General features: G+C 49.5%; 2 protein-coding genes across 6 annotated transcripts in view; both read left to right on the forward strand.

Annotated features, from left to right (window-relative positions):
* Positions 1-24,579: 24,579 nt before the first annotated feature.
* CABP1 (calcium binding protein 1) lies at positions 24,580-51,200 on the forward strand. 5 transcript variants are annotated; one of them, XM_054443633.2, is made up of 7 exons: positions 24,583-25,288; positions 39,949-40,128; positions 43,733-43,763; positions 44,051-44,194; positions 44,587-44,696; positions 44,922-45,069; positions 50,751-51,200. In XM_054443633.2, exons 1-7 carry the CDS (start codon positions 24,641-24,643, stop codon positions 50,774-50,776), a joined length of 1,287 nt encoding a protein of 428 aa, XP_054299608.1. In that variant the 5' UTR covers positions 24,583-24,640; the 3' UTR covers positions 50,777-51,200. The 5 variants fall into 5 exon arrangements, with proteins under 5 accessions (XP_054299609.1, XP_054299608.1, XP_063503192.1 ...); XM_063647122.1 differs by lacking the exon at positions 24,583-25,288 and adding an exon at positions 32,643-33,757; XM_054443635.2 differs by lacking the exon at positions 24,583-25,288 and adding an exon at positions 33,792-34,610.
* An 18,878-nt stretch (positions 51,201-70,078) lies between these two features.
* The window catches only part of MLEC (malectin), a 16,048-nt gene continuing 15,738 nt past the window's right edge, over positions 70,079-70,388 (forward strand). The window contains exon 1 of the mRNA XM_054442417.1: positions 70,079-70,388. This exon is cut by the window's right edge and continues 1,237 nt beyond it. The gene's annotated coding sequence lies outside the window, so the exon portion shown is untranslated.

Here is a 70,388-nt window from a genome sequence, read left to right on the forward strand (position 1 = left end):
GCTTACTGCAACCTCCGCCTCTCGGGTTCAAGCGATTCTCCTGCCTCAGCCTCCTGAGTAGCTGAGATTACAGATGCGCACCACCACGCCCAGCTAATTTTGTATTTTTAGTAGGATGGGGTTTCACCATATCGGCCAGGCTGGTCTCGAACTCCTGACCTCGTGATCCACCCGCCTTGGCCTCCCAAACAAAGTGCTGGGATTACAGGTGTGAGCCACTGCACCTGGCGAGAAGGTGTTAATTTTATCAAGTGTTTTTTCTCATTGATTGACGTGACCATGGAGTGAACCCAGATATATATTCTTTTTTTTTTTTCCTGTGCCTATGTTTACTCAGTTAACCCAGATGTATTCTTTTTTAAAAAAAGAAACCTGAGATAAGATTCACATAACATACAATTATTTAAAAGTGAACAGCCAGGCGTGGTGGCTCACACCTGTAATCTAATCCCAGCACTTTGGGAGGCTGAGGCAGGGGGATCACTTGAGGTCAGGAGTTCGAGACCAGCCTGACTAACAGGGTGAAACCCCATCTCCACTAAAAATACAAAAATTAGCCAAGAGTGGTGGTGAGCACTTGTAGTCCCAGCTACTCGGGAGGCTGAGGCAGGAAGATCGCTTGAACCTGGGAGGTGGAGGTTGCAGTGAGCTGAGATTGTACCACTGCACTCCAGTCTGGGCAATAGAGCAAGACTCTGTCTCTAAATAAATAAATATATAAATAAAATAAAAGTGAATGATTCAGCAACCACCACCTCTACCTAGTTCGAAAACATCTTTGTCACCCCAAAAGAAACCTCACACACATTAAACAGTCACTCCCCATTTCCCTCTCCTCCCAGCCTCTGGCAACCTCTGATCTGCATTCTGCCTCTATGGATTTGCCTATTCTGGACTCCTCATATAAATGGGATAATTTCATATGTGGCCTTTCGTGTCTGGCTTCTTTCATTTAGCATCATGTTTTTGAGGTTCATCTGTGTTGTAGCATGTGTCAACACTTAGTTCATTTTCTTTCTTTTCTTTTTTTTTTTTTTTTTTGAGATGGAATTCTTACTCTGGCACCCATGCTGGAGTGCAGTGGTGCGATCTCAGCTCACTGCAACCTCTGCCTCCTGGGTTCAAGAGATTCTCCTGCCTCAGCCTCCTGAGTAGCTGGGATTACAAGTGTGTGTCACCATGCCTGGCTAATTTTTGTATTTTTAGTAGAGACAGGGTTTCACTATGTTGGCTAGGCTGGTCTTGAACTCCTGACCTCAGGTGATCTGCCCACCTTGGCCTCCCAAAGTGCTGGGATTACGGGTGTCAGCCACTGTGCCTGGGCTACTTAGTTCATTTTCATGGCTGAATACTATTCCATCACTGTAGGGGTATACCAGGTGATATGGTTTGGCTGTGTCCTCACCCAAATCTCATCTCAAAGTGTAATCCCCACATGTAGAGGGAGGGTCCTGGCGGGAGGTGATTGGATCATGCGGATGGTTCCCCCCATGCTGTTCTCGTGATAGTGGGTGAATTCTCATGCGATCTGTTTTATTTTATTTTAATTTTTGAGGCACGGTCTCACTTTGTCATCCAGGCTGGAGGGCAGTGGTGTGATCTCAGCTCACTGCAGCCTCAACCTGCTGGGCTCAAGCAATCCTCCTGCCTCAGCCTCACAAGTAGCTGGGACTACAGGCACACACCACCATGCTCGGTAATTTTTTTGTATTTTTTGAAGAGACAGGGTCTTGCCATGTTGCCCAGGCTGGTCTCAAACTCCTGAGCTCAAGAAATCCTCTCACCCTGCCCTCAGCCTCCCAAAGTGCTGGGATCACAGGCACGAGCCACCATGCCTGGCAGAGATCTGGTTGTTTGATAAGTGTCTGGCGCTTCCCTCTTCTTGCCCTCTCTAGCCTGCCACCATGTAAGACATGCCTTGCTTCCACTTCACCTCCCGCCATGATTGTAAGTTTCCTGAGGCCTCCCCAGCCACAGTGGAACTGTGAGTCAATTAAACCTCTTTTCTTTACAAATTACCCAATCCCAGGTAGTATCTTTATAGCAGTGCAAGAACAGATTAATACACCAGGCTAGAGTGCAGTGGTATGGACACAGTTCACTGCAGCCTTGACCTCCTGGGCTCAAGTGATCCTCCTGCCTCAGCCTCCTGAGTAGCTGGGACTACAAGCAAATGCCATCATGCCCAGCTAATTTGTTTTAAATTTTTTGTACAGATGGTGTTTCACTATGTTGCCTAGGTTGGTCTTGAACTTCTGGGCTCAAATGATCCTCTTGCCTTAGCCTCTCGAAGTATTGGGATTACAGGTGTGAGCCCCCTCGCTCAGCCCTAGGTATATTCTTAACCACTCTTCTGTGCTGTCTCCCTATATGCCAGGTGCTGTGTTTTGTTCTGCACATACAGTGGAGAAGAACAGAGAACTGGTTTTGCTCAAACTGAACCCAAGTCTCTTCTGGAACTTAGTACTCTCTGTGGCGATTATGTATGTCCATCTCAGATCACACAGGGTCTTGTGAGGTCCTGCTCATTCATCTCCATAGCTCCAGTGTCTAACCCAGTGCTGTTAGCTGAATAGATGAGTTTAATCTGAGAAGGCTTCATGGAGGAAGCAGCTTTGAGTAGCACCTCAGAGCTAGAGGAGTTGAGCAGTTTCCTTCAGCCCACAGTGATTGCTAACAACAGCCACCGTATATCAAGCACCTTCCTGTGCCACACGGTACGATGAGCATGTTAACCTCCCAGGGGCGTCCAGCCAGTGAGGGGCAGAGGACAACCTGAATTTGAACCCAGATCCACAGCCCTAATGACTACCTTATACGACCCCTCCAAATTAGGGGTTGGGTCTTGCTACTCTGTATTCTTAATCCCCTGTTTCTCTTTTGCTAGGGACATTTGGATGGGACTAGAGAGTGACAAAATGATGGTCAATGTAGCAAAGCCCGGACTTGGGACACCTTGATGTCTTGGGAAAGACTTTTCACTGCCTCCCCTGCCAGGTCCTTCAGACTCTGGGGGACAGTGCCTTCCTCTCTGTCCTTCGAATCCTCCTTTCCTCCTTCAGCCCCCTCTCCCCCTCCTCCTTCCTTAGCCCCTCTAGTTCATCGGGCTGTGCCGGAATCTGTGGGGAAAGGAGCAGGATTTCAGCTAAATATAAACCAGGCTGTTCCAGTTTCCAAATAGAACAAAGGAGCAGGGTGTTAAGTTGATTTTTATAAATAAAGAGAGAGGGAGTGAGAGAATATTTTTTCGAGATGTTTAATAAAATCGCCTTGGGAGAGGCAGGAAAATCACTGGGCTGCGGTGGGAGGGTTTGCAGGAGGAAGGGGAGGGGGAGGAGGGAGAGTGGGGGATGCTTCCTTCTTTCTGCAGGGATTCTTTTCCTTGGACCAGGGAGAGAAGGTGGTGCAGAGAGGGGTGGAGGAGAACAGGGAGGGGCATGAGTGTCCCTGGGAGGAAGAGGAGGAGGACAGGGAAGGCTTGTCATCATAATAGTTACTGCGCATTATAGAATAGTTCCTGCATATTGAGCACTTACTGTATGCCAAGTTTTATGCCAGATTACTGCATCATCTCACCAAACGCGGTCAGGATTCTCGTCACTTGGAGCTCTGTGATCTAGCACCTGCCTACCTGTCTGACCTCATCTCCTCCCTCTCTCTCCCTAGCTCACTCTCATCCCACTACTGAGGCTCCACACATCAAACTCATCCCTTCCTCAAGGTCTGTGTACCCCTAGGTCCTTCCTCAAGGTCTGTGTACCCCTAGGTCTCACAGCCAGCCCCTTGTCATCATTCAGGTCTCAGAATAAATGTCACTTCCTTTCTGACCACCTTAGGGAAAAGAGAGCCCACACCCAGGCCAGTCAGGATTACATTCCCTTGTTTCATTTTCTTCATCAAGATATCATTTCCAAAACTATTTGCTTGCTTTGTTATGTCTCCCTGCTTCCCCCGCCAAAATGAAAGCAGAGACTTTGGCTGGATGTGGCAGCTCATGCCTGTGGTCCCAGCTCCTTAGGATCGCTTGAGCCTGGGAGGTTGAGGCTGCAGTGAGCTGTGATCACACCACTGTACTCCAGCCTGGGTGACAGAGCAAGACGCTGTCTCAAAAAACAAAAAAACAAACAAACCCAGAGACTTTGTCTCTCTCCTTCACTGAGGTAAGGCCAGGACCTAGACCAGGACCTGGCACATGGTAGACACTGCTTAGTATGTATTTGCTAGAAGAATGGATAAGTGAATGAAGCTCAGAGAGGTGAAGGGACTTGCCTAAGGTCACACAACTAGGAAATGACAGAATTCAGGAGGAAACCCAAATTTGTCTGATCTCCAAATGCATGCCCCCCCCCTTTTTTTTTTTCTATTTTGTAAGGCTTCCAGCATGATGGAGGAGAGGATTGAAGGGGATCACTATTGAACCTTGGAATTTTGGGGGATGATCAGGCACAACCCCGGTAGTGGGTCAGTGAAGCCAAATGTTACCATCACCCTCATCCTTAAGCAATGTGTGTATCATATAAAAATGGTTCCACAGACAGATCTCCTTTGTGGGGGCTATTCCATAGTGAGAGTTTTACCCAGTGCTACCCAAGGGAGAGCTAGTCTAGGTTTTGGAGAGGTGGCAGAGGGCTTCTCACCTTAGGAACTGGAAGGGATGGCTGGAGGACGCACATATTGTACACCTCTACCTGCCCCGCCTTGCCACTCCTTGAATCTTTACTCTTTTACCTCTGCACACAGTGGGGAGTCAGGAGTTCGTTGGGCTAAGTGGCTGCACAGGTGTCTGGGGCACCCAGTGATGTGATTATGTCTTCTGCTGACACCAGGTCCTGCCTCAACAGGGATGTCCAAGGCATAACCTTGGACAAGTCATGTGGCTCCCTCGGTGTCTCATTGTCTTCCTGTGTAAGACAGGGCTGTTGAAGCTTGCTTGGCTATGAAGATCAGAAATCCTGTATTAGGCCAGGCACGGTGGCTCACACCTGTAATCCCAGCACTTTGGGAGGATTGCTCAAAGCCAGGGGTTTGAGACCCAGTCTGGGTATCACAGTGAGACCCTGTCTCTACAAAAAATTTTTAAAAATTAGCTGCGCATAGTGGTGCATGCCTGTAGTTCCACCTACTTGGGAGGCTGAGGCAGGAGGATCGCTTGAGCCCACGGGTTTGAGGCTGCAGTGACTTATGATTGTGCCTTTGCATTCCAGCCTGGGTGATGGAGTGAGACTTAGTCCCAAAAAAAAAAAAAAAAAAATTGGGAACTCAAAAAAACTTCCAAGCACATGACACGGTAGATGCTCGGCAGAACAGATGAAAACTGTTCTTCTCTTACTTATTATCACCTCTCTTTGGATTATAATCTAATTGAGCACAGGGACCATCACGCCATTAATTGAGCAGCTACTGTACGCCAAACTCTAGGCAATGCATTTTATGTGAGTTATCTCATTGAATCCTCATACTAATTCCATAAAGTAGGTACTATTATTATTGTTATCCCCATCGTATGAATGAGGAAAATTGAGCTCTCAGGGGTGAAGTGTCTGGCCCAAGGTCACACAGCCAAGATGCAATAGAACTGGGCCTGAAATCCAGGCAAACCCAACTGCAGATCCTGAGCTTTCAAATATTATCCAATCCTGGCTGGGTGCAGTGGCTCATGCCTGTAATCCCAGCACTTTGGGAGGCCTAGGTGGACGGATCACTTGAGGCCAGGAGTTCCAGACCAGCCTGGCCAACATGGCGAAACCCCGTCTCTACCAAAAATACAAAAAAGCCAGGCATGGTGGCACATGCCTGTAGTCCCAGCTACTTGGGAGACTGAGGCAGGAGAATCGCTTGAACTCAGGAGACAGAGGCTGCAGTGAGCTGAGATCACGCCACTGCACTCCAGCCTAGGTGACAGAGCGAGACTCCATCTCAAAATATATATATATATATAATCCAGTCCTGTGTCTCAGAACTAAGGAAGTAGTGGGGCTGTCTGGTGCTCCAGGAGTTAGAGCCTGGCATAAGCGGGGAGTAAAGAGGTCAGAAAGGGTCACGGTGAGAAGAGAAGCGGAGGCCTGGCCTTAGTGAAGAGGACAAAGAGGGAGCCCAAGGTGGGGTGGGGGAGGGATGCTGCAATTCGGGGGGCTGTGGCTCTGCGCCTCTGACTCATTGGGACAGAGCAGCTTGATTCCCTGCGGCAGGAGATGCTATTTATAACCTGCAGGTTCTAGCATCCTGTTGAGCACAGAGCCCTGCAGCTACCTGGGGCCCTTCTTCCTGGACTGCAGGGCGAGGGGAGTAAGGAGCAGGATGTTGGGATGGAGGGTGTCTGGCGGCCAAGGAGAAGGCCGTGGCTGACCCTCCTTTCTCTTTGCTGTGGACTCTCCAGTGAGCACAAAATGCACATCAAGGGCCCTGTGGGTCATTCTGGGGCTGTCTAGCTTGTCATCAGCAGAGTGTCTGGCACCCAAGAGGAATGAATGAATGAATGCATAGAAGTAGCTTTATCTGGTCAGATCATGTCATGTCTCTGCCCGAAGCTCTTCAATGCTTCCCCATCTCCCCATCTCATTTGGAGTAAAAGTCAAAGCTCTTACAGTGACCTACGAGGCTCCTATACGACCTGGTTCCTGTTGCTCCTTTTGTGTGTGTGTGAGACAGAGTCTCACTCTATCACCCAGGCTAGAGTGCAATGGCACGATCTTGGCTCACTGCAATCCTCACTTCCCAGGTTCGAGCGATTCTCCTGCCTCAGAATCCCGAGAAGTTGGCATTATAGGCGTGCGCCACCACACCGGCTAATTTTTGTATTTTTAGTAGAGACAGGGTTTCACCATGTTGGCCAGGCTGGTATCGAACTCCTGACCTCAGGTGATCCACCCACCTCGGCCTCCTAAAGTCCTTGGGATAACAGGCGTGAGCCACTGCGCCCGCTCCCTGCCCCTTTCTTCGTCCTATCTTCCTGTTCACCCACTTCACTCCTGCAGTCTCCTTGCTGCCCCTGGGAACGCACTGGGTCCATTCCTGCCTTGTGGCTCTGCTCTGCTTTCTTCTCCTGGGACACTCTTCCCCCAGATACTGGCATGTTTTCGTCCCTCACCTCCTTCAGGTCTTTGCTCAAATGCTAACTTCTCAGGGAGGCCTTCCCTGACCACCCTACTTAAAATCACACCCATGCAATATACACTCCTTATTCCCTTTCCCAGCTTCATTTTTCTCCATCGCATTTATTGTCATCCAGCATAGTATGTATCTTACTAACTCATCTTTTTATTGTCTGGCTCCTTCTACCAGAACGTGAGCTCCAAGAGGATAGGAGTTTTTGTCTGTTTTGACTCTGCTCTCTCCGTAAGGGCTAGAATAGTGCCTGGTGCATAGCTGGCACTCAAAAAAATATGTGTTGGCTCCATGAATTCGCTGGGATTTTCACGGCCTTGCTGTGTGGCCCTGGGTAGTGAATCTCATCTCCTGGGCCTCAGTCTGTTGAACTCACTGGCCTTCCAGTTTAGACATCCTGGGGCTCTGTCCCTTCATTCTAGCACTCAAAGGTTTTTGTTTATTTGTTTTGTTTTGTTTCTCCGCACAATATCTGCTGAAAGGAGAACTGGCCAAGACCTGGCTTGATATTTTTCTCCTAGGCTAGACTTTGAGCCAGGCACATGCCAGCACTGGCATGCCATGTGACTTTGAGCCAGGCACATGCCAGCACATGTATCTGAGTAAGGGGCTTTGACAAGATGCATTTGTGTGACCGAACTTCTATGTATGTTTGAGAACCTGGGTGAGACGGGACATTCCAGCAAAATGTCAGCATAGGCCCAAATTCTGTCTTTCTGTTTCTTTTTATTTGCAGTGAAGCAAAGAGTAGAAATCTCCAAGGGCACCGCAGACCCTTCTCTAACGAATCAATGGAAACGCCCACTGATCTGGAGATGTAAGGGACAAGCCTGCTGGCTGTGATTCCCCACACCTGTAACAGGCTGTTTCCACTTCCTCAGGAGCCAGCTGTGAGAAACCCACAGCCGAACTGCCTACCTTCCAACAAGGGAAGCCTGCAGGAGAACTGCAGGCTTCAATGGGGATGCCAAGCCCATTTTTAGATCTCATCTGTTCTTAATGAGAAATGGGTCCAACCTTGCCCAGGTTTCTAGAACAATCCCTGACAGGGCTTTGGAGTTTATTAGCATGTTCAGACACTATCTGGCTTAATTGCCAGATGATCTCTTGTTTTCTTTTTATGGTGCACTCCCTGGGACTAGCATACTACCTAGCATCTGGTAGGGATCACTAGATTTTTGTTGGAAGAGTTAGTTTTCAAAAGTCATGAGAGACAGGCAATATTGTCATCATTTTTTTTTTCTTTTGAGACAGAGTCTTGCTCTGTTGCCAGGCTGCAGTGTAGTGGCGCAATCTCGGCTCACTGCAAGCTCCGCCTCCTGGGTTCAAGCAATTCTCCTGCCTCAGCCTCCCGAGTAGCTGGGACCACAGGTGCACGCAACCACGCCCAGCTAATTTTTGTATTTTTAGTAGAGACGGGGTTTCACCATGTTGGCCAGGATGGTTTTGATCTCCTGACCTTGTGATCCACCCGCCTTGGCCTCCCAAAGTGCTGGGATTACAGGCATGAGCCACCGTGACCAGCTCATTTTTTTTTTAAGAGGTGGGGCCTCACTCTGTCGCCCAGGCTGGAGTGCTGTGGTGTGATCATAGCTCACTGCAGCCTTGAATTCCTGGGGTCAAGAGATCTCCCACCTCAGTCTTCCAAGTAGCTGGGACTACAGGCATGTGCCACAGTGCTTGACTATGTCCTCAGTTTCGTTTTTTTTTTTTTTTTTTGAGACAGAGTCTCGCTCTGTTGCCCAGGCTGGAGTGCAGTGGCGTGATCTCGGCTCACTGCAACCTCCGTCTCCCTGGTTCAAGCGATTCTCCTGCCTCAGCCTCCTGAGTAGCTGGGACTACAGGCCCATGCCACCACGCCTGGCTAAATTTTTGTATTTTTTAGTAGAGACGGGGTTTCACCGTGTTAGCTAGGATGGTCTCGATCTCCTAACCTCGTGATCCGCCCGCCTCGGCCTCCCAGAGTGCTGGGTTTACAGGTGTGAGCCACTGCGTCGGGCTTACATCATCATTTTATAGATGATGAAACTCAGGCTCAGTGATATGACTTGGCCCAAGGTCACACAGCCAGGACATAAATGCATGCAGGCAGCTGGCTTGGGGTTACCAGGAAAGAAGAGAAGGAACTCTGTCCCATTGGTGACTACAATTTGGGAAAACACTTTACTTGTGAATATGGGAGGACTTAAGAGAGCTTGGGCCTTTGGAATCCCAGTACTGCACTTGTGCACTTGGACAAGTTCTAAAGACAACAGGGGCCGGGCACAGTGGCTCATGCCTGTAAACCCAACACTTCGGGAGGCCAAGGCGGGTGGATCACCTGAGGTCAGGAGTTTGAGACCAGCCTGGCCAACATGGTGAAACACCATCTGTACTAAAAATACACACAAATTAGCTGGGCGTGGTAGCGTGTGTGTGCCTGTAATTCCAGCTACTTGGGAGGCTGAGGCAGGAGAATAGCTTGAAACCGGGAGGCGGAGGTTGCAGTGACCCGAGATTGCGCCAGTGCACTCCAGCCTGGGTGATAAGAGCGAAACTCTGTCTCAAACAAACAAACCAAAAAGACAATGGGGCCTCAGTTTTTCTATCTGTAAAATGGACACACCAATGTGTGTGTCCCTCTTACACAGAGCCCGTGGGAGTTACAGTGAGACGATGCAGTTCAATGCCTGCCACCGGGTGGTGCTCAATATACTCACACCCCACCTTGACCTTTCAGGTGATCTCTGGAACCCCCCCAGCCCCACTGCTGCACCGTTGCCTGCCCTCACAACTTCGGGGCGGGGCTGGAGACAGCCTGCTGAATAATCGCCCTGCGCATGCGCAGCCGCCATGAGTCACGTGGCCCGACGCCACCGAAGTCCTCAAGAGCAAGGCCTCAGGAACTTTCTGTCGTCAGTGGGGACCCTTGGGACAGCTTTGTTCTCACCTCGGCTGGAGCTTGGGGTCCTTGGAACACCCGAGTGTGCAGTTGAGGGGCTGCGAGAGAAGGCAAAGACCTTCCAGAACTTCAAATGAGGGTTCTTTTGACCTTCGTATGTTTTCTGTTTTGAGACAGGGTCTAGCTCTGTTGCCCAGGCTGGAGTGCAGTGGTGCAATCACAGCTCACTGCAACCTCTGCCTCCCAGGTCAAGCGATCCTCTTGCTTCAGCCTCCTGAGTAGCTGGGACCACAGGTTCGCACAATCACCCAAGCTTTTTTTTTTTTTTTTTTTTTTTTTTTTTTTTTTTTGAGACCTAGTCTCATTTTGTCTCCCAAGCTGGAGTGCAGTGACGCGATCCTGTCTCACTGCAACCTCCACCTCCCGGGTTCAAGCGATTCTTTTGCCTCAGCCTCCCTAGTAGCTGGGATTACAGGCGGCTGCCGCCACGCCTGGCTAATTTTTGTATTTTGGTAGAGACGGCGTTTCACCGTGTTGCCCAGGCTGGTCTCGGGAACTCCTGAGCTCCGGCAATCCGCCTGCCTCGGCCTCCCAAAATGCTGGGATTACAGGCATAAGCCACCGCGCCCGGCCCACCCAAGCTATTTTTAAAATTTTTTTGTAGAGAGGGGGTCTCACTTTGTTGCCCAAGCTGGTCTGGAACTCCTGGCTTCAAGCGACCTGCCCGCTTTGGCCGCCCAAAGTGTTGGGATTACAGGAGGTGCTCCCAGCCACCCTTTCCATGTTTGAGGGAGGCTTTCCCAGGCCCCTGGGACTAAAGGAAACCAACCAGGGAAATGGATTCTGGGCAGCCCTTCCTCATTCGTTCACCCAGGTAAGAAATGAACCCTTCCCTGGTGTTCAGCACCAAAGATACCGTGACAAGGACCTAGCTGGGGAGATAGACTTTCCCTGGAAAGTGGAAACTGAGTGGAAACTGAAGGGATGCATCCGAGTTAATCTGGGGGAGCTGGGAGAGGAAGAGGTTGCAGACGGACCAGGGACATTGAGGAAGGTAAAAGCTTTCAAGGGGGAATGAGCCTGGATGGTCTCGAGAACTGATGGTTGTGGGAACAGTGGCCCTGGGAAGAATTTTGGACTTGATCCTAAGAGCGGCAGGAAGCCACTGAAGTTGGGGGATAATGTAATCTTTAGAGTCCTGCACTGAATCATTTTGCTTTTCTTTCTCATTCAGAAAAATGGATTTTGAATTCCACACCTGCCATACTAATTTTTAAAACTTTATTTTCAGAAATAGAAAATAAGAGAACGATGGACTATGTGTTTCTTCTCAGGGTTAAATATGCTAAAAGATGCAAATTGCCTAGCATTCTATATGTGGTCTATAAATGGTAATTCCCTATCTCTCTTCTAAATTCCATTCCACAATTTCCACCCTTCCAGAAGCATTGAATGAGATCAATCCTCTCTACAGACTAAAGATAAATTTCATTTGAAGTACCTGGATGGATGAAAAATTTGATTGGTTCAAAAGATTACAGGGTAATTATTTTACAAATTATTATTCATATAGTATGCTCCCCATGAGCATACAACATATTATTTGATTTATGGAATTGCAATTTACATTCAACTTTTTAGGAGCACATTTATTTATTTACTTAAAAAAATCGTTTTGCGACAGTCTTGCTCTTTCATCCAGGCTGGAGTGAAGTGACATGATCATAGCTCAGGCAGCTTTGATCTCCCAGGCTCAAGCAATCCTCCCACCTCAGCCTCCCTAGTAGCTGGGATCATAGGCATGTGCTACCATGCCTGGAGGATTTTTTATTTTTAGTAGAGATGAGGTCTCGTTATATTGCCTGAGCTGATCTCAAACTCCTGGGCCTGAGCAATCCTCCCACCTCAGCACCCCCAAAGTGCTAGGATTATAGGTGTGAGCCACTGAGCCCAGCCTAGAAGCATATTTATTTTAGAAAACAAGACTAAGTTTCAAAAAGGCAGGGGCCACGTCTATGTTTTTCTCCACTGTAAGATCACCACCTTGCTGGACACGTAGTAGACTTTCAAATATCTGTTAGATAGATTTAAATACTGAAATATATTTTCTGCTACATTGAAAGTCAGGGTCCTCAATTCTAGGGTTTTCTCTTTACAGTTGTTAACATGAATTTTGATGGCATGAAAATGCTTGTTCTCTGAATTATATTTAGCTCATACAAACTCTACTGCACAATTATGTTGTAAAGGGGAATTAAGTTTTATCTTTAAGTTGTTATTATAGCCTTGGGAAAAGGTGAACATTGAGAATAACTACATGAAGTGATAGCATATTGTATTGTTAATTTTGCTACTTTTCTTTTTCTTTTTTTTTTTTTTTTTTTTTTTGAGACGGAGACTCGCCCTGTTGCCCAGCCTGGAGTACAACGGCGCAATCTTGGCTCACTGCAACCTCCGCCTCCTGGGTTCAAACAATTCTCTTGCCTCAGCCTCCCGAGTAGCTGGGATTACAGGTGCCCGCCACCACGCCCAGCTACTTTTTGTATTTTTAGTAGAGACGGGGTTTCACCATGTTGGCCAGGCTGGTCTCGAGCTCCTGACCTCGTGATCTGCCTGCCTCGGCTTCTCAAAGTGCTGGGATTACGGGCGTGAGCCACTGCACCCAGCCCTACTTTTTCTTTTTAATGTGGTGTAGGGCCTAGAACAGACTGTCACATGTGAAAGGTATGTCAGGCAGGGTCTGTATAAGAAACAGATGGCACATTCAAATTAGATCATTAGAAGAATATTTAATAAATGGACTATTTACAAGGTTGAAGCAGGAAGTGGGGAAGCTATAAGGGATAGTGCCGTAGCCATGGGGCCTTTACCACTCTTAGATCTGAAGGTTGAGGGGAGGGAGAAATGACAGAACCCAGAAAGAGAGAGTTGTGTGGAGCAGGCTGCCTTGAGAAAGAGGGGTGACCTTTTATCAAAAGGCACAACCAACCTAAGGCCATCTGGCAGGAGGGAAGTGGGGAAAGAAACACTTCACCCGTGCTGTCCTCCTGCCCTCCCATCTCCTGCTGCCGCTCCCATTGGCTGTACCCGCCTGGAAGCTAGAGGGCAGGAGAGTGAGCTGCTGCAGTCCATGTAGGTCAGCCCGCCAGGGCCAAGGGCAGCACGGAGAAGGGTGGAAGAGCGGATCTGGAAGGCAAATGGAAACTATCTGGTACAGGAGACTTCATTTGCATGCTGGATAAAGACTTGATATTTAAATCCTGGTATCTTAGGGAGGCTGTGAAACCTTAAGGGATGGAACTATGGCAGCAGGTTCAGGGTTCTCATTTGTTCATTCCTCAGATCTCCTGAGGATACTAGAAAAAGTATTGTGCTGGGCATTTGAGAGACGCCCAGCAATGGCAAAGCACTCTGAGAAATTCAATGCATTTTCCTTCCTGATGCATATATATATATATATATATATATATAATTTTTTTTTTCTGATGCGTATATTTTTAAGAACACACCCCTCCTCTATCAAGAGCACTTGTTTAGAGCTCTGAATAGTAAATACAATCCTACTGGTCTCAGAATGAGACACTGCTTCCCCAGAAGCAAGAAAGTTCAGGCAAAGCTCACAGGTTCTGATTTTTTATTTTTATTTTTTTTGAGACAGCGTCTCACTCTGTTGCCCAGCCTGGAGTGCAGTGGCGTGATCTTGGCTCACTGCAACCTCTGCCTCTTGGGCTCAAGTGATTCTCGTGCGTCGGCCTCCCGAGTAGCTGGGGTTACAGGTGTGTGCCACCACACCCAGGTAATTTTTGTATTTTTAGTAGAGACGAGGTTTCACTGTGTTGGCCAGGCTGTCTTGAACTTCTGACCTCACATGATCCATCCACCTCGGCCTCCCAAAGTGCTGGGATTACCAGCATGAGCCATGACGCCTGGCCTCCAGCTCTGAATCTTATGGCTAGCAACTGACAATTATGTTCCTCACCAGGTCAGTACCCTTTAGGTTGTAGCTGGATGGACATTTTTTCAGGCCCAGGGACCAGAATAGAATGTGTGAGAGCGACTCTGGAAAGTGGACTTGCTCTTATGAATGGAGTGGATTGTGGTCTCACATTTTCTGAATCTGTGAAATCATTCCACTCTTTAATGAGGTCCTCTTAGAAGGGGAGGGAATAGATCTCCTTTAGTGACATGACTTTGACAAGCAAATCAATTCGTTCCATTTGTTTCCTCTTTGAAAACAGCAATCCTCGAGTGTTACATAATCTAATCTTCATGCCTCACTGGTTTGTTCTGTCCTCCTGAGGAATTGGCAGATGGTGCCAATGCGGAGACCCGCGCACACGCCTTGCAAGCCTCATGGTAACAGGAGAGTTGCTCACAGTGTCTGTCTCTCTGCTGTGGGGTCCCTTGCTGGCATTTGTTTCCCTGGATCGGTTGGCTTTTTAGCATCCCTCAGGCACCGCTGGCTTCTTGCCCTCGGCTCTCATTCCAAGATTAATTGGAAATGCTAAAAGCAGATAAAAAGAGAACAGAAAGTGAAGTTGAAAGGGCAGAGAATTTGCTGGATTTTTTTCTAAAAGCCCTCCTCCGTTAAAGGCCGAGCATCTTTGGAGATTTTTAGCTTCAGAATGGTGACTCCCTCCTTCAGCCTGGTCCCTGTGCACATCTTTGTTGCTGGGTTACACACAGCACAGGGACAAGGCTGGCTGTGTCAGAGCTGGGAGAGTAGAGATCTGCTTGATAAGGTCTCTGAATTTCTCCAACAGCGAGTCACATATCTGCAGAAATGATTGTTCCCCAGATAGGGCAGTTACCTGGAGTCCACCTTCAGGTCGGTGATGTCACTTACGAAGGGAAAATTATCTCAGAACTCTGTAAGGTGAGGAGCCTCCTGGCAAGGCCCTGTCAGCCAGAACTACAATGCTGAGATGTCCTAGTAAAGGCACTGCCTATACATCTTGTTTAAAAATCTGGAAGTGGCAGCTTCCAAAGGAAAGGAGTGGTGGGCAGAGTTCTAATATTTAGGACTGGAAAGCGGCTGATGTGCTCTGGTATTGCTTTTCAATTGTTAAAATATTGAAATACTTCCATACTACTGGGTAAAGAGTTGGATCTTTGAATTCCCCATGCTCTCATCCCTCTGCTAATACTTAAGTCTGTTGAGAGGGTCTTATTTTATTCAATTTCATGAGGAGCTCTACCTGTCCATGCAGCAATGGGAGCTTCCTTTGCTGAACCCACTTTGCTTTCACCGTGCAGTACCAGTAGGTCTTCTTGGTGCAGGGCCAGGCACCACTCCAAGTGCCACAGATGTAACCGCCCTGCTCACAGACTGCACTGTTGGCTGACTGCTTTTGGACAGAACCTCCAGGCAATTAAAACATAGAACCCTCCTGCCTGTGGCGAAAACATGCCTGGTCCTTAAAGGTCACATACACCTTTATGCTTGCTGTCACTCAGGATCCAGGTTGTATTTGCACGCAACAGAAATGAGCTGTCTGAAGGAGAACCACAGCCCCTGCAGCATCTTCTTTTATGGCCACCCTCCCCCATGCACTGGGTCCAGGCATAGAGGACTCATTTCTATAAAAGCAATAATGGGCCGGTGCGGTGGCTCACACCTGTAATCCCAGCACTTTGGGAGGCCTAGGTGGGTGGATCACCTGAGGTCAGGAGTTGGAGACCAGCCTGGTCAACATGGCAAAACCCCGTCTCTACTAAAAATATAAAAATTAGCCAGGTGTGATGGTGCACGCCTGTGATCCCAGCTACTTGGGAGGCTGAGGCAGGAGAATTGCTTGAACCTGGGAGGCAGAGGTTGCAGTGAGCCGAGATTGCACCACTGCACTCTAGCCTGGGCGACAGAGCAAGACTCCATCGCAAAACAAACAAACAAAAAGCAATAATAGTTTTCTTTTTAAAAATTTGTTATTCATTCACTAAATAATATCGTGTGAGCACCTATCATGCTATTATGTTTTGGTCACTGTGCTAAGTGCAGGATGTGTATAAATCAGAGCTTGTCTCTGCTTTCATGGAACATATAGTTTAGTGGGATGTGGGAAGACAGACCATAAAGGAAGCCACGGTGGCTGGAATGTGGTGGGGTCATCTGAACATGGGTTGCATTTCGCCTCACGGAAACTGCATAGATGTCATGGGTGGCTTCTGGTGTGTGGTCGACTTATCGAATGTATCTACCCTGTTAGAACACTGGGGTGCATGGCACCAGTATTAAAGGTGCAAAGCATAGGGGGTGACCACTTCCTGCATCCAGTGAGGATCTCCGAGAGGTTGGGAACTGCTCTGGATTGGGCAGAGATAGGGGGGAATATTCTGAATGAGGAATGGAGATGATAGGTTCTAACATTTCGAGGTCAGGCGTGCTATTTATTTATATATTTATGTATTTATTTATTTATTTATGACAGAGTCCTGCTCTGTCGCCCAGGCTGGAGTGCAGCGACAGGATATCGGCTCACTGCAACCTCTGCCTCCCGGGTTCAAGCGATTCTTGTGCCTCAGCCTCCCAAGTAGCTGGGATTACAGGCTCCCGCCACCACGTGTGGCAAATTTTTGTATTTTTAGTAGACATGGGTTTCACCATGTTGGCCAGGCTGGTCTCAAACTCCTGACCTCAAGTGATCCACCCACCTTAGCCTCCCAAGGTGCTGGGATTACAGGCATGAGCCACTGTGCCTGGCCAAGTGTGCTGCTGGAGTGCAATGGCATGATCTTGGCTCTTAGCAACCTCCGCCTCCTGGGTTCAAACAATTCTCCTCCCTCAGCTTCCCGAGTAGCTGGGATTACAGGCATGCGCCACCGTGCCCGGCTAATTTTGTATTTTTAGTAGAGATGGGGTTTCTCCATGTTGGTCAGGCTGGTCCCGAACTCCTGACCTCAGGTGATCCGCCCACCTCAGCCTCCCAGAGTGCTGGGATTACAGGTGTGAGCCTCCATGCCCGGCCCCAAGTGTACTGTTTTTAAAAGACAGTAACTTCTGACCCATCAGTCATCTGTAAGGGACAGGATTTCCTTCATCAATGTTTATTCCCTCCTTTGCCTCATTAACCAAGTGAGTTCAGTCACCAAAATCATAATTCATGCCCCTAAGATGGTCCAGTCGACCGTTGTACTTGTCAGTATTATTTTTGTTCTATCTGTCCTGATGGTTTGATTTTACTTTTTATTGAGTTATTATTTATATGCAGTGAGATGTACAGTCTTGAGTGTATGGTTCAGTTTTTGACCCATGCATATATTTCATTTTTATGTTAAAAATGGAGGCCGGCTACAGTGGCTCATGCCTGTAATCCCTGCACTTTGGGAGGCCGAGGTAGGAGGATCTTTTAAGCTAAGGAGTTTGAGACCAGCCTGGGCAACTGAGTGAGACCTCATCTCTACTACAAATAAAAAAAAAATTAGGCCGGGCGCAGTGGCTCATGCCTGTAATCCCAGAACTTTGGGAGGCCAAGACGAGCAGATAATGAGGTCAAGAGATCCAGACCATCCTGGCCAACACGGTAAAACCCCGTCTCTACTAAAAATACAAAAATTAGTTGGGTGTGGTGGTACGTGCCTGTAGTCCCAGCTACTTGGGAGGCTGAGGCAGGAGAATCGCTTGAACCCAGGAGGCGGAAGTTGCAGTGAGCCGAGATGGAGCCACTGCACTCCAGCCTGGCAACAGAGCGAGACTCTGTCTCAAAAAAAAAAAAAAATTAGGTCCAGTCAACCGTTATACTTGTATTATTTTTGCTCTATCTGTCCTGATGGTTTGATTTTTCTTTTTATTGAATTATTATTTATACACAGTGAGATGTACAGTCTTAAGTGTATAGTTAGTTTTGATCCAGGCTTTTTTTTTTAAACCGAGTCTTGCTGTGTCACCCAGGCTGGAGAGCAATGGCACAATCTCCACTCACTGCAACCTCTGCCTCCTGGGTTCAAGTGATTCTCCTGACTCAGCCTCCCAAGTAGCTGGGACTATAGGCATTTGCCAGCACACCCAGCTAATTTTTGTATTTTTAGTAGAGCCAGGATTTCACCATGTTGGCCAGGCTAGTCTCGAACTCCTGACTCAAGTGATCACCTGCCTTGGCCTCCCAAAGTGCTGGGATTACAGGCATGGGCTGCTGCGCCCAGTCCCAGGCATAAATTCTTGTAACCCATAAAAACCCTTTTCATTTTTACTTTAAAAATCTTGGAGGCCGGACGTGGTGGCTCACACCTGTATCCCAGCACTTTGGGAGGCCGAGGTGGGAGGACTGCTTGAGCTCAGGAGTTTGAGACCAACCTGGGCAACTGAGTGAGACTTCATCTCTACTACAAATAAAAAAATTAGGTGGGCATGGTGGCATGTACCTGTAGTCTCAGCTGCTTGGGAGGCTGAGGTGGGAGGAATGCTTGAGCCTGGGAGGTCAAGTCTCCAGTGAGCTATGATGGCACCACTGCACTCCAGCCTGGGCAACTGATTGAGACTTTGTCTTGAAAAAAAAAAAACTTGACATCCTCTCAAGTGATGAACATTTGGGTCCAAGGGCAGATTATTGGAAAAGAATCCTCTATGTAGCCCACTGACTATTACCCCCACCCTCTAAAATCTCATCCAATCCTTTCCTGAGTTTCCCAATCACACAGAAGACTTAAAACCGTAAGAACATTTTGTAATCCCAGCTTTCTGAAACATAACAGAGATATTGTCATCTGAAAACAAGGGGAGATTAAGTGCAAAATTTGATTCTGACAATAGCAGAAAGGAACAAGTTAGACAAAGAACGTCACAGAGTGAATTCAAGCACCACCGTGTAAATGCTCCACAACCTTTTTCAAGACTCTAAACATGACACACAGTCTTGGTGAGGAAACAACAATTTTTAAAGGAGTTTGCTACAGGGACATGGCATCATCAAACTGCGATCAGTTAAATGAGAGATCCAGGTACATTTTAGGAGTTTTGCTCTTAACCCTGCCTTACTCTTTCTGGATGGATTCTCTTAGAAATGAGGCATAAAGACAGCTAAACACACGTTCTCTCTACACTGATGCAGTCCTCCCCAAACCCACCTTTTCTATATCACTGCCCTTGTATGCTGAGATGCCTTTCCAGTGCTGCAAAACAGCTCTTTTTCTGCCTAGTTTTCACCAATGATTATACAGTCAAATAACATAACAACAGGTAATTATTTAATAATTACAATTTGTGTAACACCTAAAGGCAAATGAGAGGCTTTATGTGAAAGTGCCTTTTTTTTTTTTTGAGCTGGAGTTTCACTGTCACCCAGGCTGGAGTGCAATGGCACGATCTCAGCTCACTGCAACCTCCGCCTCCCAGGTTCAAGCAATTTTCCTGCCTCAGCCTCCTGAGTAGCTGGGATTACAGGCACCTGCCACCACACCCGGCTAATTTTTGTAGTTTTAGTAGAGACGGGATTTCACCACGTTTGCCAGGCTGGTCCCGAACTCCTGACCTCAGGTGATCCTCCCGCCTTGGCCTCCCAAGGTGCTGGGATTACAGGCTCGAGCCACCGTGCCTGGCTGTGAAAGTGCTTTTAAAGCTGTAAAGGTATATACAATCCAAAAAGATTCTTTTAAAATCGTTTTTACATGGCAGGATACTTTGAAGCAACTGGATTTCCGTTGTATCTCACAATCAGTGAGGCAAGCCATTCTCATTTTCCATATTCAGGATTTTCCATGTCTTAGTGATGGTATTTCTGGAATATTCCTGGATCTGACCCAGCCTCTGAAATTAGTCCTCATGTCCTCCCCACCAGACTTAAAATCCATGAAGAAAGGTATGATATTCACTTATTAACTATTCTATTCCTGAGGCCTAGCCCTTGGTGGGCATTTAGTAATTTCTGTTAAGCAAATGAACCTCATTGGTCTTGCCTTCAGTCTCCTTCCAGCCCACCTGACAATGTATTTTTTGCATTGCATTTTTGAAGCATCATTTCAAAAACACAGTTCTGGGCCGGGTGCGGTGGCTCATGCCTGTCATCCCAGCACTTTGGGAGGCCAAGGTGGGCGGATCACTTGAGGTCAGGAGTTTGAGACCAGCCTGGCCAACCTGGTGAAACACTGTCTCTACTAAAAATAAAAAAAAAAAAATTAGCTGGGCATGGTGGCAGGCACCTATAATCCCAGCTACTCGGGAGGCTGAGGCAGGAAAATTGCTTGAACCTGAGAGGCAGAGGTTGCAGTAAGCCGAGATTGGACCACTTCACTCCAGCCTAGGTGACAGACCGAGACTCCATCTCAAAAACAAAAAGCAAAACCCAAAAAAACCACAGTTCTGCTTGCATTTTGCATTGCATTTTGAGGCATCATTTCAAAAACACAGCTCTGCTTGCATCCTACACAAACTCACAAAACCTTCAAGGATTCTCCATTGCCAATAAAATAAAGTACAAACTGCTGAATGTCACACTCAAGATCTTTCATGGTCTAGTTCCAAACCACCTTTCTAGGCCCATTTCCCAGCCCTCATTTTCCTTCCCCCTTCAATCGCCAAATGATTCCCAAGCACGCCATGCAGGTTCACACTCCCAACCCTGACTTAATCTATGCCCCCTGCCTGGCATGACCTTCCTTTGGCCCTCCTTATTCATCTGAGGGAATTTCACTTATTCTTCAAAAAGCAGCTCAAATGTGACCTCCTCTAATGCTTTCTCTAGCTCCCCTTAGGGTTCTCCCATATAACTTAGCTCATAATCCCCTTATTACACATTTCCCATTATAGTTTAGTTGGTTTTCTCCCCTGACCCTCTGCCTTTTTTTTTTTTTTTTTTTTTTTTTTTGAGACAGGGTTTGACTCTTTTGCCCAGGCTGGAGTGCAGTGGTGGGATCTTGGCTCACTGCAGTCTCTGGCTCCCAGGCCCAAGCCATCTTCCCACCTCAGACTCCCAAGTAGCTGGGACTACAGGTTCATGCCAACAAGCCCGGCTAATTTTGGTACATATTTCTTTGGTAGAGATGACGTTGCACCATGTTGCCTAGGCTAGTCTTTAACTCTTAACATCAGGCGATTCCTCCTGCCTTGGCCTCCCAAAGTGCTGGGGTTACAGGCATGAGCCATTGTGCCTGGCCCCAGTGGTGCTTTAATAATGTCAACTGTCATATGCCACCCACTGCTGCAAACTCACCAGTGGCTTCCCTTCACACTTAGAGGAAACCCAAAGCCTTGACATTTTTGGACCCTGCTTTCCTCTCCAGTTTCTTTTTTTTTTTTTTTTTTGAGACGGAGTCTCGCTCTGTCGCCCAGGCTGGAGTGCAATGGCACGATCTCGGCTCACTGCAAGCTCCGCCCCCTGGGTTCATGCCATTCTCCTGCCTCAGCCTCCTGAGTATCTGGGACTACAGGTGCCTGCCACAACGCCCGGCTAATTTTTTTTTTTTTTTTGTATATTTAGTAGAGACGGGGTTTCACCGTGTTAGCCATGATGGTCTCGATCTCCTGACCTCGTGATCCACCCACCTCGGCCTCCCAAAGTGCTGGGATTACAGGCTTGAGCCACCGTGCCTGGCCCCCTCTCCAGTTTCATCTCTCCTACTTTCCCCCTCGCTCACTCCAGCCTCCTTTATCTCCGCTTCTCCTGGAACATGCCAAGCTATTCCCTCCTCAGGACTTTTGAACAGCCTCCCTCTGCCAGGGAGGCTCTTCTCCCAGGTATATACATGACTTGTTCCTTTACTTCATTTGAGTTTCTACTCAGATATTCTGTCTGCAGAGAGGCCTTCCCTAATCACTCTCTAAAAGAGCACCCTTAGCCAGACACAGTGGCTCATGCCTGTAATCCCAGCATTTTAGGAGGCCGAGGCGGGAAGATTGTTTGATGTCAGGAGTTCAAGACCAACCTGGCCAACATAGCGAGACCCTGTCTCTATGTAAAAATATTAAATACATAAATAAAATAGCACCGCCCGTTAAGCCCTAGTCCCTTACCTGCTTTATTTCTTTCCATGGCACGAAACACCACCAGTTTGTCACCATTACTTTTCCATGCATTTATGTATTTGTTGATTTGTTGCTGAGGATAGAGACCATTTTGTTTGCTATCATATCCCTGGTACCTAGAACACTGCCTGGCAGATAACAGGCACTCAATTATTTGTTGAATGAATGGATCAATCTTTGTATCCAAGATGACTACTGCAGTGCCTGGTTGTATACATATTTGTCAAATAAGTGACCAAATTAATACATTTTACAAATGAAATGGAATCCTGGCATACATCCAGGATTATCTGGGATATGAGTGAAGGTGTTTCATCCACTTTGCTTCATGGACATAATTTTTATTTATTTACTCTAGTAATCATAGGTAACATAATCAGATTCTTCAGTTTTTCAGAAACTAGTTGGTGACTGAGGTCTTGCCCAAAAATATTTAGGGCATTTCAGAAAGGTTACCAACAGTGGCACAGCAGGGATTTAGAATACCCAGCAGTCCTCTGCCTCTCATTGGCTCCTGAGGGTTTCTGATAAGGTTCTTTATCTCCTGTGATTTATATTGAATGTGCCTTTGTTTTTAATCCTGCCAAACACTGATTATTCTGAGGGCTGGAGCAGGTAAGACACTGACTGACCTCGAACTCAAAGGGTGGACTCATTACACCCTGCATATCCCAGTGGACCCTGCAATGAGCCTTCAGGGCTGCAACGCCCCAGGCTGCTTCAGGGTTTGGGCTTTAGGAACCTGAGTGGCTTTGATATGGCAATTCAGTCCCTTAAGGGTAGCTGATCTGGGGAACAATTTGCCACACTTTCCTAGTTTACTTTAGCCTCTGGGCAGTTGCTTTCCCAGCCCATCCATTTTCCTTAATTCCTTGCCTACGGGTAAGTAAAAGAGGCACACAGGGCCCAGCGTGGTGGCTCACGCCTGTAATCCCAGCATTTTGGGAGGCCGAGGTGGGCAGATCATGAGGTCAGGAGATCGAGACCATCCTGGCTAACGTGGTGAGACCCCATCTCTACTAAAAATACAAAGAATTAGCTGGGCGTGGTGGCGGGCGCCTGTAATCCCAGCTACTCGGGAGGCTGAGGCAGGAGAATCGCTTGAACCCCGGGGGCAGAGGTTGCAGTGAGCCGAGATTGTGCCACTGCACTCCAGCCTGGCGACAGAGCGAGACTCTGTAAAGAAGCAGACAGTGCAGAGAAGGATGAACTCTTGGATGAACTCTTGGCATGAGTGAAGTGTAATATCGGCAATCTGTTTGTGTATCCTTCTTTTTTTTTTTTTTTTTTTTTTTTTTGAGACAGGGTCTCACTCTGTTGCCCAGGCTGGAGTGTAGTGACCCAATCTCGGCTCACTGCAACTTTCACTTCCCGGGTTCAAGTGATTCTCGTGCCTACAAGTGGCTGGGATTACAGGCGCCCATCACCACGCCTAATTTTTGTATTTTTAGTAGAGACAGGGTTTCACCATGTTGGCCAGGCTGGTCTCGAGCTCCTGACCTCAAGTGATCCGCCCACCTTGGCCTCCCAAAGTGCTGGGATTACAGGTGCGAGCCACTGTGCCCGGCCTCGTGTATCCTTTTAATGAGGCCGAGCGGTGACCAGACTGTGGATGGCATTGGGGCCAGGGACCAGAACAGGGAGAGCCTGGGAGGAACCCCTCCAGCCCCCCGCAAAGCTCAAGCACCGGATACTAAAGAAGAATGGTAGATGGGGCCTCATGATGTGCTGGGGGAAGGGAACTGGCTTAACTGGATGGTCCCCTGTCCAAGCACTGGGCTAGGCCTTTTGTGTGCATAGTATCGTCTGCTGTTACCAAGAAATTAGTTATGCTTCTCATCTGCATTTTACAGCAGAGGAGAGCAAGGCTCAGAGAGGTTGATGACACCTGCCCAAGTTACCCAGATGGTAGGTGGCAGAGCTGGGATTTGAGATTCAGATCAGGCCTGGGAGGCTCCCTGACTGCCCACCGAGAGCAGGAATTTCTGTAGCATCTAGAAAGGCGTGAAGGTGAAAGAGGGGACAAGAGCTGGAGGGGCAGCAAATGGGTCCTACCTGAGACTTACCATCATCAGGTGCTGCCAGACCTGGCTTCTCTTCTATTCTGAGAACTGATATCCTGTGGCTGACTTACCAGGGTCGTCCTAGTCCCCCCGCACGGTATTGGGAGTGGAGGCAGCCCTACACGGAGGCGCTGGGAGCGTTTCCTCCCAGCAGTGTCCTGTCATTGCATTCCGGCCCCTGCGTTTGTAGGCAGTGGTGTCACAGAGTGCCTTCATGCTTCTCGGGTCTCCGGTTCTCCCCGCACCTCTGTAGTCCTCATTGCCAAAGTTGTACCCCCTGGAGAGTGCACCCTGCCTGCATTTCTGGAGGTTCGGGCTGTTCCGGGGCTCTGCAGGAGCCTCCAGGCGTGATAAAGAGCGCTGCCGGCACTCCCGGGGTCTCGGCCTCTTTGGGGCCCATTGCCAAGCCCCTTCCCTCCTCGTGCTCCCGCTCCGCGTTGCAGCGTCCCCTTCGCCGCCAGGGGCCGCCCGGAAGCGGGGCTCCCCCAAGGCGGGGCGGGGCAAGGGGCGGGGCGCGGCGGTACCTGGGCCGCCAGGGAGCCGGGGGTGGGCTCTCCGGGGACAGCCGGCAGCGCCCCCAGATCTGCACCGCCAGCCGCCGGGAGCTCCGGGCTCCGGGCGTAGAGGCTGCGCTGTCACATGGGCGGCGGCGACGGGGCCGCATTTAAGCGGCCGGGGGACGGCGCCCGCCTCCAGCGCGTCCTCGGGCTTGGCTCCCGCCGGGCGCCCCGCTCTCTGCCCGCCGGGGGCCCCGCGCCACGCCGCACCGCGCCGCCCCCGCCGGGCCATGCGAGCGCGGGCCCCGCCGCGATGAGCTCGCACATCGCCAAAAGCGAGTCTAAGACGTCGCTGCTGAAGGCGGCGGCGGCGAGCGGGGGCATCCGGGCTCCCCGCCACGGCCCTGCCCGGGACCCGGGGCTGCCTAGCCGCCGGCTACCCGGCTCCTGCCCGGCGACGCCGCAGTCGTCCGGGGACCCCAGTTCGCGGAGGCCCCTGTGCCGGCCGGCGCCGCGAGAGGAGGGCGCGCGGGGGAGCCAGCGTGGGCTCCCCCAGGCGCACTGCAGGCCCCGGGAGGCGCTGCCGGCCGCGGCGTCCCGACCTTCGCCGTCGTCGCCGCTGCCGCCGGCCCGCGGGCGGGATGGGGAGGAACGGGGACTGTCCCCGGCGCTCGGCCTCCGGGGCTCTCTGCGAGCCCCGGGCCGCGGGGACTCCGTTCCAGCCGCCGCGTCCGAGGCTGACCCGTTCCTCCACCGGCTGCGCCCCATGCTCAGCTCCGCCTTTGGCCAGGTAAGGGCCGCGCCTCCCGTCAGCGCTCCGGGGAAAGGCGCTCGGGACCCTGCCGGCCGCGGCTGCGCGTCCACAGCCTCCTCCCGCGGTCCGTGGCCCCCCACGGGTCACGCCTCGGCTCACCTCGTCCTCCCCGGGCCGGCGCCGTTGCCGGCACTCTTCCTCCCCGTGCCTGGTTCAGCACCCCGTGCGCTGTCCACGCTCCGGGCCTCTTGGGGCAAGGCCCTCCCCGCTAGCCTCCCTCATACCCGCCGGAACCCGCCAGTCCTGGAAGAGAGCGACCTCTACGACCGTCCTGGAGATTTGCCGGGGTCAAGGAGGGGCGCTCCGAGCAGGTGGCACCAAACCCACTCCTCTGGCCTCTGGCCAGTACCGCCAGGGAGCGACTCAGGAGAGCAAGCGGTTTGGAGTCTGGGGGTCAAGAGAGGGGACCTCAGAGAACACAGAATTACTTGAGGGCGAGGGACACTGGCCACTGCCTATCATGTCCCTGAAAGCCTGAGAAAAGTTAGGAGATCCAAAAATATGAGGAAAGAAAAGAGGTGTCTGGGTAGGCATGGAGGGGCATGCAGAGCTGTGGCTCAAACTGGAACTTTGGAGTGGTTTAAGGAGACTGTCACTCCAGGGATGCCATTGGAAGGGTCAGAAAGGCCACGAAGAGGTCATCAGTGGTTCCCTCAGGCCTTTCCCTCAAGAGTCCCAGGCACCTGGGAGCCTGCCCTTTAAAAGCAGCTCCGTAGTCACAATTCAGGTCTACAGTTTGAGGCTGTGCTGCTGGGGAAACAGGCTCAGTAGAAGGAAACCTCTGAACTCCTGAGGAAAAAAGCCAGGGTTTCCCCTAGTTCGGAGTCTGTAATCAAGTCAAACTCATTGGCACAGCTTTGAGACAGTTCTGTGGCAGCCTCCGAGAGGTGTCATGCAGAGGTCTGATTAGAGCATTTGCGTGGTTTGTAGGGAAACAGGGGGGCCTGTGCCTTTCTGTGCTGAGATCTAGCATAAAGAAGCCGTTTCAAGCTCCTGGTTTGCCACGCTGGATCAGAATTCCAAGGAGGCCCTGTGTGTTTTGCTTCAGATCTGCACATTTCTTTTCAAAATACTACTCGGCAGTGGCTGATGCTGGTGGAGGTCTGACATGAAGGCAGGCCGCACGTGGATTTGGGTTGCGTGGGGCTGCTGTGGTGGGGCCATAGGGCAGTGGTGTGTGGCTTTGTTCCTGCAGGGAGCCCTCGTTAGCCGAGTTAGCTGGAAACAGTTCTCTGGAGTAGAGATTTGGATGCAGAGCCGTGAGAGTTAGTGAGGCGATGTGTCAGGGGAGTTCACTGCAGTGGTTTGTGTTAATGAGGAGGTGTAGGCTGTCAGGGCACGAGTGGTCTTTGGATTGGGGCTGGGTTGCAGCAGGAATGCTGGGTTGTTGAATGGGTGATACCAATTCGTTCATTTATCAATTATTTGTTGAGCATTTATTAAGGAAACCTTCAGGGGTTTCCTTAGTTCCTGTGGTTTGTTTGTTCAGACATTTGCTAGACACCAGTGAACCAGATAGCCAGGGCCCTGGCTGTACCTAGCAGTTTGGAAGGGTAGGTCATTGGCCTAGAATCATACACTTTCTGGTTACTCAGCTTGCTGCTGATCTGACTCAGCTCCTGAAAAAAAAAAAAAAAAAAGAGTCCTTTCTTTCCTGTCTTGCAGAATTTGCCTACATGAGCCCTTTCTGAGCTCCGAGCATTGTAGCGACGTGCTTTTGTTTCTCCTTCTAATTTCTCAGTCATTAAATGAATTCTCCGGCCCAATGTTCTGAAATGTCACCAGGGTCACCTGAGTCAGAAGGAGCTAGAAGTTCCCATCAAATATTTACTACCTCCCTGTGGAAGCTCTTGCCTCTCAGAGCTGCGGGCTTTTACTTTAAAGCCCAGCACATTCAGTTTGGGCTTCCATCTGACACCTCCAAGTCATCTACGTGAGCAACAACAGCAAACCCTGGCTGGGACTTTTGTGTCAGAGCCTCCAGTCTCCTGTGACAGAGAGGAATTAATCTTTTCTTCCCTTTTCTCCGTATTGAGATTTCTGTCCTTAGAGGCAGGGTCAGAACCAAGAGAAGTCAGATGGGGTTCTGAATACAGAAACTTTTAGTTAAGATCTGCTTAGGACAAAATACAGCCCTGGGGAAGTATATTTTTCATATCTCCCCAAGTTTCATTTGTTTTTAACTTAACTGAATTGCTTAACCTCATTAAGTCTATTTCTTTTTTAAAAAATATATTTTATAATAGAGACAGGGTCTCACTATGTTGCCCCGGCCGTCTGGAAATCCTGGGCTCAAGTGATCCACCTGTTTCAGCCTCCCAAAGTGCTGGGATGACAGGCATGAGCCACCGTGCCTGGCCAAGTCTGTTTCTTTGCCTGCAACGTAGGGATCATCAGGGTGCTTGGGAGATTAAATGAGATATGGAGAGATAGAGAGAGCTTGGCCCAGGCCTGGCACGGAGCCCTTGCTAACTCTATCAGTGTTAGTTATTTTTCTTCTTTGTTGTTGTTGTTGATTAACTACTAAGGCCTTCTTCCTTTTCATTTGTAATAGTCTCAGTCTCAGAGAGCCAGTGTTCAGAATGACACTGAAGGCACCAAGATGAATTCCTACCTTAAAGGAAACAGGGATGAAAACTCTCCCAGTGACCTCATAGAGCATCCTTATTGATATGCATGGAGACAGCATGGTTCTGAGGCTAAGGTGTGGAATGGTGGCTTGGGAGATAGCAGAGATGCAAGTTCTAATCCTGGCTCTGTCACTTTCAGTCTCAGTGACCTTGGGCATGTTATTTTCTCTCTCTGGTCTTGGTTTCTTCATCCAGGAATGAGACTGACAAAAACTGCTTTGCAGTTATTAGGAGGCTTACACAAGATTAAGGATATCAAATGCCTGGCTCATAGTGGGTGCTGGATAAAGGGCAGCCTTCATTAATGTTATTGCTGTTATTAATAGGGTAATTGAATGAGGGCCTGGGTAAGGTACTTTGAAAGCTGATTCTGAGCCAGGTGAGGATGGCTATTAAGGGAAGGAGCTGAATGTAAAAGGATCTTTCGTACTCCCTCTTTGTGGCCAGCTAGGGACATGCCACCCAGCTGCCTAGAGAAGATGTGATGTCAGAAATTAACTCGGCAGAGGCATGATGACATGGGGCTTTGGGTCTTGGAAGACTATTTTAAGAAACAGGCTTTCTGCCCCTTACCCTGAGCTTGAGAAGAAACATGCCTGGTGGAGGAGGCAAATGTGGATAAAACCCACAGCTCTGTCCCATCCTTCCCATTTTTCCAGCTGTAGAAACATGTCTCCTAATACAGTTAGGCTATCCCTGTTGCCATACTGCTTTGCACATAGCAGGATCACAGTATTTAATGAATGAATGAATGAGTGAATGAATGGAATCACCAGCCTCCAGACTTCAGAGGCTTCCTTAGTTCCTGTGGTTTGTTTGTTTATTTTGAGACACAGTGTCACTCTGTCACCCAGGCTAGAGTGCAGTGCTATGATCTTGGCTCACTGCAACCTCTGCCTCCAAGATTCTAGCCATTCACGTGCTTCAGCCACTCGAATAGCTGGAATTACAGGTGCCTGCCACCGCACCTGGCTAATTTTTGTATTTTTAGTAGAGATGGGGTTTCACCATGTTGGCCAGGCTGGTCTCGAACTCCTGACCTCAAGTGATCCGCCCACCTCAACCTCCCAAAGTGCTGGGATTACAGGCGTGAGCCACCGCGCCTGGCCAGTTCCTGTGGTTTAGATGGGGAGAGAGTCCATGGTGGTTTGGGTCATGGATTTAATTGCACTAAGCCTAGGTTCCTAAGATAGGGCTGTGTCTATTCCTCACTCCTACTCCAGTCATGTGTCTCCCTCCTTCTCTCTGAGAGGGCTTGGAGTCCCTATAGGCTTTCTCTGGGGCCTGGGGAGAGGGAAAGCGAGGGTCAGCTTGTGGCTAACGTCAGCCACAGGTGATAGGAGTGGCTTGGAGTCAGTTCAGTGAGAGTCCTCCAGGAGGTCAGCCTTTGCCTCCAGCTGTTTTTTGAGAGGCAACAATGGCACTTGAGGCCTCAGTCTAGAGCCCACTGCACAGTGGACAAAGTGTCTTCTTATCTTCACAGCTACCTGTGAAGGTTAGCATCATCAACTCCCCCCACCCCCACCACAACAATTTTAGAAATGAGGAAGGCTTGGCCAGGCACGGTGGCTCGCACATGTAATCCCAGCACTTTGGGAGGCTGAGGCGGGTGGATCACTTGAGGTCAGGAGTTTGAGACCAGCCAGGCCAACACAGTGAGACCCGTCTCTACTAAAAATACAAAAATTAGCTGGGTGTGGTGGTGGGCACCTGTAACCCCGGCTACTTGGGAGGCTGAGGCATGAGAATTGCTTGAACCCAGGAGGTGGAGGTTGCAGTGAGCTGAGATTGTGCCTCTGCACTCCAGCCTGGGTGACAGAGGAAGACTCTGTCTGGAAAAAAAAAAAAAAAGAAATGAGGAAGGTTCAAGAGAGAGGAAGTGACTTGTCCAAAGGTCATATAGTAAGTACATGGCAGGGCCAGGTGTAGTGGTTCACATCTGTAAGTGCAGCACTTTGGGAGGCCAAGTCAGGAGGATTGCTTGAGCCCAAGAGTTTGAGGCTGCAGTGAACTATGATTGCACCACTGTACTTTAGCCACAGTGACAGAGTGAGACCCTGTCTCTAAAAATAAGTAAATAAGTAGGTGGCAGGACTGTGCTGAGAATTGTGGTCTGCCTGTCTCTGAAAATACCTGCCTGTTCTGTATGTGCCATGCTGCTTTGGTGGGAGGTCACATAAGCGTGTTCCCTGTTCGTCAGAAGCATCTGCAAAGCACCTCTCACATTACAGTCCAGCTTTCCCTGAGTTTCTTAGTACCGGGCTGTCATCCAAGTTCAAAGGCTGGTGATAGCTCAAATGCTGGTGATAGTTCAAATGCTGGTGATAGAACTGACCAGGGCCAAAGGCCAGCCTCCCTTCTAATCAGGAATAATCAGCAATGAGTTTATCCTTCTCATCCCTCTGATCCTATTATTCCATTCCAGCACTCAAAATAGGGCTTCTGGAGGCCCAAGGGCTGCTGCCACAGTGGATAGAGATGGGAGGTGAGGGCATATAACATGCTTCACTCCTTACAGGAAGCCCCCACCGTTCAGCCTTTTTTGTTTTTTGTTTTGTTTTGAAGAGACAAGGTCTTGCTCTGTCACCCAGGCTGGAGTGCAGGGTACAATCATAGCTCACTGCAGCCTCAAACTCCTGGGCTCAAGTGATCCTCCTGCCCTAGCCTCGTGAGTATCTATGACCAGGGGCACAGCCGCCATGCCTGGCTAATTTTAAAATTTTTAATAGAGATGGGGTCTTGCTATGTTGCCCAGGCTGGTCTTGAACTCCTGGCCTCAACTGATCCTCCCACCTCAGCCTCTTGAAGTGCTGGGATTATAGGCATAAGCCACCATACCCAGCTGTTCAGCCCTTTAAAAATTTCCTACTGAAGGCTGAGCCATCTGTCCCTCCTGCCTACCTGCCCAGCTCAAGTTAGCTTAAGTAAGCTTTAAAGCACATCGAAATCCCTGGATCCCTTGCTATCCTCAAACCTCAAGGTAGTATCAGCTCCTGCACCTGCCCCCAAAGCAGGATGGGATTTCTTCAAAGTGTGTGATTTTTCCATAGGGACCTGGTTTTGCCGGCTCCTGTCTCCTGTTTCCAACGACAGAGGCATATCCCAAGGTCGACAAGTGGGTGCTATGCCCGGAATGGCCTGCAGGGGGCAGGAACCACCAGATTTGACTGAGTTGATGCCCTGCTGAACAAATGGATGCCACTCTTGGCCCTTTAATACCAATGCTGGGCAGGGGAAGACGGCGCTTTCTAGATGCTTGGCACAGTGCCAAGCCCTTTGCATGTATTATCTCATTAGCTCCTCACAAGAGCCCTGCGGGAGGTGCCATTAGAATCCCTATTTTATAAATGAAGAAACTGAAGCCGAGAAAAATCAACATGTCCTCTAGGCCACATGGTTACTAAGCAGCAGACAAGAATTTTTTTTTTTTTTAAATAGAGATGAGGTCTCACTATGTTGTCCAGGCTGGTCTCAAACTCCTGGGCTCAATGATCCTCCTGCCTTGGCCTCCAAGGATTACAGGTGTGAGCCACCATGCCCGGCCCAGGACATGATTTGAATCCAAGTCAGCGTGACTCCGCAGTCCAAGCCTTTTTTTTTTTTTTTTTTTTTGAGACGAAGTCTTGCTCTGTCGCTGAGGCTGGAGTGCAATGATGCAATCTTGACTCACTGCAATCTCCACTTCCTGGGTTCAAGGGATTCTCTTGCCTCAGCCTCTCGAGTAGCAGAGACTGCAGGCACCTGCCACCACGCCCAGCTAACTTTTGTATTTTTTTTTTTTTTAGTAGAGATGGGGTTTCACCATGTTGGCCAGGCTGGCCTCGAACTCCTGACCTCAGGTGATCCACCTGCCTATGCCTCCCAAAGTGCTGGGATTACAGGCGTGAGCCACCGCACCCCGCCCCAAGCTCTTAGCCTCTACATCAGTGCTTCCCAACACCGGCTGCAGGCTAGAATTACCTGGGAGTACTGAGCAACACCAATGCCCAGTGCCCATCGGAGACAGAATTAAGTCGGAATTTCTGGGGAAGCTCCCCAGTTATGCCAGTCTATAGCCAGCATTGAGAATCTCTGCTTTACGCTGTGCTGTTTTGGCCTTTACATATATCCACCCATTCATACCTGGACCTTAACCTGAGCTTCCCTCTGGGGTCCCTAGTGAGCACTATTGTTTCAAAGGAGCCTACATATGGTCTATTTTCTAGATTTTGCCTGCAAGTCTTTCCTGAGCCCCTAGACTCAGACAGATTCCCCTCATTCACATTCTCAGAGTTTTTGTGTTTTCCCTTCATAGCATTTATCTGAAATGTAATCAGATAACCGTGTCCCAGTTCTAATATCTCCTGCCCACCTGCTAGAATGTAAGCGCCCTGAAATCAGGAACTGTGTTTCTCTTATCCTCCAACAACGTTCCCAGAGCCAAGCATGGTGCCTGACATTTCTCCACTGGACAAGTGATACTTCTTTCTTCCATTTAAATAATTACTGATCCAGTAGCTATTCGGTGTCTCACACTTTCTCATGTATGCTATATAAGCAAGCTAGGGAAAACCCCATTTTCCAGTGGAGGAAACTGAAGTTCAGGCATGGGAGGCAGCGCTGGGCATGGTGGCTCATGTCTGTAACCCCAGCACTTCGGGAGGCCAAGGCAGGTGGATCACCTGAGGTCAGAAGTTCAAGAGTAGCCTGTTCAACGTGGTGAAACCCCATCTCTACTAAAAGTACAAAAATTAGCCAGGCATGAAGGTGTGCGTCTGTAATCCCAGCTACTCAGGAGGCTGAGCCAGGAGAATCTCTTCAACCCAGGAGGCAGAGGTTGCAGTGAGCTGAGATTGCGCACTGCACTCCAGCCTGGGCAACAGAGCAAGACACTGTCTAAAAAAAAAAAGAAGGTGGCAGAGCTAGACTCAACCCCAGGCCTCCCCGTCCTTCCCATTCATCGGAGTCCACTGACCCCTGCCTGGGCCTGCTTCCTTCATGCTGTTTCCAGGAGACACGCATCATCACCCTCTTTTCTGTTCTTTAGTCATCAATACCCGCCCCCCAGGCTCCTCCTCCTCCATCTCCCCCTCCAGAGGTTTGGCCCAAACAAGGCTGCTGAGTAACTCCCCTGACTAAACCGTTGCGTGGTTGTCAGCAGCAGCACCGGGGAGGTCAAAGAGTTATCCAGGGACCTCCTTCCGAGCTCCCTAGGAGTGAGCACCCTCTGGGCAGCGCCCCTACCCATCTTCCTCACAGGAGTTCTGAGCAGCCACCCCACACGGGACAAAAGTTCCTGGGAAAGGAGGCTCTCCGGGCTGAAAACTGAGCTAGCGTTCAACAATCGGCTTGGGAGGAGTTCTGCTTCCAGTCTATCTCTGGTGCCCCCTGCTGGAAAAAGCTGGGTGCAGGAAACAGGGACACTTGCACGCGGGGAATCTGGCTGGGGCTGTAGGTCTCAAACCGGACATCTGAGGTGTGAGATGAATTCATATCAAAGCCGACCCTGGAGGGACGAGGAAGAGCCAGTCACCTAAAAAGCTCCAGCTGTGGGACCTCGAAGAGCGCTTCGTAAAGGGCTTCTTCTCTGCTCGGCACCCCAAGGAAGCTGGGGAGAGGTCTTTGCTCTGGATGAGGTAGGGGGCGAGGAGGAGGAGGTTCAGAGACCTTTTGCTCATGCCCTCTCTGCCTGCGCTGCCTCCGTCATGCTCGCCTCGGGGCCATTTCCTGGTTTCCTTTGGGTCGGAGAAATTGCACACAGAGCAGAAGGATCTGATCTGACTGTTGGCTCATCTGCGCTGCCGGCCCCCGAGCCTCGTCCCATTTCAGTGACAAGGCAAGTGTGAAAAATGGAGCATGATGGAGGCGTCACCAGACCTCCCAGGCTCTCGACTGGAGCCGCAGCTCTCAATGCAGCTGGAATTGCCAGGGGCAGTGAGTGCTTGTCCAGCTCACTGCTCTTTGGAAGGGGCATTCATCTCCCTGAGTGCTTGTGTGTGCATGCATGTGTGTGTGTGTTTGTGCGCGTGTGTGTGTGTGCATGCACGTTTGTGTGTGCGCGCACACACAAGGCTGGGAGCTGTGCGGCAGGCACCCTGGCTTCGGGAACCCAAACTAGCCAGCTTCCCTTTCTGGGCTTGCTGGCCTAATTCCCAGCCGCAGCTGCCATTCTGGGCCCCCCTCCCTGAGGCCATCTCCCTGCAGATTTGGCAGCGGGGAAAGGAGGGGCCCAGAGCAGGGGAGAGAACCAGAGAGAGGACTGAGCGCTAATCTGATGTAGATGATCCGGCAGCCTTCTCCAGCTTGGTTCCCCTCTGCCATCAGCTCTCCAGGTGATTTTCCCTGTGCCCTGCACTCTCCCCTTCTGCTTTCATCTCCTTAAGAAAGTGGCCAGAAAGTTAAACCCACACACAAACACACACACAATCCACCCAAAAAAAAAAAAAAAAAAAAATCGGAGAGCAGGAGCGGGCAGACGAGTAAGAGAGCACGCGCGCAAGAGAGGGCTCACATCCGTCCTGGAGGAAGAACGGCACAGACGGAGGGAGGCTGGGGTTGGCAGAGATTGGGACGGAAGTCCCTCAGTCCCCCAGGAGCCTCCTTCATGGACCCGGGGATCCCAAGAGGGGCTGCCTCCACTTAGGATGGGCAACTGTGTCAAGTCTCCACTGAGAAATCTCTCAAGGAAGGTATGTTTTTGGAGTTTCCAAGATCTGGGGCTGGGGATTGGGGGTATCTCACCATCTGTCTCAGAGGTTGGGCACAGAAAGGGTAGCTGGAGCTTGCTACCCTTCCCAGGGGTTCTGTCCAGGGCTGCCTCCCTGCTTCTACCCCAAACACCCTCCTATTGCCGTTTTCTGTGTCCCAGGCTTTGGGCATGGGGGTCGGGGTGAAACTGTGTTTGGGAATTTGCACAAGGCTTAGGAAAGAAACTGTGTAGCTTTGGGGTTTCTGGGATGTAAAATGAAAAGGGTGGATCCTTAAGATGTCAGTGAACTTGACTGGCACCTCAGTCATTCAAGGGACTGGCCGAGTCCCTTAAAACCGGCAGAATCTGAAGACCCTTCCCAGCAGCAAGGCCAGGGACTCATTCATATCCTTTGAGGGTCTGTGAGCCTCTCTGATGGCCTCTAAGCCTTCAGAATTGTGGATTTTGAAGCAGACCATTGCTACTGAAAGGAACCAAACAATAATTCTTCCTCAATAATTCTTGAGTTAAGTCAGAGTATCTCAAATAGGACCCGAGTGGCTTTAGGGCCCAGGAGTTTTTCCATTAAGAAGTAGGCTGCCCGGGTGATGTGTTGAGCAGGGGTTGCATGTAAGTCACTTTCTGTGGTGGTTTTATCGCCAAACACTTGGATTTTTTTTTTGTTTTTTCAAAAATTCTTTTTAGAAAGAAAATGATCATCTCTAAAGCATCTTTCATGCAAGGCTGGGTTTGCACCTATAGGGTTTTGGGTTAGGTGGGCTCTGCCTATTTTTCTAGCCCTCTGTAGCCAGGCCATAGAAGAGACTCAGATATTATTTAAAGGAAGAGGGAATGATGGGGTTGTTTTCCTCCAATTCTTCCATTTTCCAGACAAGGAACTTGATTGACATTCAGTGGGAGGGGTTAAGTGACTTACCTATGGCCTTGGGTGAGCTATTGGCGTCTCTATCCCCAACCCCATCCTATCTCGGTCAGTTTAACAGCCTCTCAATTTAGGACGTTTTGGGCTTTTCTGCTTGTCGTCTTCCTCATTTGGCTAAGCTGCTCACATCAAATTCCTTCTAATCTTCGCTGTTCCTTGGATCCTTCCAAGGGCTTGTTGTTTCTTCCATGCACGCCTCCCCCATAATCTGGTATCTTCTTAGGGGAGTCTTCTGCATCGAAAGTGCCCTCTGCGCTGTTCCAGAGAAGCAGAAAGTGATCTGAATTAGCCCTTGTAATAGGTTTCATCCAGAGCTTGAGGAAGTGAACTTAAGAACAAGGATTATCCTTCTGTCCCACCCATCTTCCCTTACACAACAGCGTGCTTATGAGTCAGATTACACAGGCCTTGTCTTTCTGGCCATGTGACCTTAGACAAATTACTTAACCTCTCTGTTCCTCGATTCCTTTGTCCATCCATCAATTGGACATACCAATATCCACCTCTTAAGGTGATTCTGAGAATGAAATAAAGTGCTGTGCACAGTGCCTGGCCTATAGTAGTCAATAAATGTTAGTATTCTTGTCATCATAACCATAATTATTCCACTCTGGGTTTTAGAGAAGCGGGATGGAGGAGAAACAGGAAATAGGAGAGATTTTCAGTCCATAGAGTAAAAGATAAAAAAAACTTAACTGCATTCAATTTCATGTTTCTATCATAGTATTAATAATTGCTTTTTTTTTTCTAAATATCTACAACATACCTAATGTCTGTTATCTCATTTTCTCTTTTCCACTACGTAGTTCTTTTGGCTGTTTTATAGAGAAAGAAGCTGGACTCAGAGATAGAGCCTTCCTAAGGTTACACAGTCGATAGGAAGCAGAGCTGGGATTTAAACCCTGGTCTGTGTAAAATCAGAGCTGGCATTTTATTTTTATTTTTTCCTCTATGAGAGGCTGCCTCTCTCTTTCCCCTGCTGTCAGAAATGTTATTCATAGATTTCTGGATCTGACCTTAGAAGTCGTCTAGTCCAAATTCCCGCTCAGCGCATCAGTCCCCTCCCCGCTCACCAGGCACTCCCTCATTCGGCTTCTCCTTGAAGACCTTCATTCGGCAAGAGGGAGCTCTGATGTGCATACTCTTGGTCAGCTTGTGTTATTAAAAAGCTGTTAGGTCATGAGGCACACTTGCCCCTTCTGTTGCCGTGCCACACTTAGGAGACGTCGCCTTGGTGCCAGGAGAAATTGTCGGTCCATGGGTTGCTGCCCACTTGGCTTCCTAAGCGGTATCTGGGGAACTGGAAATGGTGAGAGGCAGCCTGCACCAGGCTCAGAGCTGGGCAGGACCAGGCTGTCAGGTGCCATCATTGGCCAGAGAAGAATTGCAGCCTCTGGGGCAACTTGGTGCCAGGCAGTATTATGATGAAGAGATGCAGTGGAAATTCCCCAGCTACCACTGCTCCATTCTTCATGGGAGCAAATTCCTCTCCATCCTTCTCATTTCTTTTCTGATTGGCAGATGCTCCCCCACTTCCTCTGCAGCCAGAAGTAAATGCCTTCTGGCACCCAGCATCTCTTAAATTACATCACTGCCACCACCATCATCATCGCCATCATTGCCATCACTATGGCAACTCTATTTATTCACCTCCTCTTGCCATGCCCTAGCCACCATGCAGAGCACTTTATGTGTATAACTCATGACTTGCCACAGGAATCCTGTGACTAGTCATGATCATCTCCCACAGTATGAAGAAGGAAACTGGAGCACAGAGAGGTGAAATGACCTGCCCAAGGTCACACAGCAAGCAAGTGGCAGAGCCAGAATTTGTCCCTAAGACTGTTTGAGCCCAAAGCCACCAGGCTAAACTGCCTTTTAAAGTTGTTTTTTTGTTTTGTTTTGTTTTTTGGTTTTTTGTGTGTGTTTTTGAGATGGAGTCTCGCTCTGTTACCCAAGCTGGAGTGCAGTGGCGCATCTCGGCTCACTCTGCCTCCTGGGTTCAGTGATTCTCCTGCCTCAGCTTCCCAAGTAGCTGGGATTACAGGTGCCCGCCACCACACCCGGCTAATTTTTGTATTTTTAGTAGAGACGGGGTTTCACCATGTTGGCAGGCTGGTCTTGAAGTCCCAACTTCAGGTCATCCACCCGCCTCGGCCTCCCAAAGTGATGGGATGACAGGCATGAGCCACCACGCCCGGCCTGCCTCTTGGAGTTCTGTGCCACCTGCTACCTCCCCGCCTTCCTGGGTTATGCTATCTCTGAGCCAAGTGCAGAAGATTCAGCCAGAAACAAAAACGCTGACTCTCTGCAGACATCTCCTGAGACTGGTTCCTGGGGTTCGGCCAGTCACTGTCATCTCAGGCATGCTTTGATCCACTCTCCCAGATGGGAAGGTCTCTCTTGTTCTGCCTTGCTCTAGTCTTGCCTCGCTCTAGTCTAGGTCCCAGAAGTCTGAGGGAGTGAAGCTGAGGCTCTGAATCACAACTCTTTGGGATATCAAACCAGGAGGGGCTCTTGGCCTGTCTGACATCCCTCAAGTTCTGGGATCACCTAAAACAGACATTTATTGCACTCATCGAACTTGACCCTGGGACTGAGTTCTTTCACCTCCAGCCTGAGTAGCTGCTTCCCCTTTGAGGAACCAGAATACTGCACCACCCTCTCTAGGCCTGGAAGGGGCTTAGGAAGTTGGAAGGGAGTCTCGGTCTGTAGCCCCCCAGGGCTTTGGGGAGAGGAAACAAGAGAGGACACGGTGGGCAGGGGGTTGTTCTGCGTCTCAACCTGGAAGGACAGGCTGCCCCTGGGTCTTGGGATGTTCTCCTAAGCAGGGCCTTCTCTGCCCTGGAGGAATCTGACTGCAAGTAGAATGCAGTAGGATGAAAGGATAGGGTGCGCAGACCTGCAGTTCTCAGACAAAGAGCCCTCAGGGTTTCAGCTCCTGTCGCTCCTTGGGAAGGTCCTACTGTAGCCAGATCCCCCCACATTGAAGGAAGGTATGCAGGCTCCAGGCTGAAGGCAGAGTGCAGGAGCTGGATTCTGTAGAGACACTGGGCAACCCGGGAGGCTGGGGAGAACTGAATGTTGTGTCTGGATGCTGCTGTTGTCCTAAGGGGAAGGTCTGTGGGCAGTGCTGACTTTTTATAGCCGCATGGGAACCTTCAGGGCGGAGGATCGGCTGGTCAGGGCCTGGGAGCACGGCTATATTAGGTAAGCAGAGAAGGCCCCTGCCTTAGCCTCTAGAGGTCCGGCACTCTGGGCCAGGCAGGGAGCCAGGGAAGGCGGAAGAGAGGAAAAGGAGAACTGGCAGATGGCAGAGAGTGTCTAGTCTTGAAATCACAAACTGGGTGGAATCCTAGCTACGGATGTGCCTTGTGTGGTCCACCCGGTGCTTTAAAGCAGATCTGGTTACACTGGGCTGGAATTAAGTAGTGCTACCTCTTCAGAGGGGGCACCATCTCAGGCTAGGTGCGGTGGCTCACATCTGTAATCCCAGCACTTGGGGAGGCTGAGGCAGGAGGATCACCTGAGATCAGGAGTTTGAGACCAGCCTGGCCAACATGGTGAAACCCCATCTCTGCTGAAAATACAGAAAAAAAATTAGCCGGTGTGGTGGTGGGTGCCTGTAAACCGAGCTACTCGGGAGGCTGAGGTGGGAGAATCACTTGAATCAGGGAGTCAGAGGTTGCAGTGAGCCAAAATCATGCCACTGCACTCCAGCCTGGGCGACAGAGTGCGCTAGCCACACACAAAAAAGGAGGGGGCATGTTTCCACTTTGCCCCAGTCCCCACCTCTCACACCCTGCCTGTTTCATTTATGTCAGCAATGGCACCTGCATGTGCAACCTCCGGTCTGGCAGACCAGCCAAGCCTGGTCTCCATGCTGCCAGCTCCGATTGCCCTCACAGCCTTCCAGCAGGGATCTGGCTGGGGTAGGACAAGTCCGTTTGGGAGCTGGGAGGAATGACTTAGCCCTGGAGATTGATTGAACTGGGAGGTTGGGAGCATTTTGGGAAAGGATGTTATTTCATTAGGCTCTGAGTGAACACTTCCCATTGGTGAGAATAGAAGCCCCCCGCTGCTCCTGTCTCTTCATGCACATGGGTGTGTGATTCTGTGTATACGTATGTGCCAGTGCATGTGTGTGTGCACGTGTGCATGTGCCACACAGAGGGCATCACATTCAGCTCTCCCCGGAACCACCGTTTCCGTCAAGGATTGGAGACTCCGTCTGTTGGACCGATTTGATGCCTGTGCACTCTCAGGGCTCTCTGAACCCCGCTCCTTGACTCTCAGTGTCCCCTCTTGTGGAAAGCCCCTCCCGGGATCAGGAGCCAGGCTGGGCAGGGAGGTGACACCCTGCCTCTCTTTTGCATTTGCTTGGTGCTGGCTGAAGATGTGCCAGGAGGAACAGACCAGCTACATGGTGGTGCAGACGAGCGAGGAGGGGCTGGCGGCCGACGCCGAGCTCCCGGGACCGCTCCTGATGCTGGCCCAGAACTGCGCAGTCATGCACAACCTACTGGGCCCTGCCTGCATTTTCCTGCGCAAGGGCTTCGCTGAGAACAGGCAGCCTGTACGTAAGTTGGCCCAGTGGAGCCCGCTGAACTCGGCTTCACAGGGCGTGAGGAGGTGCTGGGATGAAGAAGGGGTCTATACAGAGCTCACACCCCCAACTTATGAATCTGATCCCCAAAGTTTTCCACTCATGGCTACAAAGTGCTGGTGAGTCCATATCCACCAGCAAAATAATAGCAATAACAATAATGATAATAATAATAATATCAGATACATTGTTTTGAGCACTTACTAGGTGAGCACTATGCCTAGTGTGTTGGCGGATTGCTTCATTTAAGCCTCAGAGCAACTCTAAGAGGTAGGTGCTTTTATCATCCCCATTTTACAGATGAGAAAACTGACTTGGGCTGGGCGCAGTGGCTCACGCCTGTAATCCCAGCACTTAGGGAGGCCGAGGTGGGTGGATCACTTGAGGTCAGGAGTTTGAGACCAGCCTGGCCAACATGGTGAAACCCCATCTCTACTAAAATACAAAACTTAGCTGGGCGTGTTGGTGTGCGCCTGTAATCCCAGCTACTCGAGAGGCTGAGGCAGGAGAATCGCTTGAACCCAGGAGGCAGAGGTAGCAGTGAGCCAAGGTCGTGCCATGGCACTCCAGCCTGGGTGACACAGTAAGACTTCAACTCAAAAAAAAAAGAAAGAAAGAAAGAAAACTGGCCTGCAGAGGTCACATGCTCGAGGTAACAGCTTGCTGGTGGTAGAGGTAGGATTCACACTTGGGTAGTCTGACTCAAGAGCCTCTTGTGCTCCTAATGACAACTCCGTATACGTGGCACTATCTGGTAGAACTTTCTACAATGATGGAAATATTCTAAATTCCGTGCTGTCCGATACAGTAGCCACTAGCCACATGTGGCTGTTGACCACTTGAAATGTGACTAGTGCAACTAAGGAACTGAATTATGGATTTTATGTTATTCTTACTCAAATTTACGTAGCCACATGTGGCTAGCGGTTACTGAATTGGCCAGCTTTCTACAAGTAGCTAAATAATTCAAAGAGAGGAGAGGACTAATGAGGATGTTATAGAGGTAAACATTTGTAGGTTGCATTTATTGAATGCCACATGCTAAACACTTTAATAGCTTGTCTCACTGAATGCACACTAAGGCCCTGTGAGGTGGGTACTGGTATTAACCCATTTTACAGATGAGACTGTGGCTCAAATAGCAGAGTGACCTGCCTGAGGAAGCAGATCTGAGCTTCATACTCAGGTCTGTCTGCCTCTAGAGCCCAAGTGCATCTCCCCAGCCACATGAACTGGGGAGAAGGGTGTGTTCCTGCACCCCATTCCACCTGACCCTGAGTTGCTGCACATGATCTTCCTGGCATATTAGTGGGCATCCCTGGCTCTACTCCAGGGCAGAGAATACACATAGCTACTGCTGTGCACGGGGAGTGTGATCCAAGGACCAGCCATCAGTGCTCAGCAGACCAGCTCTGGTGGCGGGCACACCCCGTGAAGGGGCACCTGGCTTTGCTGGCCCTGGGGCTTTGGGCGTACAGGAGGAATGGGAGGGGCTGCCATGGGGTCAGCAATGCCTGTTCCTCCTGAGTCCTGCAGAACTGGGCCCTGGGGAAATGGGAGGCTGCTTAAGGCTGATGCGTGGAAAAGGATTTATTGGGTCTCAGTAGCTGGTCCTAGGGCGTGTGCTCTGCATGTATGTGTACACACGTGTGCTTACTCACTCGCTTTCACGGACTGCTGGTATGACCCATTGCACAAAACATCCTTTTTGGTCACCCAAAAATGTCTAGGAACATATGGGTTTGTGTTGGAATGGCTGTGACCTACCCTTGAGCCAGGCACCATCACCAGCTTTTTTTTTTTTTTTTTTTTTTTTGAGACAGAGTCTCACTCTCTTGTCCAGGCTGAAGTGCAGTGGTGCAATCTTGGCTCACTGCAATCTCTGCCTCCCAGGCTCAAGTGATTCTCGTGCCTCAGCCTCCCGAGTAGCTGGGACTATAGGCATGCACCACCATGCTTGACTAACTAAAACAAGGGTTTTTTTTTGTAGAGACGAGGTCTCACTATATCGCCCAGGCTGGTCTCAAACTCCTGGCTTCAAGTGATCCCCTTGCCTTGGCCTCATAAAGTGCTAGGATTACAGGCGTGGACCACCGTGCCTGGCCCATGGCGAGCTTTTTAGGTGAACGTCCGTGCAGTCATCTCAGAGACACGCCTCCCTTCGGGTGACTCCTATCCCCAGCCTGGCGGAGCTGGGAGCTTGCAGCCTGCTCCCTCCAAGCTCACACTCACTCTCAACACTGTCCTGCCACACAGAGCCGCCTCTGAGCCCTTGGTCCTATGCACCTGGTTGTCCCATGAGATGTGACTCAGCAGCCCTTCCCTTTCTAGATGATCTGCAGATGTTCTGGTGTTGTCGTCTTTTGTCCTGGGGCCAGTTTGGAGTGGCTGTCTCTACCCAACCAGGCCCCATTGGCTGGAATGGCCTGCGTGCACAGTGGAGGTGCCACACGCTCACTGTGGCATGCCTGCGTGTCCGTGTTCACGAGAGGTATGCGCATACCTGTGTGAGCCTCTTCAGGACGCGCACACCTGCCTGGTGTTCTCCCTGCCCAAAGGCAGAGAGCTGCAACACGGAGGAGGCTGGACGCTGAAGGCCACTTTTGGAGTCTACTAACCAGGTCCAGCTGGGCACCTGTATCCATTTCATGCCAGCCTGTCTCCCTCCTGGGCAGGCCCAGGGCGACTGGCAGCTCACCAACCTGAGCTTCCTCCAGGACTGCTCCTCAGAGACGTCTCTGCCATCTGTTCTGACGCCTAGATTCAGGGTTGCCTTGATTGCCCAGGAGACCTGAGCACTGCTTGAGGCTGGAGACATGTGCTTTTTGGACCCTGGCTGCAACCAGAAGCACTGGTGGCCCCCGGGGTCCTATGTGGTGTCCTATGACAGGGGAACGTATAGGGATGGGGGTCAAATTGGAGAAGGTGGGGCAGTGCCTGGGAAGCAGGCACAGCCCCATTCTGCTGCCACGTCTCCTCCTGACTCCTCCCTGTCCTCCTACCCCCACTTCAGGATAGCCCTGCCTTCTCTCCCCTCCTGCACCTCTTCTGTTGTCTTGCAGCCTCTGCCGCCCCTACTCTTCCTGTTTCATTGGGTGGTGCTCTCTTCTGCCTGTTGTGACCTCCCTGGACCCTGTTTTATTTGCAGGTTTTTGCCACCAGACAAGCTCTGTTCCCTGATTCATTCTTTTTTTGTTTTTTTTGAGACAGGGTCTCACTCTGTTGCCCAGGGTGACAGAGTGCAATGGCACCATCATAGCTCACTACAGTCTCAAACTCCTGCTGACCCATTCTTGTATCTGGAACAAGGGGCTGGAGGCGCAGAGGTTCTGTGCCCAGGCTGGTGGGGCTGGTGGCTCCTTGGGCATCTCCTGTTAGGGGCCCAGGAGCTTCTATGTCTAAGGGAGATGTGGGGCTTTCTTTTCCCCTCAAGGACCTGATCCAGGCACACCTGTGCTGCATCCTCGTCACCTCCTACCCAGTGCCTGCTGCCACTTGGATGGCCCCCAGGTTAGATATTTTGTGACTTCCAGGTCCCTTGTCGCGGCTAATAGGACATGTTCTTTTGTTTCAGGATAGATCACTGCGACCAGAGGAAATTGAAGGTAAAACTGTGCCCCTTGGGGGAAAGGACTGCCTAGCCCTCTAGGAAGGTGTGGGAAGGGAGGTTGATGGGAAGAGAGGCCCCTGGGAATGGGGCCTGGTGCAACGCGGGGTATCTTCTGTGAAACCAGCTGCTGAAGGCGTGCACAGGAGGCAGGAGAAGTGCCCCAGCATCCTGGGAAGCTCCTGGGCCTCTCTTTCCATGCCTGTGGGCCTTTGGGCTGCCTTTGCCCACAGGGTCTCTGCGGGTCCTACCCCCGACCACATCCACCCTTGCTCACTTCCCCAGAGCTCCGAGAGGCCTTCAGAGAATTTGACAAGGACAAGGATGGCTACATCAACTGCCGGGACCTGGGCAACTGCATGCGCACCATGGGCTACATGCCCACCGAGATGGAGCTCATCGAACTGTCCCAGCAGATCAACATGAACCGTGAGTCCCTCTACCAGGCATCTGCCTCCCTTCTGGTCCTCACCCTTGCCGTCCTCTGCAGTCAGACAGGACTGGCTTCAAATTCTGCATCCACCTCTTTCCAGCTCTGTGATCTGGGGCCAACCACTTACCCTCTCTGAGCCTCAGTTTCCTCACCTGTAAAATGAGGGCCGAATTGGAGGAGTGGAGCCCAGAAAGTAGATTAGGGAATATCTGTAAAACAGCCCAATAACTGGCTCACAGGAAGAACTGAACAGAGGACTCTTGTTATTATTAAGTTTGTCTCTGTCTGACGAGCAGGTCAAGGAGGGGTTGCCCATTCTGTCAGTTGTCTAGTTGGAGACAGGGAATGGGTATATCGGGGGTGACCTAGCCCTTTCCTCTTTTTCCAGTGGGTGGCCATGTAGATTTTGATGACTTCGTGGAGCTAATGGGGCCTAAACTCCTGGCAGAGACAGCAGATATGATTGGTGTAAAGGAACTGCGAGATGCTTTCCGAGAGGTAACGGACAGAGGCAGGCAGGCATGGGGCGGCTATTGGAATCCTATCTGCAGTATAAATACTTCAAAAGAAGCCTGAGCCCCAAGTCCCAGATCAGGGGAGGGAGCTTGGACAGAGAAAGGTCTCTGGTAAAGGGGGGCAATGACACTGGAGAAGGAGCTCAACTTCCCAAAGTTGCCAATTGCCATGTTGGGGCGACCTCTCCTCCCTTCTTGCCTTCTCTAGTTTGACACCAACGGTGATGGGGAAATAAGCACCAGTGAGCTGCGAGAGGCTATGAGGAAGCTCCTGGGTCATCAGGTGGGACACCGAGACATAGAGGAAATTATCCGAGATGTGGACCTCAATGGGGATGGACGAGTGGACTTTGAAGGTAGGTGGGGCTTGAAAGTGGGAGAGAAGCAAGCCAGCAGTGGCCATCCATGGAGCCATCCAATTGTGTATCCATCATGCAACCATCAGTCCACCCTAACTTTCCAACCCCCAGCCCTTTCATCCTCCTATCCCTCCATCCATGCCCCCGTCTAATCCACCTCCAATCCCTTCCCCTTGCATCTATTCATGCATCTGTCCATCTCCGTCTATCCATCCTCTACCTTTCCATTCATCTGTGCATTTATCCATCCATTCATCTACCTATCTATCCATCTGTCCATCATCCATCCATCCATCCATTTATCTACCCATCTATCCATCCATCCATCCTCTACCTATCCATCCGTCTGTCCATTTATCCATTCATCCCTTCATCTACCTATCTGTCCATTATCCATCCATCCATTTATCCATTCATCCATCCATCCATCCATCCATTCGTCTACATAGTTATCCATCCATCCATCCATCTACCTATCCATCCATCTGTCCATCCATTCATCTACCTATTCATCTATCTGTCCATCTTTCCATATCTATCTCTCCATCTTTTCATCTGTTTATCTCCTTATCTGTCCAGATGCCTATTTATCCATTCCTCCATCTCTAAACAATCATTCCTATAGCAATTTATCCATGCATTTATCTGTCCATTCGTGCATCTATTCATTCTTCTCTACATTCACCCATGAATCTATCTACGTATTCATCTACTCATATAGATCTCTCTCTGTGTTCATACTTCTAAACTTCCATTCACACACTCATGTCTCTTTGTCTGCATATACTTCTACCCATACTTGCCTTGATCTATCCATCTGTTCAGTCATTTCCCCATCTATATCCATCTACTCATCCATTCACCCATCCCTGTGTCCATCTGCACCCATCCTTCTCTATCCATTTATCTGTCTACCCATGCACGCATCCGTCCACAGTAGGTGTTTTCTGAACATTACGTTCCTCAACTTGACACTCAGGCTCCCTAAGATCTGATCACAGCTCACCTCCCCAGCCACAACTCACAGTCCTTCATTCACACTCCACCAAAATACTTGTGATCAGTGAAGCTGCTAGGGTCCCTCTTGAATACACTGATCTTTTTGCCAGGAGGGCTTTTTTGTTGTTGTTTGTTTGTTTGAGACAGAGTCTCACTCTGTTGCCCAGGCTGGAGTGTGGTGGCAGGATCTTGGCTCACTGCAAACTACGCCTCCCAGATTCAAGCGATTCTCCTGCCTCAGCTTCCCAAGTAGCTGGGATTACAGGCGCCCACCACCATGCCCGGCTAATTTTTGTATTTTTAGTTGAGACGGGGTTCCACCATGTTGACCAGGCTAGTCTTGAACTCCTGACCTCAAGTGATCCACCTGCCTCAGCCTCCCAAAGTGCTAGGATTACAGGCGTGAGCCACTGCGCCTGGCCACCAGGAGGGCTTTTATCCTGTTTTTTGTTTGTTTGTTTGTTTTTTTTTTTGAGACAAAGTCTTGCTCTTGTACCCCAGGCTGGAGTGCAATGGCATGATCTCAGCTCACTGCAACCTCTGCCTCCTGGATTCAAGCGATTCTCCTGCCTCAGCCTCCCGAATAGCTGGGATTACAGGCACCTACCACCACGTCCAGCTAATTTTTGTATTTTCAGTAGAGATGGGGTTTCACCATGTTGGCCAGGCTGGTCTCGAACTCCTGAACTCAGGTGATCCGCCCGCCTCGGCCTCCCAAAGTGCTGGGATTACAGGTGTGAGCCACTGCACCTGGCCTATCCTGTTTTTTACTTGGGCTAAGTTCTGTTAGCCCAACAGACATTCTTCATGACTCGACAGTGGGACTCCTTCTTCTAGCACCCTTCCCTGGTTCCTCAAACTGAACTTCCTCTTTTCTGGGTTTTCACAGCACGTCAGACTCACCTGTTCTTCACACTGTCCCCTAACTGCTGGTTAGAGTTGTCTTCCCAATTGACTCTGAACTTTGAAAGAAGAACCCTATTTTCTTAATCTCTGCATTTCCTGCATAACACAGCTAGTGCTCAGTGAAAGGTTATTTATTTATTTATTTTAAGACAGGGTCTTGCTCTGGTCTTGCTCTGTCGCCCAGGCTGGAGTGCAGTGGCATAATCTCGGCTCACTGCAACCTCCGCCTCCCGGGTTCAAGTGATTCTTGTGGCTCAGCCTCCCGAGTAGCTGGGACTATAGGGGTGCGCCACCATGCCTGGCTAATTGTATTTTTAGTAGAGACAGGGTTTCACCATGTTGGCCAGGCTGGTCTCGAACTCCTGGCCTCAAGTGATCCACCCGCCTTGGCCTCCCAAAGTGCTGGGATTACAGTCGTGAGCCACCGCGCCCAGCCTCAAAGACTTTCTTTTTAAAGAATCAATAATAATCATAATAGTTATAATTTACTGTACACTTATGTGCAGTCATTGTACTAAGTAGCTTTACACATATTATTACATTTAATTCTCACAATGACTCTATAGATTGCATTATTATAACCTCATGTTACAGATGAGGAAACTGAGGCTCAGAGAAGTAATATAACTAGCTCAAGATTGCCTGCCTACTAAGAGGCAGAGCTAGGGCACAGCCCCAGGCCTGAAATCACAGCAGAATGCAGTCTTGTGCACGACGCCATGCGAGGCACTACGGGATACAGGGAAAGGGTAAAATGTTGACTCTGCGCACCAGGAACTTGCATTCTGAGCAGAAAGACAAGATAAGCATGTGCCAGAGACCGTGAGTGTCCATAACACAAAGGCTGGGAGGTTTTCTCTCAGGAGCAATCGGCCTTCAAGGCCGGGGAGCGTGGATAGTTGGAGAGAAGGCTTTGTTATCACCAGATCTGAAAATCTCAGGTCTCCCTGTATCCAGGTAGCGCCCACCACAGATGACAGCCTTGCTCCTGAAAGCCTGGCATCCCCCATTCATCCTACGAGGATGCACTGTACATCTGCTGTGTGCTAAGATCTGGTCTCTGCCTCGAAGAGCCCAAGACCAGCAAGAAAACCAGAGAAAACAATAGCATAATCCATGTGTGCTGGGGGAAGCACAGGGGGCTGCGATAGAGGGGGCGCCTGTGCCAAGCTGCAGGGAGGGTTAGGGAAGACTTCCTGGAGGAGGTTATAAATAATCAGAGCCCCCCAAAATGAGAAGAGTCACCAGGTAGAGGGAAGGGCAGGTATTTACCCAGATGAGTTGAAAACCTGTGTCCACACAAATCTGTACATAGATGCTCATTGCAGCTTCATTCATAATTGTCCAAACTTGGAAACAACCAAGGTGTCCTTTCAGTAAGTGATGGATAAATAAACGGTGGCACATCCAGACAGTGGGATATTGCTCAGTGCTAAAAAGAGATGAGCTAGGCCAGGCGCTGTGGCTCATGCCTGTAATCCCAGCACTATGGGAGGCCGAGGTGGGCAGATCACTTGATGCCAGGAGTTTGAGACCAGCCTGATCAACATGGTGAAACCCCGTCTCTATTAAAAATACAAAAAAAATTAGCTGGGTATGGTGGTACGCACCTGTAATCCCAGCTACTTGGGAGGCTGAGACACAGAATCGCTTGAACCCGGGAGGCGGAGGTTGTAGTGAGCTGAGATGGTACCGCTGCACTGCAGCCTGGGCAACAGAGCAAGACTCTGTCTCAAAAAGAAAAAAAAAAAAGAGAGAGAGAGAGAGATGAGCTATCCAGTCACGAAAAGACATGGTGAAGAGGGGACACAAATGCATCTTACTAAGTGAAAAGCCAATCTGAAAACACTGCATACCATATGATTCATCTATATGACATTCTGGAAAAGGCAAAACTATGGAGACAGTAAAAAGATCAGTGGTTGCAAGGGGTTGGGGGGAGGGAGGGATGAATAGGCAGAGCAGAGAAGATTTTTAGGGCAGTGAAACTATTCTGTATGAGGCCAGGTACAGTGGCTCATGCCTGTAATCCTAGTATTTTGAGAGGCTGAGGCAGGAGGATCACTTGAGGTCAGGAGTTCGAGACCAGCCTGGGCAACATGGTGAAACCCCGTCTCTACTAAAAATACAAAAAAAATTAGCCAGGCTTGGTGGCGCATGCCTGTAGTCCCAGCTACCTGGAGAGTTGAGGTAGGAGGATCGCTTGAGCCTGGGAGGTCAAGGCTGCAGTGAGCCGAGATTGTGCCACTGTACTCCAGCCTGGGTGACAAAGTGAGACCCTGTCTCAAAAATAAATAAATAAATAAAAAGAAAAAGAAACGATCTGTATGATACAACAGCAGAGGACGCATGTCATTATACATTTGTCCGAACCCATAGAATGTACATCGCCAACAATGAACCCTGATGTAAACTGTGGTCTCCAGGTGATAACAATGTGTCAGTGTAGGTTTCTCAGTTACAACAAATGCACCACTCTGTGTGGAATGTGGTTGGTGTGGGAGGCTATGCATATGCGGGGACAGGGGCTGCAGAAAAAAATCTGCATACTTTCTAATCCATTTTGCTGTAAACCTAAAATTGCCCTTAAAAAAAGAGAGAGAGAGAGGCCCGGCATGGTGGCTCATGCCTGTAATCCCAGCACTTTGGGAAGCCGAGGTGGGCAGATCATGAGGTCAGGAGTTCTAGACCATCCTGGCTAACACGGTGAAACTCCGTCTCTATAAAAATACAAAAAATTAGCCGGACGTGGTGGTGGGTACCTGGTCCCAGCTACTCGGGAGGCTGAGGCAAGAGAATGGCGTGAACCTGGGAGGCAGAGCTTGCAGTGAGCCAAGATCATGCCACTGCACTCCAGCCTAGGCGACAGAGTGAGACTCCATCTCAAAAAAAAAAAAAAAACAAAAAAGAAAAAGAAAAGAGAGAGAGAGAGAGAAGGGGCTGGGCATGGTGGCCACACCTGTAATCCCAGCACTTTGGGAGGCCAAGGCAGGAGGATTGCTAGAGCCCAGGAGTTTGACTTTACAGTGAGCTATAATCATGCTACTGCACTTCAGCCTGGGTGACAGAGGGAGACTCTGTCTCTACATTAAAAAAAAAAAAAAAAAAAAAAAAAAAGAGGAAGAAGAAGAAGGGAGGGGGTACAGGTTGCTTTCAGAAAAGCTGAGAGGAGACCAGCCTGGCCAACATGGTGAAACCCTGTCTCTACTAAAAGTACAAAAATTAGCCAAGCGTGGTAGTGCACACCTGTAATCCCAGCTACTAGGGAGGCTGAGGCAGGAGAATCGCTTGAACCCAGGAGGTGGAGGTTTCAGTGAGCTGAGATAGCATCACTGCACTCCAGCCTGGGTGACAGAGCAAGACTCCATCTCAAAAAAAAAAAAAAAAAAAAGTGCTGAGAGGTGAGAGAGAGAGTGCGCCAGCTGCACCTGAGGGGCTGAAAAGAAGATCTGTGTAATTGGAGCACAGAGGTTGGGAGTTAGCCCGAGAGATATGGCTGGTGATGTCAGCCGGGGCCAGATCAGGGAGGGCCATGAGGCTGTGTCAGGATATTGGAGATTTTCCAGTGGAGACCCGTGGGAGGTTTACGCAGGGGTCAGATCCGCAGATCAGAACACTCTCGCTGGCTGCTGTGTCCATGGATTGGAGGGGACAGAATGGATGGGGGACCAGCACAGAGCTGGGGCAGTGGCAATGGGGTGGGGTCTGAAGGCAGCAACCTGGAGAGGCCTCTGGCTGCTGCTTGCTCCCCAGCTGCTCCTCTACCCTTCTAGAGTTTGTCCGGATGATGTCCCGCTGAGGCCGCGAGGGCCCCTCCAGGACTGCCAAGCTCCCAAAGGCGGGGCTAAGAGGAGCCAGAGCTTGCCTCACCCGCTGTAGCCGCCGAGAGCCCAGGATGTACTGGCGGATGGGGCCTGCCTGCACCCCGGGGAGGCACCCACCCCGGACCCCCACCCCTCCGCACTGTGAAAGACTAACTCCTGCAACTGGAAAGCGGGGGCGCCCGCCGACGAGGAGGCCACCGTGCCAAGCCGGCAGAGGTCATGCCAGGCGCCAAGGGCCATGTGCCCAGCTGCTGCTGGCTGGGTGGGCCAGGGAGCCCGCCAGCAGACCCCACACAGCATGTCCGCCCCAGGGCAAAGCCTCCCACCTTCGCTCTGCGCCCGTCCCAGCTCGCCTCAGCCCTGTTATCTCAGAACCAATAAAAATATTTCCAAGAGCAAGACAGCCGTGATGGTCTTTCCTCCTTGGGCCTGGTTAGATGACCCTCACATTTCCTGAGTACCGACTGCATGCCCAGAACCTGCTGATCATTTTTGCATTCAGCATTTTTTATTTGTTTATTTATTTCGAGACGAAGTCAAATGAGGGTTCTTTTGACCTTCCTATGTTTTCTGTTTTGAGACAGGGTCTAGCTCCGTCACCCAGGCTGGAGTGCAGTGGCGTGATCTCAGCTCGCTGTAACCTCTGCTTCCCAGGTTCAAACGATTCTCCTGCCTCAGCCTCCCGAGTAGCTGGGATTACAGGCGCCCGCCACCACGCCTGGCTAATTTTTGTATTTTTAGTAGAGATGGGGTTTCACCATGTCGGGCAGGCTGGTCTCAAACTCCTGACCTCAAGTGATCTGCCCGCCTTGGCTTCCTAAAGTGCTGGGATTCCAGGCATGAGTCTCCATGCCTGGCCAACATGCATTTATTTATTGAGTACCTATTATGTACTCAGTGACCTCCATTCTCATCCATGGGCCGGAACCTGGGACTGCTAAGGGAGACTGAAGAATGTAGTTAGTTATTTAGCTGGGTACTCAGCTTCCCCAAACAAAATCAGGTTCTATAAGAAGAGAAGCATTCAGCAGGGTCTGTATCACTTCTGACTTTCTGGAACTTTCATACTGGTTGGAGAGACAGGCATGAGAGAAACACATCATTATAGGATTACAAATTGTGATACTGCTATTAAGGAAAAATATAGGGACCTTCGGCAGGATATAATAAGGAGGGCTGGCCTCCTGTAGGGAGGTCAGAAAAGGCTTGTCCAATGAAGTGATGACAAGGGTTTTGCCCTGGAGGAAATCCCAGAGTGTGTGGACAGACAGTTATAGACACAGCTGCCACTGGCTGGGTGCCGTGGCTCATACCTGTAATCCCAGCACTTTGGGAGGCCGAGGCGGGAGGATCACTTAGTTCAGAAGTTCAAGACCAACCTGGCCAACATGGCAAAACCCTGTCTCTACAAAAATAGAAAAATTAGCTGGGCGTGGTGGCACACGCCTAGAGTCCCAGCTACTTGGGAGGCTGAGTCAGGAGAATCGCTTGAACCCAGGAGGTGGAGGCTGCAGTGTGCCAAGATCACGCCACTGGGTGACGGAGCGAGACTCTGTCTAAAAAAAGAAAGAAATAGCTGCCATCCTCTCTGCTGAATGGGAAGAAGATGTGTAGCCGATAGGCCCAGAGTTTGCTTGCTGTGTGACTTAGGGCCAGTCGCATCCCCTTTCTGAAGCTCAGTTTCCTCATGTGTAATGTGGGGATGATAAAGGATGGGGTCAGTGCATAGCAAGTGCCCTCAGGGCATTGCATGGCACTGCACACCCCAGGGACTGCTATTCAGACTGCAGTGGAATCATGCAATTGAAAAGACCCATTGTAATTCGTTTCTATAAGTGAAGTCTTAAAGGAGCCCAAAGGAGAAATTTGTGGGTAGAAGTTGCCGAGTCTTACACATGCTTGGAGCGTACTTGGGCAGGTGTGAGGGGTGGCCCGTGTACCTCACGCCATTGGTTCCCAAACCTTAGCATACAGCAGAATTGCCTGGAGCATTTGTGAAGCCCAGATCTGGGCCACCCCCGCAGTGATTCTGATCCCATGTCTGGGGTGCAGTCCGTGAATTTGCATCTCTTACAAGTTCCCACAGGATGCTGATGCTGCCAGTCCGTGGACGACAACCTGAATAGCACTGCTGGAAACCCCAGACACAAGGGAGGCTGGTGTGCCTCCAGGCAGCCAGGGGAGGCTGCGGGCTTGATGGCTGGGGGTGGGAGGTGGGCAGAGCATCTGCTGCCCGCTGTGCTGCCGCAGAGGGAGGATCCTTATTCTCAGACCTGGCAGGGAATGTGGAGGATCGTGGGCCCCAGCCAGAGGCCCGGGTAATCCTCACATTCCCGAGGTCAGTGGGGCTGGGAGCTCCAAATTCACTCTAATAATCCAATTCTGAGACTAAGCCCTTGGCTCTGTGCCCTGCTAGGCAAGTCTGCAGCCCTGCCTGCCTCTGTACTAGCTTGGCTCCGCCCAGAGACTCCAGAGTTTCACTGTTTCAGAAACGCAGTGGCCTTGGAGGGCAACCTGCAGGAAGAGGGCTTCTGTAGACATCTCTATCAGCTGGCAGGGTGAGCCCCTAGGAACACCACTCAGGATAGACTTAGGGATAAACTAGGACTCATTTGTCCCCAGTGTGTGGCTGCCTAAAATCAAAGAAGTGGCAAGCCTGGCCAACATGGTGAAACCCTGTCTGTACTAAAAATACAAAAATTAGCCAGGCGTAGTGGGGCATGACTGTAATCTCAGCTATTAGGGAGTTTGAGGCAAGAGAATTGCTTGAACACGGGAGGTGGAGGTTGCAGTGAGCCGAGATCACGCCACTTCACCCCAGCCTGGGCGACACAGTGAGACTCTGTCTAAGAAAAAAAAAAAGAATCATAGATATGCCAGTTGTGATAAAGGAAATGGAGAATGTAGCCAGGCTACTGTTTAGAGGCCCCTTAATGCTCAGGGTAAGGGGAGGCCCAGGACAGGCCTTCTGCCTCCTCCCATGCTGAAGCTAGGACTCCTCCCCAGTAATTTGTCTTTTTGTTGGTTTGTTCATTTTAAAATTATTTTTATCTACTTTTGTTTTTTGTTTTGGCTCCCGCCAGGAAACGATTTTTTTTGTTTCTTTGTTTATTTTAGAGACAGGGTCTCACTCTGGCACCCAGGCTGGAGTGCAGTGGTGGGATCAGAGCTCACTGCAGTCCTCGAACTCCTGGGCTCAAGCGATCCTCCTGCCTCAGCCTCCTGCATAACTAGGACTACAGATGCACACTGGCTGATTTTTAAATTTTTTTATAGAGACAGGGTCTCAATCTGTTGTCCAGGCTGTCTTGAACTCCTGGCCTCAAGGGATCCTTCCACCTCAGCTTCCCAAAGTGCTGGGATTACAGGCGTGAGCCACAGTGCCCAGCAACTTGTCTTATATTTTGGGGTTCCTAGTATGATTGTTTGAAGAAAGGGCTTTGAGACTTTTCAAGGACTGAGATGCACTTTCCTAGCCAAGAGTTCTTTCTGCAACCTGCACCACTACCTTCCCTGGTGGGGAGCTCTGGGTGTGTCATCTTAGAAAAGCTCTTTGTCTAAGGCCGAGTGAGGTGGCTCATACCTGTAATCCCAGCACTTTGGGAGGCCGAGATGGGTGGATCACTTGAGGTCAGGAGTTCGAGACCAGCCTGGGCAACATGGTGAAACTCCGTCTCTACTAAAAATACAAAAATTAGCCAGATGTGGCAGTGCATGCCTGTAATCCCAGCTATATGGGAGGCTGAGGGATGAGAATCACTTGAACCCGGGAGGCAGAGGTTGCAGTGAGCGGAGATTGCACCACTGCACTCAGCCTGGGTGACAGAGTGAGACTTTTGTCTCAAAAATCAAAAAGAAAAGCTCTTTGTCTGAAAGCTCTTCTATTGCACCTGGATTTGCCTCCTGCTGACTCATAAAGGCCAATTTGTCTGCTCATTCATGCACACATGCACTTGATGTTTACTGAGCTCCTACTATGTGCCAGGCCCCATGCAAGACTTCCTGTCCTCAAGGAGTTCAGACTCTAGCAGGGCAAATAGATCAGAAACCAAACAAATGTAATCTAGTGGCCTAAGTGCTACATATTAGTAGTACCCACTAGGTTAGCCTAGAGCCCTGGAGGTACATAAAAGGCACCCGATTCAATCTGGTGGGTGGGTGTGGGGAGGAACGGACAGATCTGCTAGGACGTCAAGGATCAGCAGTGCTTAGTTAAGAGAGGTGGGCAGGTGGGGTGGGCATGGTGGCTCACGCCTGTAGTCCCAGCACTTCGGGAGGCCAAGGCGGGTGGATCACTTGAGGTCAGGAGTTCGAGACCAGCCTGGCCAAATGGTGAAACACCATCTCTACTAAAAATACAAAAATTAGCCAGGCATGGTAGTGTGCGCCTGCAATCCCAGCTACTCGGGAGGCTGAGGCAGGAGAATCACTTGGGAGGCAGAGGCTGCAGTGAGCCAAGATTGTGCCACTGCACTCCAGCCTGGACAACAGAGCAAGACTCTGTCTCAGAAAAAAAAAAAAAAAAGAAGAAGAAGAAGAAGAAGAAGTGGTGGTCAGGGGTACTATTTCTGGTCTGGGAACAGCATATGCAAAGGCCCCGAGGTAAGCGAGAGCGTGGCCCTTTTGGGAAACTAAGTGGAATTTTGTCTAACTGATGTACTGGGCTGGAGAGAGGAGCAGAGAGAGGTGACGCTCAACAGGGCGGCAGGACCCCATCTCTCCACAGACCTTGGAGTGTGGAGAGGCTCAGATGGGAACTCTGAGGGGCTGCCTTCTGGCATTAGCCAGGCCCACGGCCACAGAAACGCTGGTGCTATGAAGGGCTCACCTTTGGGGACAAATCTGTCCAGAAGATAGAAGAAAACCCAGGCAGCTGAGGGTAGCCAGGAGGCGTCCCCATAGCAGTGTGGTTAAAGGCATGAGCTCTGATCAAAAAGCAGAGAGCTAGGCTGGGTGCAGTGGATTGCACCTGTAATCCCAGTGCTTTGGGAGGCTGAGGTGGGAGGATCACTTGAAGCCAGGGGTTCAACACCAGGTTGGGCAACATAGTGAGACCTCATCTCCACAGAAAATTTTAAAAATTAGCCAGATGTGGTCGCATGTACCTGTAGTCCCAGCTACTTGGGAGGCTGAGGTGGGAGAATTGCTTGAGCCCAGGAGTTCGAGTCTGCAGTGAGCTATGATCACGCCACTGTATTCCAGCCTGGACAACCAAGCGAGACCCCATCTCAAAGACAAACAAAAATACCAGAAAGCCAGACATTAGATACCACTGATGAGAGAACACAACATCAGCCCCTGGGGTTGCTGAAGGGATCAAATCTGAATCTGATCATGCCTTGAGATCCAGCCAGCAATTTGCAAAAAAATCCAGGGGCAGAGAAACATGTTGAGCTGTACCATGAGGAGGACATCAGTTTTTGACATCCACAAACTCCAAACTGGGAAAAACAATACAGGTCAAATGGCTCATATTCTTCAAAGCAAATTACAAGAAAAAGAAAGAGATGGGCCAGGCATGGTGGCTCACACCTGTAATCCTAGCACTTTGGGAGGCCGAAGTGGGCGGATCACCTGAGGTCGGGAGTTTGAGACCAGCCTGACCAACATGGAGAAACCCCATCTCTACTAAAAATACAAAATTAGCCAGGTGTGGTGGCACAGGCCTGTAATCCCAGCTACCTGGAAGGCTGAGGCAGGAGAATTGCTTGAACCCAGGAGGCGGAGGCTGCAGTGAGTCAAGATAGCGCCATTGCACTCCAAAAAAAAAAGAAAAAAAGAAAGAGATGGAGAGAGAGAACTTATAGATCAAAAGAGACTAAAAAGTATTGTGTTTTAAAAAGTGGGCCTGACTAAATGATAGTATCTAGGGATGTGCACTTGGGTGAAAAAAAAAAAACACAAAGAAACCCAAGGGAGGCCGGGCGCAGTGGCTCATGTCTGTAATCCCAGTACTTTGGGAGGCCAAGGTGGGTGGATTACTTGAGGTCATGAGTTCAAGACCAGCCTGGCCAATATGGCGAAAATCCGTCCCTACTAAAAACACAAAAACTAGCCAGGCATGGTGGTGTGCGCCTGCAATCTCAGCTACTCAGGAGGCTGAGGAACGAGAATAGCTTGAACCTCGGAGGCAGAAGTTACAGTGATCTGAGATCGTGCCACTGCACTCCAGTCTAGGCGATACAGTGAGATTCCATTGCAAAAAAAAAAAGAAAAAGATTTTTAAAAAGAAACCCAAGGGAATTATTCCTGTAAAAGTCAGGAAAGTGGTTGCTTTTAGAGATAAGGAGGGAAAAAGCTATGATTGCGAAGGGGCACGGAGAGGAGCTTCTGGGGTGTCTGACAAAGTTCTATTTCTTAACAAGTAAGGTGATTACAAGAGTGTTTGCTTCATGATAATTCACCAAGTTGTACATTTGTTCTGTGTGGTTTTCTGTGTCTTATTTTACAATAAAAAAAAATCTAAAAAGGCCTGGCGTGGTGGCTCACACCTGTAATCCCAGCACTTTGGGAGGCCGAGAGGGGAGGATCAAGAGGTCAGGAGATCGAGACCATCCTGGCTAACATGGTGAAACCCCGTCTCTACTAAAAATACAAAAAATTAGCCGGGCATGGGGGCAGGCACCTGCAGTCCTAGCTACTCAGGAGGCTGAGGCAGGAGAATCGCTTGAACCCGGGAGGCGGAGGTTACAGTGAGCAGAGATCGTGCCACTCACTGCACTCCAGCCTGGGTGACAGAGCGAGACTCCATCTCAAAAAAAAAAGTCTAAAAAAAACCAAGTGTAGGTTCAGGAGCCAGCTATCTGGGTTCCAATCTGAGCTCTACTACTTATCAGCCGCGTCATCTTGGGTAGGTTATAAGACTCTTTAGGTCTCAGCTCCTCATCTGTAAAATGGGGATGATGTTATAGGGAGGCAGGAATTCTCCCACTAACCACCAATGCTTCCTGACCAGGGGGATGGTGTGATAGGGTTGTTCTGAAGATGAAACAAATGATTCTATGTGAAGCCTTTGGAATAGGGCCTGGCACGCAGTAAGCATTGTAAATGTTTTTGCTGCCTGGTGTGGTGGCTCATGCCTATAATTCCAGCACTTTGGAAGCCCAAAGTGAGAGGACTGTTTGAGGCCAGGAGTTTGAGACCAGCCTGGGCAACACAGCAAGACCCCATCTCTATTTTAAAAAATTAAAAATTAGCTAGGCATGGTGGTGGGAATCTGTGGTCCCAGCTACTCAGGAGGCTGAGGCACAGGGATCACTTGAGCCCAGGAAGTTGAGGCTGCAGTGAACCATGTTCATGCCACTGCACTCCAACCTGGATGATGGAACGAGGCCGTATCTCAAAACAAAAAATTAAATAGAAGTGTTCACTATCATTCTTGCCAGTTGTTATTCTCCAGTTGCCTACCACTCTTTCCCATGTGTCATCACGCCTCAGCGATTCCTTCTCAAGGAAAGGGGAAGAGAAAGTTGGGCATGGCATTCTTGAATGGCTATGGCAGAACCTCTTATTGACAGTGACAAGATAATCACGGCTTAAATCTGGGATCTGGCTCTAGACCTGGGAGGGGCTGTCTGCACCGCGTGGTCCTGCAAGGCAGCCCTGATCCTGCTGTGCCTGTAGCAGGGACTGCAGGGCTGGAGTATCCTTTCATCCCCCTGGAGGTGCCTGCTGCCTGCTTCTGCACTCCAGCTGATGGTTGTCTTTCCTACAGAGGGAACAGGGGTCTGAGTATCATCATTGAGGGATGAGCTTTGCTGTTAACAAGCACATGTTTTTTGGCGGGGCGGGGTAGCCACGCCTGTAATCTCAGCACTTTGGGAGGCCAAGGCGGGTGGATCACCTGAAGTCAGGAGTTCAGACCAGCCTGGCCAACATGATGAAACCCCGTCTCTACTAAAAATACAACAAAAATTAGCTGGGCATGGTGGTGCGCACCTGCAGTCCCAGCTACTTGGGAGGCTGAAGCAGGAGAATCGCTTGAACCCGGGAGGCAGAGGTTGCAGTGAGCCAAGATCCCGCCACTGCGCTCCAGCCTGGACAACAGAGAGAGACTCTCTCTGCCAACACCCGCCTCCGCCAAAAAAAAAAAAAAAAAAAATCCAAGAAAAAGAAAAGCACCAAAAATACCAAGCACCTGGTTTCTGACCCCAGCTCTGCCACTTAACCCTTAATGCAATGGTTAATTTCTTCACATCCACCCCACAGGGTAGATAATTTATTATCATTAATAACAGATAATGGCTGGGGGCAGTGGCTTACGCCTGTAATCACAACACTTTGGGAGGTCGAGGAGGGTGGATCCCTCGCTATTTATTTTTAGTTTTAGTTTTTTTAAACATTAATTTTTTGTTTTTTGGGGCAAAATCTCACTCTGTCACTCCTGCTGGAGTGCAGTGGTGTGATCTCGGCTCACTGCAGCCTCTGCTTCCTGGGTTCAAGTGATTCTCCCGCCTCAGCCTCCCAAGTAGCTGGGATTACAGGTGTGCACCGCCACGCCCAGCTAAATTTCGTATTTTTAGTGGAGATGCGGTTTTACCCTATTAGCCATGCTGGACTCAAACTCCTGACCTCAAGTGATCCACCCTCCTCGACCTCCCAAAGTGTTGGGATTACAGGCGTAAGCCACTGCCCCCGGCCATTATCTGTTATTAATGATAATAAATTATCTACCCTGTGGGGTGGATGTGAAGAAATTAACCCTTACATAATGCTTAGTGGAGGGCCTGGCTCAGGGCCCTCACACATGCTGTTCCCTCTGCCTGGAGTGCTTTTCCCTGCACTCTTTGAATAGCTAGATCCTTTTCATTTCTGGGGTTGAACTTAAATGTCTTTTTCTTGACTTATCTTTTGAAGGAAGGACGGAAGTCACCACCACAGCTCATTTGTATTCTTCAGAGCACATATGAAATCTCTGGCCTGACATATTTATTATACGACAATATGTTTGTATCTGCTTATTGTTTGAGGCTTCCTCCCCCTCACTAGAATGTAAGCTCCATGTTGGTGGAGACCATTTCTACCTTGTCCAGCATAGTGTCTTCAGTGTCTAGTAGGCATTTAGCAATGATTTATTGTATCGGGCAGGCACAGTGGCTCACACCTGTAATCCCAGCACTTTGGGAGACCAAGGCAGGCTGATCACCTGAGGTCAAGAGTTCGAGAGCAGCCTGGCTAACATGACGAAACCCCATCTCTACTAAAAATACAAAAATTAGCCGGGTGTGGTGGTGGGCACCTGTAATCCCAGCTACTTGGGAGGCTGAGGCAGGAGAATCACTTGAACCCGGGAGGTGGAGGTTGCAGTGAACTGAGATTGCACCACTGCACTCCAGCCTGCATGATGGGAGTGAGACTCCATCTCAAAAAACAAAAAACAGCCTTGATTCCTAGTCTCATGGAGGTAATAGTCTAGACTCTGCTGTCCAATGTGGTAGCCACTAGCCATATGTGGCTATTTAAATGAATTAAAATTAAACAAAGAATTAGTTCCGCAGACATACCAGTCACATTTCACCTGTTCAATAGGCTTATGTGGTGTGGATAGACTACCTTCCCATCATGGCAGAATGCTCTTGTCTGGAGGGGCAGCTGACAAGTAACCTGGCCATTTATAATCCAATGTGCAGGTGCTGGCTATAGGACTCCTTGTTACCTCCCTAATGTGTCTGCATCTAGGAAAGAAACTGAAAAGAATAAAACAGCTGCTTTCTTTCTTTCTTCTTTTTTTTTTTTTTTGAGATTGTTTTGCTCTTGTTGCCCAGGCTGGAGCATGATGATGTGATCTTGGCTCATCACAACCTCCTCCTCCCAGGTTGAAGCGATTCTCTTGCCTCAGCCTCCTGAATAGCTGGGATTACAGGCATGCGCCACCACACCCGGCTAATTTTGTATTTTTAGTAAAGATGGGGGTCTCTCCATGTTGGTCAGGCTGGTTTTGAACTCCCGACTTCAGGTGATCCGCCTGCCTCAGCCTCCCAAAGTGTTGGGATTACAGGCATGAGCCACCGTGCCTGGCCAGCTTTATTTATTTCTGAGTATGTGTACTTTAGTCCTTTTTATTCACCATCTCACTCTGTCTTTACACCTCATTTCCAGGTGAGGAAACTTAGGTTCAGAGAAGGAATGTGACTTGCCAAGCTTATACTGACAGTGGATAGTAAAGACCCTCCTGGCATTCCTGACTCAACAATTGTGTCCTTAACACAATGTAAAAAGTCTGGGAGATGATGATATAGGCAGCTAACAAGCCGAGTGCAGTGGTACACGTCTGTAATCCTAGCTACTTGGGATCAGTTAAGGCCAGGAGTTTGAGTGCAGCCTGGGCAACATAGTGAGACTCTGTCTGTAAGTCTGTAAGGCATTCTCTTGAAGTTTGTGGGGTTTTTTTTTTCCTGAGATAGAGTCTCACTCTGTTGCCCAGGCTGGAGTGCAGTGGCGTGATCTCAGCTCACTGCAACCTCCGCCTCCCAGGCTCAAGCGATTCTCCTGCCTCAGCCTCCCGAGTAGCTGGGACCACAGGCTCCTGCCACCATGCCTGGCTAATTTTCGTATTTTTGGTAGAGACAAAGTTTAACCATGTTGGCCAGGTTGGTCTTGAACTCCTGAACTCAAGTGATCTGCCCACCTTGGCCTCCTAAAGTGCTGGGATTACAGGCATGAGCCACTGTGCCCAACCTTCTTCTTCTTTTTTTTTTTTTTTTTTTTGAGACAGAGTCTCACTCTGTTGCCCAGGCTGGAGTACAGTGGCACAATCTTGGCTCACTGCAGCCTCTGCCTCTTGGGCTCAAGTGATCCTCCCACCTCAGCCTCCCAAGTAGTTGGGACTACAGGCATGCGCCACAATGCCCAGCTATTGTTTTTATTTTTTGTAGAGATGGGAGTGGGGGGTGTCTCACGATGTTGCCCAGGCTAGTATTGAACTCCTGGGCTCAAGCGGTCCACCTGCCTCAGCCTCCTGAAGTGTTGGAATTACAGGCGTGAGCCACAGCACCCAGCTGAAGTTGCTTTCTATAGTACTCATTGCAACTCTAGGAGGCTGAAAGTTATCACCATCTCATTCACAGATGAGGAAACCAAGGTGCAGAAGGGAAATGACTTGTCCAAGGCCACCCAGAAGGGAAGGCACTCGCTTTTTCTGTTCTCTGCCTAGACCATGAGCACACTGGGCCTGGCTGGCTTCTTCGCTGTGACTCATATCCTCTTGGGGGAAGTGAAGACACGCCAAGTCCATTCTCCCTCCTGCGAAGTTGGGGACCTAGCCAGGTTTCTCAGTTCGAGTTGCACCCTGGAGGCCAGGACCAGCAGACATGGTGGGCTGGCTCCCCACCTCTCTGGATGGCTCTGGTCCCTCTGTGGTCTAACTCCCAGAGGCCCAAGGTGAGCAAACTTGGTCTTGGGACTAGACCACCTACCTCAGAGTTTCAGGGCTGGCAGGACTGGCTCCCACCCTTGCCTTGTGTTTGCCTTTTGAACTTTTATTGTGAGTTTATCTTTAAGGGGGAAAAATATCCCATAAACTTAAAAATAGGCAGGACTTAATTAATAGTACGCTTTGTTCTTCTGATCCTTATCTGGACAGGAAGACACAACCCTTTTCAGTTTTATGGGTCAAGGTGAAATTGCCTCTCAGGGCTCAAACACAGCTGCTTCATCTTCCCCTTTTGAACTCTGGCTCCCTTTGGTTTTTTCTGCCTTGGGGAGAAGGGTATTTCCCACTCCTTAGCCTCAGCACTTCATCAACGTCTTTTCTATTTATCAGATTGCCAGTAGTACCTGTTATAATTATTTCTTCATACATAATTAATAGCTTCTGTGCACTGAGGACTTCTATGGGCCAGGCACACTGTGAATAGCTCCTAACAGCCCCACACGGTAGGTCTTCTAATTATATCCATTGTACAAGTGAGACAACTGAGGCCCAGAGAGGAGAAATGACTTTCCAAGGGCCACACAGCTCTAAGAAGTGGAGCTAGGCTTTAAATCCAGGTCTCTATGCCCCAAACACCCACGACTATGATTTACTGATCATTTAGCTACGTGCTCAATGGTCCCACAATGCTAATTTTAAAAACCACATCCTGGACGGGCGTGGTGACACATGCCTGTAATCCCAGTACTTTGGGATGCTGGCGGGGGGGGCAGATCACTTGAGGTCAGGGGTTCGAGACCAGCCTGGCCAACATGGTGAATCCTTGTCTCTACTAAAAATACAAAAATTAGCCAGGCGTGGTGGTGTATGCCTGTAGTCGCAGCTACTTGCAAGGCTGAGGCAGGAGAATCACTTGAACTGAGGAGGCCGAGGTTGCAGTGAAACGAGATCATGCCACTGCACTCCAGCCTGGGTGACAGAGCGAGACACCATCTCCAAAAAAAAAAAAAAAAAATCCTTTAATTTTTTGTTCATTTAAAATATGTCTTCTTATTTTTAACACTCCTACAAGGTGGGCACAATTATTCTCTCCATCGCACAAATGAAGAAACTAAGGATCAGAGAGGTGAATTCATTTACCCAAAGTCACACAGTGACTATGGCAGAGCTGTGATTTGCACCAAACTATGTTTGCTACATAGCCAGACTCAAAGGAAAAGAAGTATATTAGATGCCAAAACATTGGATTCTGGCTGTTCATTGTGTGACTTTGGACAAATCACTCAACCCTCTGAGCTTTAGCTTCTCATCTGCAAAAAAGGGAACATGACCTATTTTTCCAACGTTTTGAGGTCATTAAGAGCATCAGATAAGTAGGAACCAATGATTATTGAGAAGCTGCTCTGTCAGAATCTGGGTTTATATGCCTTATTTCAGTTTTGGATGAAATTTTGGTGAATTTTGGGCTGGGCGCAGTGGCTTATGCCTGTAATCCCAGCACTTTGAGAAGCCAAGGTGGGCGGATCACCTGAGGTCAGGAGTTCAAGACCAGTATGATCAACATGGAGAAACCCCGTCTCTACTAAAAATACAAAATTAGCTGGGCGTGGTGGCGCATGCCTGTAATCCCAGCTACTAGGGATGCTGAAGCAGGAGAATCACTTGAACCCAGGCGGTGGAGGTTGCGGTGAGTTGAGATCGCGCCATTGCACTCCAGTCTGGGCAACAAGAGCGAAACTCCATCTCAAAGCAAGAAAAAAAAAAAAAAGAAAAAAGAAATTATGGCGAATTTTATCTTTAAAAAAATCTCTTCTGGCCAGCATAGTAGCTCATGCCTGAAATCCCAATACTTGGGAAGACTGAGGTGGGCGGATCACTTGAGGTCTGGAGTTTGAGACCAGCCTGGCCAACGTGGTGAAACCCCATCTCTAGTAGAAGTACAAAAATTAGCCAGATGTGGTGGCACATACCTGTAATCCCAGCTACTCAAGGAGGCTGGGGCAGGAGAATTGCTTGAACCTGGGAGGCAGAGGCTGCAGTGAGCAGAAATCACACCACTGCACTCCAACCTGGGCAACAGAGTAAGACTCTATATGGGAAAAAAAAAAATTCTCTTCTATGTCATCTGCATTTTCTACAAAAAGTGTATCTTTCTTCCACAGAGAAAAATAACTGCTGCCCATTTAAGAACTACCTATTTAGTCCTTACATCAATGTGATGTGCGTTTCAGGAGAAAGGAGACTCAGCAAGAAAGGAAGTGATGTGACCGGGAAGCCGCTGAGGAAGGAACTGAACCCAGCTCTGTCTGTCCCCCAAATCTTGGTTCCTGTTACTCTAATGAGGGCAAGTCCTCCATCCTGAGAGGGTGCTGGAGGATTTGCAGAAATGTGTGCATCAAACCAGCCCCAGCTGAAGGAGGTGGGAATGCAGCCGCCCCAAGTGTTTCTGGGCTCTCAGATGGGGATGACCTTCCACAGCAGGGAGGGGAAATGGGAGAGTGGAGCCCAAATTCCTCATTGTCTACAGAGAAATGGCCTGGACCCAGGGCCACCTGGGGACTGACACTCTTCTCAGCTTTCCCAGGGCTCAGACTCCATGCCTTCTGCATGGTCCATCCTGAGAGCAAACTTGTGGTTATCTGGGGACCCCTCTGGGTCAGTGCTTTTGGCTATAATCCTGCCCTGGGTTCAGGCCCTCTAGCCTGACTCTGACCTTTTTGTCTTCTGCCCCCAATCCTATCAAGGCTCATGCCTGTAATCCCAGCACTTTGGGAAGCCGAGGCAGGAGGAAAGCCCAGGACTTTGAGACCAGCCTGGACAATATAGCAAAAGACCTCATCTCTACAAAAAAAAGAAAAAAAAATTCAGTGGGGCACGGTGGCACATGTGTCTAGTCCCAGTTACTAGGGAGACTAAGGTGGGAGGATCCCTTGAGCCCGGGAGGTAGAGGCTGCAGTGACCCATGATTATGTCACTGTACTCCAGCCTGGGCAACAGAGGGAAACCCTGTCTCAAAAAAAAAAAAAAAAAAAAAAAAAAAAGGACCGGGTGCAGTGGTTCACGCCTGTAATCCCAGCACTTTGGGAGGCCAAGGCGGGTGGATCACCTGAGGGCAAGAGTTCGAGACCAGCCTGGCCAACATGGTGACACCCTGTCTCTACTAAAAATTCCAAAATTAGCTGGATGTGGTAGCACGCCTGTAGTCCCAGCTACTTGGGATGCTGAGGCTGGAGAATTGCTTGAACCCAGGAGGCAGAGGTTGCAGTGAGCCGAGTTTGCGCCACTGCACTCCAGCCTGGGCAACAGAGAGAGACTCTGCCTCAAAAAAAAAAAAAAAAAAAGGCATAGATCTAGTAGTCTTTTACAGTACAAGATGGGGGTCCTACTCCTGATACCACCTCAGGTGCGCAATTTTTTTCTTTTTTTTTTTGATACGGGTGCTTGCTCTGTCACCCAGGCTGGAGTACAGTGGTGCGATCTCAGCTCACTGCAACCTCTGCCTCCCGAGCTCAAGCGATTCTCCTGCCTCAGCCTCCCTAGTAGCTGAGACTACAGGCGCACGCCACCACGCCTGGCTAATTTTTGTATTTTCAGTACAGACGGGGTTTCTCCATGTTGGCCAGGCTGGTCTCAAATTCCTGACCTCAGGTGATCCGTCCGCCTTGGCCTCCCAAAGTGCTGGGATTACAGGCGTGAGCCACTGTGCCTGGCCATTTACTTCCTTTTATTCCTGCTCTAAAACTTGTCTCTGTCTCTCTCTCTCTGTCTTTTGCCCCTTAGTTGAATTCTTCTGAGGAGTCAATTTTTTTTTTTTTTTTTGAGACAGAGTCTCACTCTGTCGCCCAGGCTGGAGTGCAGTGGCATGATCCTGGCTCACTGCAACCTCCGCCTCCTGGGTTCAAGCGATTCTCCTGCCTCAGCCTCCTGCGTAGCTGGGACTACAAACGCATGCTACCACGCCTGGCTAATTTTTATATTTTTGTAGAGGTGGGGTCTCGACATGTTGGCCAGGCTAGTCTTGAACTCCTGACCTCAGGTGATTCACCTGCGTTGGCCCCCCAAAGTGCTGGGATTACAGGCGTGAGCCACCACGCCCAGCCAAGAATTGAGGTGCTGTAGACTCGTACGGATTTGCGGCTACAAATAATTTTATCAAGAGCTCCTAAAAGCATATTTCTGGGACCAGGTGCAGTGGCTCATGCCTGTAATACCAGCACTCTGGGAGGCCGAGGTGTGAGGACTGCTTGAGCCCAGGAGTTCGAACCAGCTGGGGCAACATAGCAAGAGACCCCATCTCTACAAAAAAATAAAAAAATTAGTGGGGCGTGGTGGCACATGCCTGTAGTTCCAGTTACTTGGGTGGCTGAGGTAGGAGTATCCCTTGAGCCTGGAAGGTTGAGGCTGCAGTGACCCATGATTGTGCCATTATACTCCAGCCTGGGCAATGGAACGAGACCCTGTCTCATTAAAAAAAAAAAAAAAAAAAAAAAAAAAGCATAGATCTAGCAGCCTCTTACAGTACAAGGTGGGGGTACAAGTTCAGAAGGCAAGAACTCAAGAGACTTTCTTTTTTGAGACGGAGTTTCGCTCTTGTTGCCCAGGCTGGAGTGCAATGGCATGATATCGGCTCACCACAACTTCCGCCTCCCGGGTTCAAGCGATTCTCCTGCCTCAGCCTCCTGAGTAGCTGGGATTACAGGTGTGCACCACCATGCCCGGCTAATTTTGTATTTTTAGTAGAGATGGGGTTTCTCCATGTTGGTCAGGCTGGTCTCGAACTCCCAACCTCAGGTGATCCACTCACCTCGGCCTTCCAAAGTGCTAGGATTACAGGCGTGAGCCATCATGCCCGGCCGAGACTTTCATTTCAGAATAGCAATCGGTTAAGTGCCTTGGCTTGTGCCAGGCATGAATCTGTCAAAAATAAAATCAGATCAAGTTAAAATTTCAGGAGTTAATTGTGCATACAAAGGAAGAGTCTGTGAACCGGGAGATTACAAGATTGGCAAGAAGTCTGAATTGACAGCAGTTGTAGCACAAGAAGAAGCATTTTGACCCTTTCCACGATTGGCTGACATATATTTTTTCAAAGGCAAATAGAGCTGCTTAAGCTGATTTGTCTATGGCTGATTGGTTTAATTCCGTGGAATCATGCTAATAAGGGAAGAAAATTTATTCTTGTGCTTTGTTTATGTTTAGAGTTAGCATTTTGGAAAATCAGGTGCTAAAATTTTGGTTATGTGGCTATGGTGGTTGGTCTCGGAGCATCTAAACAATTGTTTCAGCTCTTTATCAATTCTAATGACTTTATTATATGCATTACCACCTTCTCCTTCTCTTCTTCATGTGGTTTTATTACCTTCTTTAATCCTCACATCTGCTCTCTGAAATAGAAACTATTCCAGGCCAGGTGCGGTTGCTCACACCTGTAATCCCAGCACTTTGGGAGGCCAAGGCGGGTGGATCACTTGAGGCCAGAAGTTCAAGACCAGGCTGGCCAACATGGAGAAACCGTGTCTCTACTAAAAATACAAAAATTAGCCAGGCATGGTGGTGCATGCCTATAATCCCAGCTATCTGGAGGCTGAGGCACGAGAATTGCTTGCACCCAGGAGGCAGAGGCTGAAGTGAGCCGAGATCATGCCACTGCACTCCAGCCTGGGCAAGAGTGAGACTCTGTCTCAAAAAATAAATAAGTAAAATAAAGTATTCCAGTCATGTGCCACATAACATTTCAGCCAATGACGAACCACATAAGGGCACAATGATGGTCCCGTGAGATTATAATATTGGCTGGGTGCAGGGGCTTAGGCCTGTAATCCCAGGGCTTTGGGAGGTCAAGGCAGGAGGACTGCTTGAGGCCACAAGTTAGAGGCCAGCCTGGACAACATAGTGAGAGTGTCTCCACAATAAATCAATCAATCAATCAATCAATAAATAAAGATTATTGTGTGTGTGTGTGTATACCTACAGATTATATATATATATATATATATATATATTTTTTTTTTTTTTTTTTTGAGACAGGGTCTCACTCTGTCACCCAGGCTAGAGTGCAGTGGTGCAATCTCGGCTCACTGTAACCTCTGCCTCCCGGGTTCAAGCGATTCTCCTGCCTCAGCCTTCCGAATAGCTGGGATTACAGGGGCGCCCCACGATGCCCGGCTAATTTTTGTATTTTTAGTAGAGACAGGGTTTTTCCATGTTGGTCAGGTTGGTCTTGAACTCCTGGCCTCAAGTGATCCACTCACCTCAGCCTCCCAAAGTGCTGGAATTACAGGCATGGGCCACTGGGCTGGCCAAACTGTGTTTATACTGTATCTTTGTTTAGATACACAAATACTTACCATTGTGTTCAACTGTCTACAGTATTCAGTAAGGTAACATGCTGTACAGGTTTGTAGTGTAGGAGCTATCGGCTATACCATACAGCCTAGGTGTATAGGAGGCTATCCCCATCTAGTTTTGTGTAAGTACACTCTGTGATCTTTGCACAATGACAAAATCGCTTAATGATGCATTTTTCAGAACGCATCCCTGTCATTAAGTAACTCATGACTGTATCTCTATTTCACAATTGAGGAAACTGAAACTCAGCGAAGTACATCACTTGCCCAAGGCCACACAGTGGGTAAATGGGACTAGGCACGGGATGCAGGCAGCCTGTCTTAGATCCCATGCTCAGATCCCGTGCCCTACCTCCAGGGTCTCAGACTTTATGTTTTACTGAAAAGACAGCCTAATTCATGAGCAGCTGGATCTCAGAAAGGGAGCCAGGCTCCTTGGTACAAAGATGGCCCAACCACGAATGGTATCTGAAGGGCTCAATAACAGGAGCCAGCCGGGTATCTTCTTCACCCTCTGGGGTGACCAAAGACACGAAGGACTGAGAGAAGGCCTTTAGAGGCCTCCCCCAAAATTTAATGCATTTTTGTGATTGTTTCTCCTGGACTAGACTGCCTTGAGGATAAAATAAACATGAGCTCCTGGTGGCAGCGCAATACGTGAGTGATACGTGGGCTCTGCAGGCCAACTGCCTGGAGGGAGGTAGCCCCATCAACACTACTTGTGTTTCTGTTCCCCATTTGCACCACACCCCTCCTTTGAGGGTAACTGAAGCCTCTGAGTTGTCAAGATCCTTAAAAGATGACAGTTTGAGAGAGAATAGTAGAATTAGAAACCCCAAGAGGCTTGGTGTGGTGGCTCACACCTGTAATCCCAGCACTTTGGGAGGCTGAGGCCGGCAGACCCTGAGGTCAGGAGATCGAGATCATCCTGGCCAACATGGTGAAACCCAGTCTCTAATAAAAATAAAAAAAACTAGTTGGGCGTGGTGGCACGCGCCTGTAGTCCCAGCTACTCAGGAGGCTGAGGCAGCAGAATCGCCTGAACCCAGGAGGCGGAAGTTGCCGTGAGCCGAGACTGCACCACTGCACTCCAGCCTGGCGACAGAGCAACTGTCTCCAAAAAAGAGGAAAAAAAAAAAAAGAAAAAAAAAGAAACACCTTGGACAGGAAACATGTCTATGGGAGGAAGTAAGGCCAGATGCTTGCAAAATAGGAGGGAAAGTGAGACCGGGAGGGAACACTTCCAAAAGTTACCCCCGTGGGGTCTGAATTTGGGGCTTGGGAAGGAATTTGGGTGCATTTAGATCCACCACTGATAGTCTGTATTTCGGCACCCTGTTTTGTTCCTGTATAGCACTTATCACTGTTCTAACTAAACAATTAATTTCATTATGGGTTGTGCAAAGTCTATGATTCTCATGCGGGACCCCAGGTGTGTTTTTTGTTCATGTAGCACAAAGCTCATTGCCTAAGTAGTAGGTAGGATTGGCAGATAAAATACAAGAAGTCCAGTTAAGTTTGAATTTTAATAAACAATGCATTTTTTTTTTTTTAGTATAAGTGGGTCCCATTTGCTTATCTGAAATTCAAATATAACTGGGCTTCTCCTATTTTATCTGCCAAATCTGACAACCCTGGTAGTAGGGACTTGATACATTTTTTTCCTTTTAGGGAGAATTTCTAAATCGACCAGTATTTATGGAAAATACATAAGCGTTTTGTTTTTTTTGCCTTGACTCTGCCCTACACTTGCGGTGCGACCCTTTGGCAACATTCAGTCCCTTTCTGTGCCTCAGTTTCCCCATCGGAAAAATGGGAGTTTGAACAGAGACCGAAGCGCAGGGATCGCCAGTGTGGGAGAGCGCCGGG

The sequence above is a fragment of the Pongo pygmaeus genome, chromosome 10 (assembly GCF_028885625.2).
Source record: "Pongo pygmaeus isolate AG05252 chromosome 10, NHGRI_mPonPyg2-v2.0_pri, whole genome shotgun sequence".
In the NCBI taxonomy this organism is placed as follows: Eukaryota; Metazoa; Chordata; class Mammalia; order Primates; family Hominidae; genus Pongo; species Pongo pygmaeus.

Coding starts and splice junctions, on each gene's coding strand:
- CABP1 (XM_054443633.2), top strand. CDS start 24,641: ATGGGCGGCGGCGACGGGGCCGCATTTAAGCGGCCGGGGGACGGCGCC. Junction 25,289..39,948: donor TCAGCTCCGCCTTTGGCCAG/GTAAGGGCCGCG, acceptor TGCTGGCTGAAG/ATGTGCCAGGAGGAACAGAC. Junction 44,697..44,921: donor TGCGAGATGCTTTCCGAGAG/GTAACGGACAGA, acceptor TGCCTTCTCTAG/TTTGACACCAACGGTGATGG.